Here is a 72,089-nt window from a genome sequence, read left to right on the forward strand (position 1 = left end):
TGATTTGGTTGGATCAAACCAAGTTGGAGTAAATTGGTTGAGTTGGTTTGATCAAATCAAGTGGGGTAGATATGACTTGGTTTAGTCCAATTCATTAATTGGATTGGAGTTGGATTTGGATGAGATTGGATTGGTTGGGTTCAATTGAATTGATTTGGTATAGGTTTGATCAAATCAAGTTGAGTTGTGGTTGGACTTGATTTGTTTGGTTAGGTTAAGGTGGTTGAGTTGATTTCGGCTTGGTTCAGATGTTGGGCTAAGGGTTTTTGGGCTGAACCAATTCAAGAAGAATTGGGTTCATTTGAACCAAGGTGGTTCAATAGATTTTGTACAAGAATTGGAATCGGTTCAATGCTGGTTGGTTATATTAAACTTGGTTTAGTGAAATTGAAGTTGGTTCAGGTTGGTTCAGAATGGTTTACCCCAAATTGAGTTGGTTTAAGTGCAATTGGAGACCGACTTATTATGCAAGGTCGGGTTTTAACCGATTGGAGTGAGTGGGCCCACTTAGAGAGTCAGTTATTGGTTTCTTGTATTTTCTTTTGGGTTCAGTTATATCTTTAGGTCATTATATGTATTTAGTTTATTCTGTTATCCTATTAAGTGTTGTTCAAGCTTGGGAGGGAGTTCCAGGTCTAGCAAGAAATCCAAGGGGACCAGGTGAGTTGGTAGTGGCTATTATTTTTAAATAATTGTTTGATTATTGTTATTTTAAAATAATTATTTAATAGCTAGTATTTTGGAAATAATGGTTTGTTTATTTCATTTTATTATGTTTAATTGTGTATAATGTTGAAAGATACTTATATTTATTTGCCTTTGATATGCCATGATAATCATATTGATATATCTGTTTTGTATAAATATATGTATTTGCAAATTGTGGAAATATATGTATTTAATTATTCAATTCATGTAATTTTTTTTATGGTTACATATGCTTTGATTTGGAATGATTTGTGAAACCATGTGCGCATATTAAAATGTTTTACCGGCTATGTTTGTGGAATTGGTTTTCATTCATGGTATAGGAATCTAGTATTATGGATGTATTGTACTGTGGACCTTTTATGGATGTTAACGGTGACTACGGACTTTAGTCCGACACTGCAGTGTGGGGTTCCATGATCCGGCATGATGGGAGGCGGTGTGGTTAACCTTGAGTTTACCCTGGTCAAGAGGTGCACGGAGCCATTGACAGGAGGTTCTTTATGTGAGAAACCCGGGGTCACCACATGGGAATTTCAATGGCCAACATCAAGGTTATGAAGACCTTGGCGGCTCCCAACCTAGTCTCGACGGTGGCTAAGTCGGGGAGAGTTTTCAGGTTGCGGATTTGAGGACGGTTTTTATATTACTTGTTATTTTAAATTGTGATGAGAGGGCGAAGGCCATCGGTCGTTTTTAGGAGGGCAGTCTCTCACAGAAATTTGGATTTTCTGTGAAAATTGATTAGATTTTGATTTGTAATGAATTTATGTTTCAAAAGCTCTTTAAAGTTGTATTTTGCCAAAATTATAGTCTTTATGAAAGTTTGGAAGCTATCTGTGAAAATTGATCTTTATATACTTTATATACGTTACATTTAATTATTTGAATTATTGAGCCACTATCGACCAACTGAATGTGCTATAGCTACAGAAGCAGGACCCTACTAGATTGTCTGTTTGAGTATAGAGCTAGTTAGGGTTAAGTCCAAGATTGCAGTGGGTCCACTTTTCTTTCTATTTGTTGGTGTCGTGATCTTGTAGCGGTTGTACCCGCAAATTCAAGTAATTATATTTGTTTTATTTATGTACTTGAACCTGTAGTTGGTGTAAAATTGTAAATTGAGATCTGTGAGTTTGATTAAAATGGGTTTTTAACTGATGGGTGCCACATTTACCTTGGTAGAAGGGGTTGGTGTGACACAATTAGTTAATCATCAGATTAGGGTGATAGAGGACGCCAAGGGTTAGAATTTTAAAGATGTGTTTTTGTGACTTTTGTAGGGGTAACTTCTAGATTGGTCTTACTACTTCACTTCTTGCCTTGGTGGTTATTACTTGTCCTTGTAGTTTGACCGTAATCTGGATTTTGTTTAACTACCTCAGTCTGGAGGATAGCCATCATTTCAATGATCTGGTCTCAATTTAGAGGACTAAACTCTTTTTAAGGGGGAGAGGATTATGGGTCCCATTAGTTTGTCTTCATTTGTTTGTAGAATATCTTTCAAGCCTGGATTCCAGGCCTCATTTCCATCAAACCTGTGAATCCATGATGAAGCCTTGTTTTTCATTAGTTGTTGCCATCTTGTAGTATAGGGAGCCAATAGCAATCTTTGTTTATACCCATTTTTTAGAGAGAGAGAGAGAGAGGGAGGGAGAGAGAGAGAGAGAGAGAGAGAGAGAGAAAGAAACCTCCGAACCTCTGGCGATGAACTTTGTAGTCTACAACCGAAAGATTTCTTAACCTTGTCTTGTCAAAATCCAAGTAATTTTCAAGCATTTTTATTTGAATATTTGATGTTGTGGTTATTGTAAATACTTGGAGGAAGGTTGTCCTTGATGTTTTGGTTGTAGTTTATTTGAAGCTTATCTAGTTGCCTTGCTTTGTGCTAAAGATTGGTGCATGGTGTGCATGTTTAAGGCCTAGCATATGTATCCCTTGGAGATGATCTAAGCTACATCTTTTCTTTTTCCTTCTCCCTTCCATTGAGCTTGTTGCAAACAGTGTAAATAGCTATATATATATATATGTGCTTGTATGATTCATTTGCAACTTTTGAACACACATACACACACACACATATATATATATAAATATGTTGATTCTGTAGCCCTTGGAACATGGTTATATATGCATGCATATATGTTGAGTTGTAGCCTCTTGAATATAGTAATGTATATATTTATATGTTGATTCCATAGATATGTAGATATATATACTTACAGGTTGGCTTGTAGTTGTTAGTTTGTGACTTTTGCTTTCAACTTATAGGATTCATATATGTGGATGTCATGATTTTGCAAACCCATGCCAATACCTTCATTGTCCTAGGACAATGAAGGTATTGGCATGGGTTTGTGTTGCACCACCCATTATGAGCTGCCTATTATATTTTAGTGGATGCTTTGGGTGCATGTAGGTGTTGAGACCCTAGCTTAATTGCAAGTCATATTGGTTGTTTTTTGCTTAAAGTTCTACATATATCTTGGGCTCCATGTAGGCAACATAGTTTCGAGGAGAAGTTAGTATTGTTGTAGGACCTCTTCAAGAGGGTATGAAATTGGTGTTCGGAAAGGATTTGGAGTTTTGACTATAGCAAATATGTAATCCGCACATGTTATTTTGACAAATATAAATTACAAAATTTTTTATATTATTTGAATAATTATTTATTTGGTTTTGTTATTAAATGTACTTATGGTAATTTAATTTATTTAGTTAATAATTTATTATTTTGAATTTTGTCAATTATGTAATTATATATATATTGGAGTGTGTATTTACTTTTTGTTATTGTTTTGTTTTTATTAAATTAATTTCACTTTTTTCTTTATTCATTTAAGTAATTTTATATTTAATTTTTGTTTATCCTTTAATTTCCCTGAAGGGTATTTATAACTTAAATTTTAACATTAATTAAGTAATTGGATTTTATGTCCACCTGTCAATAATATTGCTTATTTGTTTATTATTTTGTTATTTATTTATTCCTTAATCTGTCCACTAACTTATATTTTTTTGCTTATCTACACTCTTAATTTGTTATCATCTATTTTCCGACATTAATTTATTTTGGATTTATTTATCTAGTTATTTTTAAAATAATTGGGTTATCTTCTTCTAATAATAAGATGCACTAAATCCTGTATTTCTGTTTTTTGTATTCTGCTATATTAATAATTTTGTACTTTGACTATGAGTTTGTTCTGAATGTCTTAGTCTCCAAATAAACTATACTCAACCCTATTAGTGGGAGTTAAACATGGACTTCGTCGACAAGAATTTCTGAAAAAAATGAAACTACAGTTTCGCACCATGTCTATCTGTGAAATACTGATGGCCATCTGACACTGTGTCCCTCAGTGAAATAATAACGCCCATCTGATATTCAATCTTGAGTCAATGAGGGTAAATAAATGGCATTTAACACTTATATTAAATTTGGAGATTTATGTTATTTGGAAATATGGTATATTTTTGAACCACACTTTTGAAATTTTTGGTTTAGTCTAATTAGAAACTAATCATGCTTTGGAGACATATAATTAGTGAGAGGGGTCGATGAAGGTCTCTTTTGAAATAAAAACTCCTTGTGAGGTATAAAGAAAGATAGAGAATTCTAAGTGAGATGCTCACCACTGTCTTCTGATAGTGGGGTTGATGAAGAACCCCCTTGAAGACAACGACTCCCTATGATGTATATTGCATGATGGAAAGCTCTCAATGAGAGCACTAATACTTTTTGATTCTCACAAAAGGATCATTGAAGATCTCCTTTAAAGACAAATAATTTCTGTGAGGTACAAGACAAGGTGGAGAACTTTCAATCCTCTTGCTGCTCACATAGGTGTTAATAAAGATCTCTCTTGAAGATAAAGACTCCTTGTGAGGTAAATGCATGGAAGACAACTCTCATTAAAGGCCTCATGTTACCACTTGATAAGATTTACCAGTAACGCTTGACATCCACACTAGAAAAGATAATGGTAATTAAGGCCCCCGCCCCCCAAAAATATAATTCCTTATGAAGGTAATGCTAAGGTACACTGGACACCCACAATTTTCAAGATATGAAGAAGGTTAGAGACTGAAGGAGTTTCATAAATTAAAGAGATTCGAAGCCTTCATAGGCACAAAAAAGCTAAAGTTTCCAACATTGAAGGTTGTTTCTTTTGACACCTTTAATCATATATTCATGAATACTAATGCTCATATACACTTCATTATCCCTCTTCTTCAACACCATCATCAAATAGGGTGGAATGTAGTATTGGTTCAATTCTTGATAAGCTCTTAAACTCTTTCTACACAACCTATGTTTGTATAGAGCATGCAAGTCACTCCTCTTCTCCAACCATGCAAACAAGTAGCATCAAGCCCACACATACAATCAATGCATGAATAACAATTAAATACAATCCAAGAGCTATTTTTACTAGCTAGATGATGCTTTGGCAAACCTTGCTCTGCAATGATCTCCTAGACCCATCATCTCCAAGCTTCTTTCTTTCCTGTCTTATTCACTATTCTCTTTTATTATTTCAGAGCTCCATTATTGAGTGGAACCATATCATTTAGACTAACCCAATTTTCATAGTTTTTCTTTTCTTTTTTCCCAACAATTCTTTCCAGTCCCCAATAAGAGAAATGTTTACAGAACAGACCCTGAAAATTCAGCCATGATCACTAAAGTAGAAGCCAGTCTTTCCAAAAGGCCCTGACCAACTTATCTCTTAGTCCTTAGAGTCCAAGAACCCTTCAAAACAAGTCCTCTTATTTATTTGTGAGCCCATGGTCTTCCATAAAGTCTTTCATTTAAGTTCTAGAGATTTCCTATCTTTTCTTTTGCACAATAAAAGCTTATCCCAAAAGTCCTGGTTTAAATTAAAATAAATTTTCAACCATCACTGAGAAATTAAGGGTGTTACATGATTCATCTTATCTTTTGAGAGTACAACATTATATATTCCTTGTAGAATGAGAGTATTATATTTACACATAATAGTTTCTCTAAAAGTCTTATATTAATGTGGAGCGTATTGAGGTGCTAGCTTGTGCCTTTCTAGGCAAATGGGAATGGCCTAACATGGGTATTTTGGTAATAACATCACTCTTTGAGCGGTGAAGTTTTGGTGTTTTGAGGGCCCCCCTTGATGGAAAACGGGACAGATGGGCATGCTGATTTTCGACCAAATTCCATCATCTTGGTCTCGAAAATAGGGATTATGCTGTTTAACGAAAGATTTGATTTGATTGTTTCTTTTTTGGCTACGAATCTCAGATTTCTACGCTATTTGTGGTATTAGTTTTTTTTTGTTATTTATTTTATTTTCTTGTTGTAAATTGAAAACTTGCTGTTTTTGGGAAAAATTTTATTTGTCTCCTTTTAGGGTTTATTTCTTGTTTTTCCTTCGTTTATTTATTGTAAGCCCTTGAGAAAAAATAAGTAGTTAATTTTGATGAAATAAAAGTGTTTCTTTTGGTTTATTCTAAAATCCCTAGGTATTCTCAGACTAAACAGGGTTTTAGTTCTTGTTATTTGACTTGGGCATTCTCGGACTAAACAAGTTATCACCTTTATCATTACTTAGCGTTTGTTCACTGCGTTAGTTGGTACCAGAGCTTGGTTCGTTCTTGGAGGAGACATGGGACCTAGGTGTGAGCAGAATCGTTAAGTGATTTATGAGTGAGATTAGATGACCCAATTGGAGCAATAATTAGAGTAGAAATTGGAACTAATAATGGAACAGATGGTGGATTGGCAAATGAAGAATCTAATAGAATATTTGAACCAAAGGATGGTTGCTCTTATGGGAAATTAGGTACCAAACATCACCCAAACTAATGTTGATCCAAGCGAGAAAGTGACTCGATATAGGAGGGGTCTTGCGAAGTATGATCAGAGACGCTAGGAGGTGGCTATGCACATAGAGATTCCTGAATTCCATATAAGCCTACTACTTAAGGAATTCCTTGATTCGGTGATGGCTGTGGAGGAAATTTTGGAGTTCAAAGTCATGTCAGAAGATTAACATGTACCTTTAGTGGTGACCATACTTCGGAACAAAGCAACTATGTGGTGATAGTAGCTGAAATTGACACAAAGCATGTTGGGAAACCTAAAGATTTGTCCGTGGGAGAAGTTAAAGAAGCATTTGTGTGCACAATTTCTTCCATACAACTTCCAGAGATTGATGTACCAAAGGTGGTAGAATTTGAAGTAGAGCACCAGGTTAGTAGATGACTATACCACTGAATTTTACCAACTCATGGCACGAAATGAGATCCAAGAGATGGAGGATCAATTAGTGGTGGGATATATTGGTGGTTTGAGGGTACAAATTCAAGATACAAATTGGGGATCAAAATCGAGGCGCATCCTAAACCTTACAAACTTGCATGGATCGAGAAGAGGGATGAGGTAACCATGTCTCAACGTACTGTAATATTTTTTTCCTATTCTATCTTAATATAAAGATGCCATGTGGTGTGATGTGGTCATTATGGATACTGTGTCATTCTCTATTTGGGAGACCTTGGCAATAAGATCAAAGCATCATGCATGATGGTATGACCAATACTTACAACTTTACCAAGGATGGAGTGAAGATTGTGTTACTATCTAGCATGGATACAGTTAAATTAAACCCTGCCAAGGACAGTACCAATCTACTAACCTTGGCCAGATTTAAGAAGGAGATACTGGAGTCAGATGTGGTCTCTACACTGATAGGGAAAAGAGTTAAAACTAAAGAGGTAATCCCAGAAATAGTGATGCTAATTGTAGCTGAATTTAAAGACATATTTCTTGAAGAACTACTTGATGAGTTGCCACCATTGGGTGATATTCAACATTAAATTAATTTAGAACCTAGTGCAGCCTTTCTAAATCATCCTCACTATCAAATGAGGCAGAGCGAACATGAGGAGCTACAGCTACAAGTGGAGAAATTGCTAGTGAAAGGCATATTCGGGAGAGTTTGAGTCCTTGTGACACACCCCTTGCATATGTATACCACAAGTGCAAGGGTCGTCGAAGTAATAAAATACCCCTGTGAAGTGGTAGTCGAATCCACATGGAATAGATGTTTAGAAACAAGATGTATTGCTATTTAACTAGACTGAAAACCAATTTGTGATTTGATTCAAAGTATCAATGCAAATAAAAGTAAAGGAGAAATGAGAAAGCAAGAGGAATAAAGAGTAGTAATCAATGGTAAAATGGGGTACCCGGACAATGCTCACCCTAGAACTATTGTTTCAAGTACAAGACTAATATTATACTTCCTAATTGAAGTTTAATGAGTGATGGAAATCCAAGACACATGGTCCAAAACCTATGGTTAACCGTGACTAGCCCTCTACACTATGCCCGGCGGAAAGGGATACTCTCAACACCTCACACTATGTCGGACTGCTTGAGGCTCTAGGGACTCCAAGTCATAAATCATATTCCCTAATTTAGATCTAACCCTTTGGTCAAGGCCAAAGACCCCTAATCACGATTAAGCCCCATCACTAAAGATTACTCAACACTTCACTCTATTGCTCGCACAACTAAGCCCCAATAGAGTTCTTCTCTTAGCACTTCACTCTGTTATGATCGCAAATAACTCTTGGAACATGGAGGTAGGATAAATCACATAGGAAGAGAAAGAGAGCGTTCTGCTACCTCTCGACTCACCCTCTCAACCCTCTTCAATTTAGCTAAGTCTAACCCTAGTGAAGTTGTCACCCCTTCAACGGGTTACCTAGATGGATTCTTAACTCTAGTGTTATTCTAAGGAAAAATCACAACAATAATCATGCAAGATTGAAACTCAATTAAAACATAAATTAAAGAAACATAATAGAAGTCAATGAAACAAAATCATCCTAGGGTTAACAAGTCCAAGCACCCACTAGGGGTTTAGCTCTCCATGGAGCAATACAAAGTCAAAGATGAAATCAAAAATAAGTGCAAGCAATCCATAGAGATAACTCCCTTGTCATCCGTACGGATGATCTTCAAGAGCCGCCTCATCTTTTCAAAGACTCCTTCGTCAAGCCTAGGGCACACCTCACCAAATCAATGCCATCGAAAGCTCCCCCAATAGCTCTTATCCGAATGAAATCAATGTCGAATCCCGTAGGAACGCTCTAAAATTCCAGCAAAAATCTATCCAAACCATAGTTGTGCTCTCCCCAAAAGATGGGAAAGAAATAGGAAGAAGATCCCTAAAGCAAACTTGCGAAGCATTATTTAAAGGCTGTAATTGGGCATCCACATGCCCCCTGTGGAAATTCCGCACGAGCTTCTCATTTCCTGCATGCTGTGAACAGTAACTGATACAATAATTTTGCTACAGTGATTTGCTATAATACTTTTTCCAGAGTACTCCCGAATTCATTTTCTTCATCGAGGCCGGCAAGTTGGGCACACAACCATGCGGTAGATCACATCGCCCCTTGCTTTAAAGCACATTGACGAAGCTCATGACAATGTTGCACAAGTCAGAGCATATGAGCATCACTACCTTTGTGCTCCTCCAATTCATATATTCACTTAGACATTTGGAGGTTGGCATACACTCATATGTCTATGGGTATAACTTGTGCCTTGATCCTTATTCGGTCTAAGAATTTCCTCAACAAAAGCATCCATGATCTATTTTTGCTTCCTTTCTTCCAAACTTGTCTCCACAACTCTAAATGAACCAAAGAACACAAATACAAATGAATGAGACATAAAATTTAATAAAAGTGATGCTCAATGTAAGAAAAGTATACTTAGTAATACTTAAACATAAGCACTTATCACCTTGCACGATTCCAACCCTTCTGACCCCAAAAAAAAAGGATGGTTCATGGAGGATGTGCACGGACAGCCGAGCATCAACAAAATTATGGTCAAGGATAGATTTCCTATTCCCTACCTTGATGACATGCTTGACCAACTCAGTGGGGCAACCATATGTACCAAATTGGATTTGAAGAGTGAGTATCACCAGATACTAGTTAGACCCGGTGACGAGTGGAAGATGGCATTGAAGATGCAAGAATGGTTGTATGAATGGTTGGTCATGCCTTTCGGGTTATCTAATACACCTAGCACTTTTATGCATTTGATGAACCAGGTTTTGGGGCCATTCATTGGCAAATGTGTTGTTGTGTTCTTTGACAATATTCTGATTTATAGTGCTAACTACAAGAAACATCTTGAGCGATTACCGGATGTTCTTGAAGTGCTTTACAAGGAAAGATTCTATGCTACAGCTCAGAAGTGCATGTTCGTGGCTTTCCAAGGTGTCGTTCCTTGGTTATATGATTACTGGGGAGGGACTGCAAATAGATTAGTCCAAGGTGAAGGTAGTAAAGCAATGGCTGTGACCCAACACCCTAATAGAGGTTTGTAGTTTCCATGGGCTGGCCTCATTTTACAGGTGATTCATCCCTTATTTTAGTATCATCAAGGCTCCACTAACAAACTGCATGAAGGGTGAGAGATTTCTATGGACTGATGAAGAAGAGAAGGAGTTGGAACTGATAAAATTGTCCCTTACTTCGGCTCCAATCCTGGTATTGCCAGACTTCCACCACCCTTTTAAATTACATTCTGATGCTTCCAAAGTTACGATTGGTGCAGTTTTGAATCAAACAACAAACCCGTCGCCTATTTCAGTGAAAGACTGTCAAGTGCCAGGATGCAGTACATTACCTACGATATGGAGTTTTATACAATAGTGTAGGCCATCAAGCATTGGCATCACTATCTATTTCATATATAGTTTGTCTTGTAGACCCATCACGAGGCTTTGAAGCATCTATATTAGCAAGATAAATTATCATCAAGGCATGCTTCATGGGTTATTTATCTGGAGTGTTTTACCTTTGTGGTGAAGCACAAATTAGGGGTGACAAATAGAGTAGCTGACGTGTTAAGCCGTAGGAAGACTCTTCTAACCAGGATACACATTGAGGTAATGGGGGTTGACTCATTTTGTGAATTACTTGCATCTAACCCTTATTTTTTTGCTGTTCTAGCTAGAGTTAGAGATGGGGAGGAGACTAATTTCTTGCTCTATGATGGGTTCTTTTTCATGGGTATCTATTTGTGCATTCCGGATTGTAGCTTGAGGTCATAAATCATTAAAAATCTATATGGTGAAGGTCATGTAGGTAGGGACAGGACCTTGCAATTAATTCAAGCATCATATTTTTGGCCAACTATTCAAAAGGAGGTTTGTACAGAGGTGTCAAATCTGCCAAGTGTCCAAATATGTGGCTACTAATGTAGGGTTGTACATGTCGCTCCCAATTCCTTCTCAACCTTAGGTTGATGTTAGCATGGACTTCGTGATGGGACTACCACGTACACAACTAGGTAACGACTCCATCTTCATAGTTGTTGATCGTTTTTCTAAATGTTTATTTCATACCTTACAAGAGGACAACAGATGCTATGAACATGTGATAAGTATTTGTGTATATGTAATACAAAGTATACTTTTCTTACATTGAGCATTACTTTTATCAGATTTTATAGCTCATTCGTGTATATTTGTGTTCTTTTGTCCATTTAGGGTTGTGGAGACAAGTTTAGAAGAAAGAAAGCAAAAGTAGATCATGGACGCGATTGTTGATGAAATTCTTGGATCGAATAAGGGTCAAAGCACAAGTTGTGCTCATAGACATGTGGGTGTGTGTCAACCTCCATTATTCTCAAGTGAATACATAGAGTGGAGGGGCACAAAGGCAGTCACACTCATATATTCTGACTTTTGCAACATTGTTAAGAGCTTCATCCTATCTTTTATCTTATCTTTTTGGAGAGCGCGTCTAGGGTTTGGAGAGGCTTTTACTGGGTTTTAGGAGTGGTTCTACGGCATTTGACATCGAGTTCCTTTGAAGGAGAGCTATTGGGGGAGCTTTTATAGGCATTGATTCTGCGAGGTGTGCCCTAGGTTTGACAAAGGAACCTTTGGAGAAGACGAGGCGGCTCCTCAAGACCATCGATACGGATGACCAGGGGTTTATCTCTATTGATTGCTTACATTTACTTTTGATTTCATTGTTGATTTTGTATTGCTCCATGGAGAGCTAAACCCCTAGTGTGTGCTTGGACTTGTAAACCTTAGGATGATTTTGTTTTGTTAGCTCTTATTATGTTCCCTTTAATTGATGTTTTAATTGAGTTTCAATCTTGTGTGCTTGTTAATTTTATTTTCCCTTAGAGTGACACTAGGGTTGAGAATCTATCTAGGTAATCCTTTGAAGGGGTGACAACTTCATTAGGATTAGACTTAACAGGATTGAAGAGGGTTGAGAGGGTGAGTCGAGAGGTAACGGAATGCCACCTTTCCCTTCCAACATGATTTATCTTTCGTCTATGTTGTAAGAGTTCTTTGCGGTCATGATAGAGTGAAATGCTAAGAGACAAACTTTATTGGGGCTTAGTTGCGTAAGCAACAGAGTGAAGTGCTGAAGTAATCCTTGGTGCTGGAGCTTAATCATGACTAGGGGTCTTTCGCCTGGACCAAAGGGTTAGATCTATACTAGGCAATAGGGTTTATCACTTGGGATCCCTAGAGCTTCAAGAAGTCCCACACAGTGTGAGGTCTTGAGAGTATTCCTTTCTGCCGGGGCATAGTGTAGAGGGCTAGTCACCATTGACCTTAGGTTTGGGACCGTGTGTCTTTTGGATTGCCACGACTCATTAAACTTCAATTAGGAGGCATAATATTAGTCTTGCACTTGAAACAATAGTCATAGGATGAGCATAGTCCGAGTACCCCATTTTACCATTGATTACCTCTCCTTATTCCTCTTGCTTTCTCTTTTCTCTTTTACTTTTATTTGCATTATTATTTTAAAGCAACATCACAAATTGATTTTCACTTTAGCTAAATAGCAATATTTCTTGTTTCCGAGCATCTATTCTTTGTGGATTTGACTACCCACTCACTGGGGTATTTTATTACTTCGACGACCTGTGCACTTGTAGTACACACACGCAAGGGGTGTCTCAACATGGCTCAGTTATATTTTTGAAAGGTATACCATTTGCAAGGCCTACCTTTGTCCATTGTTTCTGACAAAGACACCAGACTTTTGGACCATTTTTGGTGAAGTTTGTGGAAGATGGTGAACACCTAGTTAAACTACAACAATGCATATTATCTACACACAGATGGACAAACAGAAGTCGTCAACAAATTCTTAGGTAACTTGTTGAGATGTCTAATTGGAGAACATGTGAAGAGTTGGGTACCATAAATTATGCCAAGTTGAATTTGCTCACAATCATGTAGTCAACCGTAGTACTAGTTTCAGTCCCTTCCAAGTGGTGCATGCTTCTCTTCCTAGAGGTCCTTTTGACTTGCTGCCAGTGCCTAACAAGACCAGACTCCATGGGAAGGCATAAGACTTTGTTGATGGGTTACAACCAGTTCATAGTGCGGTTTAGGAAGGTTGCGGGGAAGTACAAAGAAGATACTAAGAAAAGGCATAGGTATCTGGATTTTGAAGTTGACGATTATCTGTTGGGAAGTACAACAAGTTGTATGCCAAGAAGATTGGGCCAGTAGAGATCATTGAGAAGATCAACCTTAATGCCTAATGACCCAAGATACCAAGCCATATCCGAAGGGCAGATGTGTTCAACGTCAAGCACTAGGTACCCTACTACGGTGATTCCTCAGACAATGACAATTCGAGGGTGAATTCTACCCAACCTAGGGGGAATAACGTGATCTGTATTGAGGAGCTAGCCTGTGCTTTTCTGGACAAATGGGCAGGGGCTAATATGTGTATTTTGGTCTAAGTGGTGGAGTTTTGGTGTTTTGAGGGTCCCACTTGATGGAAAACGGGTCAACGAGCAAAAAGTCACAAGCTTTACTCGTGAGGCATGCCGGTTTTTTGCCAAATTCCATCATCTTGGCCTTGAAAACAGAGATTTTGCTGTTTCAAGAAAGATTTGATTTGGCATTTCTTTGGCTACGAATCTCGGATTTGTACATCATTTTTGGTATTAATCTTATTTTGTTAAGTATTTTATTTCCCTACTACATATTTTATTGTAAGCCCTCAGGCTAAGATAAGCAGTTGATTTTGATGAAATAAAAGTGTTTCTTTTGGTTTCTTCTAAAATCCCTGGGTATTCTCAAACTAAATAGGGTTTTAGTTATTGTTGTTTGATTTCGGTATTCTTGGACTAAACAAGTCATCAACTTTATCATTACTTGGCATTTGTTCGCTACGTCATATATGCAACACACATAATAGAATCAATACAAAATTTTCTTTGTTGCACTTAACCTCCGTAATCTACAAATCTCAGAAAAATTTCTTTACATTCATTTAGAAGATCATCTATAGACATATCTTCTACCAAATCATGAGAGTATAGTCATTGCTTCAGATGTGACTTGTTGGTTAGGCTTTTTGCCATCCATAACTTCTCTAGTTTCAACCATAGTGAAGTTGCAGTTTTCTCTTTGAAGATGTTTTTAAGTATTTGATTCGATAGATATAAATAAATCCAACACAAAGGCTTCCAATCCAAACATTGTTTCTTCTCTAATGACAAAGATGAGAACATATGATTAATCCCTAATTGTGCATTTTCCAAAATGGATAGTATAAGCAAAACCCACATTTTGACTTGCCATAGTGAAAATTTGGTATTGCAATCCAACAAGAGGATCTTAAATTTCAAACATGGGACATGTGGGTGATGAGTTTTGGTATCAGTTTGTTAGAAACAACAAATGATAATAGTAAAAGTAAATAGCGAGAACATACAAGTTCATGTGGAAACCCCAAAATAGGAAAAAGACACTTGCAAAAAAGAGAAAATTCCACTAAGTTGAAAATTGAATACAATTAGTGGTTACTTTGATGTGCTCGCTCACTTTGTCAAAGTCCTATATAAAACAAAATCCTAAGATGTGTTTAAATATGCCCTAATTTGATTATAGTAGGAGCTATAATATAATTACAAGCTGGATTGTCATTGTAGCAGATCATAAAGGACTTATTTGAACACCCTTTGGTTATAATACAAACATATCTAATAAGTTTAATAGATTGTTGTTGTTTTATGAAGTAAAACATAAGTAAATACAGACACGTAATTTATAAAGCCTAAATCAACTTATCAATATAGGTCATGGATCAAATTGTATGTTTGATGGTCCGCTTTCTACTCTATTTAACTGCTATTCACAATATTACACGCTATATTATTTATGAAATTATTTATAAATTTTCATGATAAAATTACCCTTAACATATATAAATGTCATCATAATATATAATTTATATAACTATCAAAACATTATTTCAATAAATTTGATGATACTTTTGGAAAAATAAAATGAAATGAAACTAAGAGACTGTAGACTTCAAATATGGCTCAATAGTTTTGTGACATTTAAATTTCATTATCATTTGAATCAATTTTTAAATATAAATTTGTAACAAGATATAAATCAAAATTATATTTTATATACATATCTATAATGATTATTTTTCCAATGAGATTGAATAGGTAAATATTAAATTTTATTTTAGTGTCCATCCATGTATAATTTTTATGAAAGTACAAATCCAAATATGCATGATAATGAAAATTCTAAATTTTATTTTTAAATCAAATAACAATTTATGCATATAGTAAAAAAATTACGAATGAAGTTAAACAAATTGGAACCAAAAGACAGGAAAAGTTCTTTTATAATATAATATAAAGGATATAAATAATTATTTAAATATTTTTTTTCTAATTTTACAAGTTTAGACCTTTTGGTGGCGTTTCTATCCCATTACAGCCAACAAACTTCCCTTTGTGTTTGGTACATGGGAAAGTACCCAACTTTCCTTGGAAAGTAACACAAGATAATCACTTTACCATGTTTGATTGAATGTTTTGATGGAATTTGATTAATGGGAAAGTAATTGATGGGAAAGTAATTCTAAGAAAATAACATTCCTTTGTTTGGTATGCATTGGAAACTTTGATTAAATTGATAGGAAAGTAATATTTCTGTGTTTTGTATTGGAAGATATTTTTGGGAATCTATTGGCATAATGACAGAAATGCGCTTGTGTTATTTTACTTATCCACAACTTGTTAATCAATTTTTAATATTAAAATAATAAATAATATTATTAAAATAATAATAAAATATCTTTAATATCAAATAATTATAATAATTAATATCAATAATAATAATAATATGTTTTAAATAATAATATTAAAATAATAATAATGAATAGTATTTTATAAATAAAATGTTTTAAAATAATAATATATTTTAAAAAATTATTAATTATTTTTATAATATTTATGTGTTTGGTATGGGAAGATATTCTTGTGAATATTTTGTCATAATAATATAAATGCCCTTGTGTTATTATACATATAAACAACTTGTCAATCAATTTTTAATATCAAAATAATAATAAATTAACCATGTATACACATTAGCAAACTCATTAGCATATAAAAATTTAGATTAACCATTTATGCTTTGCTTTTTTGGAGGTTTTGGAAGTGGTTTACTATTAAAAAAAAAGTAGAAACATGTTATATTAAGTGAAAACTCAATATAATACGTGGATAGCTAGTTTAGTGAGTGAAAGAACTTTATAATAAGTGATTTACTATTAAAAATAATTAAGTAAAAACATGTTATATTAAGTAAAAACTCAATATAATATGTGGATAATTGGTTTAGTAAGTGAAAAAAAAATTCTATAATAAGTGGTTTACTATATAAAAAAAAATAACTACAAAAATGTTATATTAAGTGAAATCTTAATATAATACAAGGATAACTGGTTTAGTAAATGAAAAAGGTATATAATAAGAGGTTCATTCTTTTTAGAGTGATGCTAACCTTGGCTCCGGGGTTAGCATTCAGTACCAATGTCTATCCAACTATTCGGCCTTAATAGTTTTTTTTTCTTTTTAAATTGAAAACTTATTTATATTACATACAAAACCATATATAATAAACAATCTAGTTTAAGATGTAAAATTAGAATACCTAGTTTAAGATGTACAGAAATCAAATGCATTCAAATATCCATATAAAAGAGAAACTTGAAAAATTGGAATACCTAATGTAAGATGTTCAAAATGTTCAATCACACTCATAACAAGTTTAAGATGTTCATAACAAACCACATTCGTAACAAGTTTAAAATGTTTAGTCAAGTTCATGACATCTCTAAATTGTTCATGTAAGAAGACAACGGATATAAATAGCCTTGAACTTATCTGGAAAGCTAAAGAAATAATCAATTTTCCCACTATCAAGAGAGAGATGATGGAACCAACCCTAACAACCTCTTCAGCAATCAAGCCATCAATGGAATATAGTTGTACATAGCTAAGTCTTCATCTCATTCATTTTCTTTGCATCTTTAGCTTTCCTTGCAGCATCATTAGCTAGAGCCTCCAAGCAACTAGCCATTCTACCAATTCAACCATTGTGCTCTCATAAATCTTACTCATTTGCTACATGCTATTAATGAAAGCTATGTCAATATTGGTATTATTTTTTTTGGTCTTAGCCTTCTTTCTTTGAGTAGATGACTTAGTATTCGTGTCTTGAGTACTTCTAGAAGTGCCAATAGATGACTCACTTGGAATATATTGATTAGTTGCAACATTTTGAGTGGCCCGTATTATTTCTTAGATGTTGTCCAAATGAACTTCAACATTTGGGAACTCATAGTCATCCTCACCAAAGTTCAACCCAACATTTTGAGTGGCCTCCTCTGCTTGCATGTTCTCCACAACCTCAGATGGTCCTTCTACACCTGATCCAGTTGCTCTATCTTTCCCAAACAAACGACCCAATTGGTCTAAGTAAGGAAAAGACTTGTTTCTAGGTCCCGCAATAACTGGATGAGACTGAAATAATAGCCTTTATTAATTAAAAACAAGAATAAAATCTTCTAATATAAAATAAAAAATAATAAGAAAGTACTAAGCTTAAGCCGTCCATTCCATACTTCAATATCGCAAGTCACGTACTTGTTCATGTCATCCCATCCAAACCCAGAACCAGTGTTGCCTAACATCTCTGATATTTCCCTATATTGGCTCTTCAAAGTCTTTAGCCTTGAGTGGATATGTGGAGTTCCCTTGATTTTACAATTGGTATAATACCCGAATTGGTCCCTCTATTTTTCTCTCTCTTCCCTTTTGGTCCTTCTACTCTGAAATGTGCCACACTAATCCATCTACTCTTGAAAATGGTTCTACTTAGTTCCTTCCACTCTAAAATGGGTCAATTATTAGCAGTATTTTCAAGAGTAGAGGGACTAGATGGGAAGAGAATAAGGGTAGAGGGGCTAAATTGGGTCATTTTTAAAAATAGAGAGATTAGTGGGGCTCATTTCTGAGTAGAGGGACCAAAAGAAAAGAGAGAGAAAAGTAAAAGGACCAATTCAGGTATTATACCTTTACAATTTGGTATATTTTCTGCCATTGCTTTTTCAAGATGCACCAAATAGCCAGGCCTAAATGTACCATTATCTCCATTCCAACCACCTTTGTCTTTCAAATCAAGGCAACATTGTATATGAACTCCATCTTCAATCATATTCCACTGGTGAGTGTTTCTTTTGCCATCCTTTGTAGATGCTTGAGATGAAGAGCCATCCATCTAAAATGAGACAAAGAGGTTGTATATCTTCATTAAGCAAAGATAAAGACAAAGATGGGTCATTAAGCAAATTACCTGATGTGATTGTGGCAATTGGAAGTATTTGAAAACTAAAACAAAGACAAAGAGGTTGTCAATTGACAAGCTTTGCTCTAATATATAGCTGCAAAAGTATTATGTTAGTTTATCAAATTCATGATTCATATTTGACATATATGCCCATTAAATACAAGGAATATAAAGGTGGGATAATGATCACATATCAAACATATATATAATAAACCATCTATTATACAAAAGATAATGAGTACAAGCACTTATATATCTTCATTAAAAGATAATATATAACCATATTCAATAAAACATACAAAAGACAATGAGTACATATAAAATATATTAACCATCTATGATACATACAAAACCATATAAAATACATACAAAACTTTATATAATAAACAATCTGCAACACTACAAACAGTTGAATAATTCATATAACCCCACGTTCCTTGTCATTAACCACTCAGACCACATAGCTTGTGCCAAATTATCTCTCCAAGTAGTCCATGTATCTGAGGTCTCAATGTATTGAATAATTTCATCATCTTCAAATGCATTAGAGTCTACAAACACTTCACTTAATTCAGCTTCTAATGAGTTAAGTATCATCTCCTTTCTAATGTGATTACATATCAAAGCACAAGCAGAAATGATTCAAAATTTAGTTTTCATTTGATACCAAGACCTCTCTCTAAGTATACTCCATCTCATCTTAAGGAACCCAAAACATCTTTCAATTGCATTCCTAGAAGCAGAGTGTTTGTAATTAAAAAATTCTTCTTTATTTCGAGGGGTGTAATTTTGTCTCCATTCATTTAAATGATATTGTTGACCTCTATATGGAGTTAGAAACCCTTCACCATTTGCATATCCAACATCACACAAGTAGAAAAAACCTACACCCAAAAAAAATCATTTTTTAAGTAAACTAGATAATTTTCTAATATTTAGGATGCTTGATATTTATTTACTTTTAGGTACTTTCAACCCATGTCTTCTAGATATTGCATCACGAAGAACCCTAGAATCAATTGCAGAACATTCCCATTCGAGTAAGATATAAATAAACTGCATATCTTATGAACAAACCCCCAAGACATTCATGGTAATGTCTCCTTTTCTATTTCTATATCTTGGTTTGTCAATTTCCACCAATGCCTTGGGTGTTTGTATAATGGGTTTAGAGTTTATTACTCAATGTGCACATGTAACCATCGTCAATGAGAACTCTTCATCAATGATGGAGTGCATTTTCCCTAACCAACAAATGAAAGTGTAATTAATTAATAATTCATTTAATTATTGGATAAATAATTATAAAAACATAGTCATTAAGTTCAATAAAATTCATAGCCAACATCAAACAAATCAAGAGCATTGAGTAATAAATTCTTCAAAGCATATCACGAGCAAGGTCGCCATCCATGTCTATTTGAATAGGAGTTTTAACTATGAGGGCAAAACATTGAATAACCAAATACATTTCAATATTTCAATATATGATTGTTTAATAGGTTCAATGGAACTTACTCAACTTGTAGGTAATATTTCAATATTTCAATATTTCAATCTTCAAACTATCCTCTATTCAAAGTTATATATGATTGTTTGATAGGTTCAATGGAACTTACTCAAGCATAGACACCTACTCTTTTTGAGTCCTCTATCACATCATCCTTCAATCAACTTGTGTTGTTTTATACAAATCAAGCATAGATGTCTAGGGTTTAGGATTCTTATTAATTGATATTGATGGCCTAATCTAATACATCACCATTAACTTAAAATATGCTGTCATGTTTCTTTCAAAATATTTATATATTTCTTACCACCTCAATAAGATAAATTTTTTTTACAATAATTATCATGAAATAGTATAATGAAGCATTATCATCAAAATTTTTCAAGTCACCAATGCAAATCTAACAACCAAATCATAACAAACCATTAAATCAAAAAATTTAAACCAACAAGCTAACATAAAACCAATCAAATCTATTAAATCAAACAATAAAATCAACAAAATCAGAATAAATAAATATATATACATATATAAACCATTGATATCATAAGAGATTATCAACACACTTGATCGGGTACCAGAGATGGAGGTGTCAGAGGCTCAGGCTATGGGGTTGTTGTCAGACTTCTTGGAGAAGGGATGGAGGCTTAACTAGAAGAGATGGAGTCCTCGAGAAAACTCTACAAAGTAGTTCAGTCATTTTAGAAAATGATTGAGGGTATTTTGGTCCAAAATAAACTTTCCCACCATAATATGAGTGAATGACTTTCCATCAAATTGATGGATTTTTGTTTCCCATGGTAAAGCTTTTTTCCAACAAAAACACGCTACCAAACATGGTAGGGTCATTCCCATGTGTTACTTACCAGAGAAAGTACCCAACTTTCCCATGCACCAAACGCAACCTAAAAGTAACATTGCCATGGGAGAGTAATTCCAACAACTTGAGGGAAAGTGATTACCTCAAAATATGGTGGTAAAGTGAGAATCTTATGGGAATGGAAAATAAAGGCACTTGTTTTATCCAAAATGCCCTTATACTTTTATCATAATTACTCCTGTAAAACCTAGTATTTTCTCTCGTAGCCCAATCATTGTAGTTTAAACCCACTCTATTAATGTGTTACCGTAGCTAATATTGTAGGAGAGTAACTTGGTCATTTTAGTTTTACTATAGTAAGCTACTGTAGCACAACAAAAACTCTCTTTAAGATCTTGAAGAATGAGAAAAATATCTATGCTAAACAAAAAACATGTTTATTATATATGATAATTAAATTATTAATGTTTGTGGAAGGTTAATTGATTATTATTTTAATATTAAAAATATTTGGCAAGTTGTTCATGGATAGAACTATGTAAGGTATTTTATATTATTATGATAAAAAATTCCTAAAAATGTTTTTTCAGACCAAACACTGAAATATTACTTTGTCATTAATTTAATCAGCTTTTCCAATGTATGCTAAACAAATAAATGTTACTTTCCTTGAAATCACTTTCCTATCACTTACTATCTTAACAATTAAATTTCATCATAACATTCACATGGTAAAGCACCAAACACCCATGTTTTATATCATGTAATATTCATATAGATAGAGCAATATATAGCAGCAGGTAATATCCATCTCTCTTCTCGTGTCTGTTTTTTGTCTTAATATCTTGGTTTCTTGGATTTGTTTGGGGGAAATTCTTTTTTCTTGTTTGTATGATTTTTTCCTAAAGTTGATGGCCTCTATTGGTGATATCTTTGTTATAGATTAGCACTTTCTCTAGAAAAATGTAGGTCATGCACCTGGTAGAAGAAATTCTTAACCCATAAGTTATGCACTTGGTTTTTTTCACATGAGACCTGATTTTCATAAGCACATTCAAATGAGACTTCAATGGGTATTCTCAAAATACACAAAAGCACTTGTAGAAAACATTAATAAAGGTCTAGATGTAGGGTTCTTTTTTTCCCCTAAAATTTTTTATTCTGTAAAATACTCAAATTTCTAAAAAACATAATTTGATGAAAAGCTCTTGGTAAATTCTCCTTTGATTATGGCCAGAAAGCGTCAGCTAAAACATAAAAAGGTTGACTAAAATGGTTTACCCCATCAGTGAGACCACCACTCAATAGGATGTAGCCACTAGAACCAAAACCCCACCGTTGCTTCTAAAGAATCTTCTAATTATTCCAAACCAACTAAAAAAATTAGAATGCACTTCTAAAATCAATATTCAATATGCCTTTTCCATATAAACACCTTTACATAACTGCTTGGCTGGTTCTATTAGTAATAAATTTAGTTTTATGCGTATATAAGCATTTATTTAAGTACCTTGTGGACTTTGTTATATTCATATTTTGATTATATTATATTATATTATATTATATTATTTTATTTTATTTTGTTTGCTCCTAGAAATGCTAAAGCATGAAACAAGCATTTTTAAGAAAAGCATGAAAATACTTCAATATTTTCTAGAAGTACTTATTTTATTGAATACACAATTTGGGGTATTGCTAGAAGCTATAAAAAGTTTGTTTGGGAATATACATGTAAAATTGATTTGAAGGTGTGAAATTAATGGTATGCTATGTTTTTGTTAAATTATACATTCTTAATTATTGATTTTGCATTTAATTTTAGTTTTAAATTTGATAGAATGGGTATTGTCGTATTGGGGCTTTCAAGTATAGAGAAACAAACTAGGGATTATTTAACTTCATAAAAAGGATATTATAATAATAACATATACATTCACCCAAGTATTCTCTTTAAAGTATTTCTAGAAAAAAAAACTTAGCATGAGAAATACTTCTAAAATTCTTTCTAGGTTGGGGCTTTCAAGTATAAAGAAACAAACTAGAGATTATTTAAGTTCATAAAAAGGATATTATGATAATAATATATACATTCACCCAAGTATTCTTTTTAAAGTGTTTCTAGAAAAAACATAGCATAAGAAATACTTCTAAAATTCTTTCTAGAAAAAATAAACTTAGCATGAGAATTAATTGGGCTAGTATTGCCCTCATCCCTAAGGTTGGCACCCCTGAGTCGTCTACTGACTACCGCCCCATTAGCTTAATTAACTTCTCCCTGAAAATTCTTTCTAAGATTCTGGAGAACTGTTTAAGCAAAGTTATGAATTCCCTGGTGGATACTGACCAATCGACCTTTATGAAAGGGAGATGTACATTGGACAATATTGTCACAGCAGAAGAGCTAATTTTTAGCATTCATAAATGTAGGCTCCCTGGTCAAATTTTGAAAATCAACTTTGCAAAGGCATTCGATTTGGTGGACTGGGATTTTCTTTTCGACCTTCTCAAAGGCAAGGGTTTTGGGATAGGTGGGTGGGCTGGCTTCAGAATATTTTATACTCTTCTAATGCTAATATCTTGGTTAATGGTTCTCCTAATGGTTATATTCGTTATCAAGGGGGTTACGATAGGGAGATCCTTTATCTCCCTTGTTATTCGTCCTAGTCACAGATGTGCCAAGCTCGATGTTCACGCATGCTCTTAGATCCATGATTTTGGTGGGTGTTCTCCTCGGTGAGTTTGGAAGCAGATGTAACTTACATTACACGGATGATCTGTTGATCTTGACTATGAGCGATTTGGAGGATCTCAGAATTGTAAAGTTAATTCTTTACTTATTTGAAAGCATGACAGGTTTTGTAGCTAATTTTGCTAAAACATGCCTCTATTCAAGTAGGATGGGTCAGCTACTGCAGGCGGGGGGTACTGACACACTAAATTGTGAAGTTGGCTTTCTTCCTGTCACCTACCTCGGTGTCCTTATCGCAGGAGACGGCCTCATAGACAGGATCAGGAGGGAATGATACAAAAAGTTAAAAGGAGACTCTCCTCTTGGAAAGTTCAGCATCTCTCCCTTGGGGGTCGCCTCACTTTGGTTAACTCTATCCTGTTAGCACTACCAACGTATTGGATGTCCATATTTAAATTGCCATGCTGGGTCATCAAGGCTTTGGACCGAATCAGGAGAGATTTTTTATGGTCAGGTCCGCATATCAACCATCCAAGATGTCCCTTGGCTGGTTGGAAGAATTTATGTTGACCACATGAGCAGGGGGGTTGGGGGATTTTGGATCTGCACAACTTCAACCTAGCATTACTGGGAAATAGTGGTGGAAATTTGTGATGGACCCTTAATTGGTGTGGGGCGTCAGTTGTGCTGTTCAACTATGGGTTATCCTGATGGAATCTTTTTCCCAATCACACGGGTCGGACTTCTTTTTTCTGGAAAGGTGTGTCTGATTGTCTTCTAGCGCTTAGAGGATGCATCATGCATAGCATTAATTATGGTGAGAAGACCTTGTTTTGGAAAGGCCGCTGGTTCAATGAGGTGGCACCTATGAATTTATGGCTAAAGGAATTTCGAAGTTACAATTTACCTAACGGTATTGTGTGGGAGTTGTCTTCTCTTCTAGAGGAAGTCCCGTTTTCTGCTAATTCAGATTCTTTACTTCTCAGGGAATGTTTGCAGGCAACGAGAGATGAGATTGAAGATATGAAATATTGGATGTTGATCGAAAATGGAATCTTCATTGTGAAATCCTTTTATAACTTCCTTGGTGATGGAGGGGTCAGGTGCCTAGTGGTGAGATACTTTTGGCACGGTATCTGTCCAAAGAAAATCAATCTCCTCAACTGACTAGTATGGAAGAACAAGGTTCTCTCACTAGAGACTTTGGCATTAAGAAGGTGTAATAGGTTACCAACCACCACTTGTGTTCTGTGTCACGCAGGGATTGAAACAGTTGATCATTTATTTCTAAGATGCTCGTACACTAAAATAATTTGGGATTACATTGCTAACTTGTTTCAATTGCCTGAGCCACCTATCTCGATGAGCAACATTTGGGTGGATTGGAGGATTTTATTACGACCTTCTTTTAGAGTCTTTGGTGATTTACTTGTGAAAGCTATTGTGTGAGTTGTTTGGCTTGCTAGAAATGATCTAATTTTTAATACTAATGTTGTGCATGTTCATGTGCTTATCATCAAAATTGATCGATTGCTCCTGCCATGGTTCTCAAATTGTGGGCAGATGGGACCAAAAAGAAGATTGAGGACTTTATGGCAAGCGTGCGTCGGAGTCTTAAGTTTCTGGGACCTCGTGCAGATGGTGGTACCGATGGTTCAGTGGCCGAGGAGGCTCAATTTCCGCTTACAAGCTAGTGCTTTCTCTTTGTATCTGGTTGGGAGGAGGCCTGTTGTTCCTTATCTTTGGTTTTGTTGTAGTCTTTTGTGTTTTGTTTTTGAGCGGTTGGGACCACATCTAGTGGTTGGTCACTTTCTGTTAACTCCATTCGGTTTGGTGGAGGTTTGTTGTTTCTGCTTTTTCCGCTTAATCGAGTTTTGTTTATTCATCTTTTTTTAAAAGAAAAAAATACTTCTAAAAAAGCAACAAGCTTATTTTCATAGGAGCTATTATTTAAAAAAAACACTTTTAAACAATTATATATTTCCGTTAAGTGTTTATTATAAAAATTTCACAACATAATTATTGTTCTTTTTTTAAAGCCCTTATTAAAAATAAATTATTTTTATTTTTTCCCCCTAGAAGCCTATCGAATTGGGTTAGGCTTGTTCTCAAGGTTTCCGTGCCGAACATATTAATATAGCACCATGTCTATACCAGTCCCGGCCTATTCCGGCCCGGGTCGGACAAGCCCATTTGTAATATATTGACCTGGATGGATCCCTTCGGCAGGTCTGAGTTGCAAACTCAAAGCTGTGAAATTAAAAAAAAAAAAAGTAATAAGAAGCAAGTGAGAGTGCACAATTTACTTCGACAAGATAAAAAACTCCTCTCCAGGATGGGCCTGCCGCTGAACTTCACCTCGGCACAGCAATCAATTACCAACGAGACCAACTCCCCTGACGAAATCCAAGACCTGCTTGAGGTCTTCTCTTTATCCCCCTTGTTATCTTCCCTTCAAACGTTGTGTTTTTATTCCTACTTCATCGCCTTCTGATGTTTGGTTTATCAATCTTTTCAATACTCATGTAATTGTATGTTTTTTTGGATTGGGTTTATTTTATTTTACCTAATGATTGGAATTTCTCACCGTAGGTGACATGATTTTTAGTGTTTGTCTGTGGGTGGGTGGGTGTGTTATTGATTGATTATATTTTTAATGTTGGAGTTTTGCTACATCCAGGCAACTATGATTAGCGCCTATTTATTTTATTTAGGCAATTTCTGTACTTTTCATTTTGCTTTTGCTTTTATTTTGTGGCTTTTTTTTATTATTTTGAAATTTGTCATTGTCAATGAAGATATAATGAGAGGGAAAAATCATAGGATGGTATCCTTTTTTTGTTCTATTGTAATATAGACATGATTGATGATGAACCATAGGATTTTCATATTTAAACCATTGGCTTTGTTGATATGGAATTATTCATGGTGAAAGGCTGGAAATCTATTGAATGGACTTCACACGATTATATGACTTTATTTACTTTTATTTTGTAAAAAATAATTCAAGAATTTATCTCTTTGTCTTTTTAAATTTGCAGTCCGGTGTCTTGAACATGAATATGTTGTCTACCAAAGCTTGTTAATTTTCTTTTTGTTCATGTGATGCATTGGGGAATTTAGGGGGTTGTTTTGTTTTCATGGGACTTGACTTTTTAAAGTTATCCTTTCCTTGTTCTTGAGTTTTCTTGATATGTTTTATTACTTCTTATAAAACTTCACTTGTTTGGATATTTTCGAGACCAGCTCTTTTCATCTAACAAGTGTCTTAAAAGTGCCTTTCAATATTAGAGGAATGCCAAGCTAAAAACCCTTATGTAAAATGTGACCTTCTTGTTGCGATCCTTCTCCATATTTAGCTATGTTTTGCAATAGACCCTATAATTTTTGGGTGATGTTCAGTTGAAAATACTTTGAGATGTGATTATATTATTGAACATGTAGGAACATGATGTTTCCCTTTCCAGTATTCTCTTTTCTTTTGTAATTCTGATTCTGTTAGGGTATTGCATGCTGATCAATTTGTAATTGTGGCATCCTTTTTCAAGGGACAGGAGGAGCTATTATTTATTTTTTTGTTACCATAAATATTATTGTTTTGTTTATTAATTTATTTTTTTTGCCAAGTGGTGATGTAAATTTGTTGACATGCAAAAGGAAATAAGTGACTGTATGAAGTATCCATCCCACATTATAAACTTTATAAGTAACTATACACTTCCCTTTGACATAAAAAAAGCATCCTAGTCTCTTCTACGTATCTGTGGTGCAATGCTGATTGTATTCCCCTTTTGAGCCAAAACTCTGTGCATGTGGTTTTTCCCCTATATTAATGCTATTTCACTGTCACTTACCAACATGCCAAGAACATATATTCCCTATTTTTTTACTTTGGCATTTGCAGTTGTATGTATGTTTATTGTCTTCTCTATTACTTGAATGGTTTTCGTATATGATGAATGTTGGCTATGCCTTTTTTATATAGATAAGACTTTTTCTGTGAAACAACTCAACAACAAAAGTTTGCAGGGAATTTTTTTATTTTCTGTTTTATTTTTTCAATTGATTTTTCGTGAACAACTCAGTTTGTATTTGTAGCTAAAAGAATGTTTACTTAGGTTTGGGGCTAACATTTTCTAACTTAGCAGGCTGCTAGATATGCAGACATGGATGACGTGATGAGCTCGTCATCTGCAGGTGTTTCTCTCAACTCCAAAGATTCTCAACAACGAACATTTTCTCATCTCAATTCTCTTAACTATTCCATTTCACTTTATTCATTACTTTCATGAAGGGCTTGTGGGCGGTGGTTTTTTCTTTATTTGCTTCAAACAAAGCAGTTTGTTTTTTTTTCTTTTTCTTTTTAATTTACTTTTCTATCATCCATTGCTGTGCAAACTTGTAAATAGAAAGATGTGCTTGAGATATGTCATGCATTAAGTTCTTGTGCATTTTAGTATGTTTTTAGCACATTGACTTCTATATCTCATTCATGTAGTTTAAATTTAGTCCTATATCATTTGTAGTATTTTTATGTTTTAGAAGTGTTCTTTATGCTAATTTTGCTTTGCAACACATACATTTAATAATAATTAATTAACCATCAATTATGCTGATTTAGTTTTGTAACAGCTGATTTTAAGTTTTGTGTTGCTAAAGAGTATTGCATTTTACTTATATTCTAAAATTAGATGGCATGATCATTTGGTAATGACATGTTGTGAGGCATATGATGCAAATAGGTTGAGCTTTTTGGTTATGATGGGAATATTCAAGTGATATTCAAGGAAGCACACCACAAACTTTAAGAATGAAAGATTGGAACTTGCAAAATCATTGAACAGCAGATTTTTATCTTTGATTTTTGATCTTATTGAAGATACTAATTTTAGTCTTATATTCAATCTTTTTTTAAGCACTCCTTTATTGTTTTGTACTCCTTTATTGAGGACACAGCAGATGAGGCAGAGGACGAGGCTATGCCAGGGGTCCCTGCCACTGCCGCATGGGCCGAGGGAGCTCAAGAGGCCCCATCCCAACTCAGTGCCTATATAGAGAGACTTGAGGGTGATGTCAGTGCACTTCTTGAGGGCCAGCGACTACTGAAGGATCAGGCCAGACAACTGTTAGAGGGCCAGCGATTACTGATGGATCAGGCCAGAGAGCTGTTAGAGGGCCAGCGACTACTGAAGGATCAGACCAGAGAGCTGTTAGAGGGCCAGCGCGAGATTAAGGGTGTTCTTTTACGTATACAGGCATGTTTGAGCCAACATTCGCCTTCTCCATCACACGGTGGCCACTCTCCCCCGACCCCACCAGCACTAGCTCTAGTACCACCAACTTTTAATGATCAGGACCAGCCCGCAACCTAAGGCGCAGGACTTTAGCCTTCTTTTATGTTATTTCGTGTTATGTTATGTTTTCTCAGACTTTGTGTTTTGTACTGATGTTAGCAAGGGTCTATGCTCTGCTAACCTCTATGTTTTTGCTTTCTTATGTTATGTTGTGTTTGATGTGTTTAATTTTCTTTTATATTTTTTTTATTGAGTTACACTCCACCCCATGTTGACTTGTGAGTGACGCAACCCGATTAACAGAGAGTTGCGTGGTCGGGATTATACCCATGGACTCGATTGTGTGCCTCATCAACCTCTTATCCCACTCAATCCTGGTCATGTGATCGTTGAGCCATACCATTTGAAAACTGGGGAAGTCTCTTTCATCTAGTTGCTCTCCTTTGTCATAATTTTACTTTCATACCCATTTTATGTGTTATTGCTTATATTGGGGATAATGTATGATTTTAAGCATGAGAAGGAGCATTAGGATTTAAACTTTATGCTGCCATGACCACGACGCTCTTTAATCTACAGAAGTCATGGGTGTTAAGTGTTCGTGCTCAATCTTAATACAGGAGTGTAATCTATTTTTGGTCTCTTGATGCACTATGAGCACATAACCCTCTTATGTAGCACTCTAGACACTTAGACATTTATGGCATGGGACTCACATAGATGTTGAAATTGTAGAAAGAAAAAAATTTCATCGTAACCTTTTTTAGTTTTGAAAATACTAGCAGGAGAAAGAATTGTCTCTTAAAAAAAAATTCCATCATGTATATACTAGCGGGAGAAAGAAATGTCTCTTCGGCTATGTGAAAGCTACTGGTCTAATTAGTAAGTTGGTGGCAAGATGGAGTTGTTTCATTCAAATAACCCAAATCAAAAACTCAACAACAAAAGTGAAAAGACATTGAAAGTTCAAGACATTTAAAAATATATTTTTCATAAAAATGTAGAAATCATGACATGGCATTGATAATATAGTATTACATCTTCTTCCAAGAATCACTCTATTCATCTCATTCGAATTTCGGAGGCAAAAAATAATTAGATATTCTTTCAATAGTAAAATCTTAAATTTCTAACCGAGAAAGGACATTGTCGTATTCCTGATTAATCAATATAGTTGGTTTTAAGAATTTTTTTTTCTTTCATTTTTTAAGTTTTGATAATTATATATTTTTCATATATTTCTTCATAAAATGGCATGCCTGGGTAAATGAGAGCCCAACTTTAACTACTACATGATATTCATGATCCTTAACAATGTTATAGACAATTGGTCACAAAATTCGCTCCATAAACTGGATTTAAGGGAATTATGTAAAATCACGAGATAAAAGAAATATATATTTTTACTATTTCTTTTCAAAAACAAAATACAATGCAAAAATTTAACATCCGTAGGGTTTGTTTGGTTAGGAAGTGGTTCTCTAAAGTGAGAGAAGTTGAAAGTATCACTTCAAGTTTCTTGTAAAAATTAATAAGGCAGGGAGATGCAACGAGAAATGTTTGTGCTGGGGAAAACTTGACACGATTGTTGAGGTAGTTGATTTTGATCATATTGACACATGATTACTTTAAGACTGTTCAATTTGATGATATTTGGATTTTTCTTTGTCCAATTACTTCATTTTTATTTTTACTAACAATCATAAAAGATGTAATACATATGGAAAATTTGACACATGATTACTCTAGATTGTTCAAAATCAGATGATTGTTACCCTGATTTTTTTTTAATTGTTAAATTTGATTGTTGATCCTTGTGGTTATAGGTTACATATAAAGAGACCAAATAATTAAATGGCTTGCATGCTTGGTTCACATATACATAGACCAAATAAGTAAATGAGTTGATGTTGGTTATGTGTTTATTTTCGGTAAGACAATAGAAAAGAATGTAATCTTCTAAAGGTGTTCCTCTGATGTTCTGTTCAGGGCTGATGTTAGGTGCTTAACCCTGTCCTTTTTTTTATATATAATTGTTCTTCTAATGTCCTACTTACCTTTTTAAATCTTCATTCCATTTCAAGCAAAGTTGTGGCAAAGAAAATTCTAATTTCTATAGTTTGACCTTTTTATCCACTGTGATGTTTATTTTCTTCGATCATTTATATTTTAGTGATTTTTCATAACAAAGACAAGCCTGAAAACTACGTACATGATTGTTATAAAGTGAGCACTTTCTTATAGGCATACAAACATCCATTGAACCCCACACATAATAAGTGTGATACCCTGTCCTAATTTTGACCTCATGCCTTTTCCGATTTTTATGCATGCATTATAGGGCAAAATGGTCATTTTGTACTAGTGGCATTTTTGCATGACTGCACAGTAGGTTGTGTGTGAAAACCAGCTGAAAACCAGGGGCGAAATGGTCTTTTGGACTCATTTCTTTCCATTTTCTATTAGTGAGGGCATTTTAGTAATTTGCCTTTTTCAAAAAAAAAAAATTGAAAAATCTGAAAATTTAAGGGATAAGAGAGCAACGTGGCTCTCATCCCTCTCATTTCTCTTTTTCCTTCTTTCCTTCTTGTTTTCATTCCTTTTCTTCTTCATTTGGCCGAGAGAAAGATTTTTAAAAAAAATTCGTCGGCGAGCTATTTCGGCGAACCAACGCTTCTATGCTCTTCCTCTCATTCTATTGAGCTTGGTAAGGCTTCGATTCAAGGTTTTCTTCTTGTATTTTCTTCGTATTTAATTATTTTTGAAAATCCTTGAAACCCTAGAAATCGATATTGGTTTGAGTTGTTTTTGGACTCAAATCGAAGCCAGTGTCGTGGTTATTCATTTGTGTGTATGTTTGTGAAGAAATTTCGCGATTTGGAGTTGTAAATCGTCGATAAACTATTGATTAAGGCCCGGTTTTATTGTAGAAATTCGCGGGGTTACTGCAGCAATTCTGAAAATACTGCAGCACCGAAAAACCTTGGCCTTTTCTTGTATTTCTTCGGTTCAAATCGAAGCCCTTCTTCCTTGGAACTCATTAGAACTTGTTTTACTTTTATCTAAGGTCGTTTGGGTCCAAAATGACGCCGTCATCCTCTAACACTTAGAGTTACATGTTCGACATGTAACCTTGCATTTGCATGCATTTTAGTTTCCATTCTTGTGTTCATTGGTTGTTGGATTCTTTGTTTGACTCTAGGTGGCGAAGCTTCCTCCCAGGGGAAGAAAATTGCTGACCTGTGAGCGCGTCTCAAGACGAAACGACGGGTTCAGTGAGTGGTTTAATCGTTAATTGCATAGATTTAATAAGAGTATGATAGTATTTCTTTATATGTTTTATATCATGAATTTGATGCTAAACCAAATTTTATTTGCTATATATATCTATGGATATTTTGAGTATGGAATTATTTTGGCAAAGATGATTCCATCATACTTATACATATGTATTTTGAAAGATACATGTTTACGTGTATATGTATATGTATTTTACATGCAAAGGCAATATGGATTGATGTATATTTCCGTATTTAAGCATCATATGCTTGATTCCTCGAGTTGGAATAGGAAAGGAATTGCATTGTGGCTTTTGGATTTTGGTGGTGACGGCGGACTTCAGTCCAACACTGCAGTGTGGGGTTCCACGGTTCGGCCTAATGGAGGCGGCGTGGTCAACCCTGAGTTTACCCTGGTATGCGCGGAGCCATTGACAGGGGGGTCTTTTATGTGAGAAACCCGAGGTCACCACACAGGAATCTCAGTGGTCAACACTAAGGAAGGCAGTATGGTGAATTTTGAAAGTCTTAAAATACCTTGATGGTCCCGTAGCTAGTCGCGGCCACGATTAGCTTGGGAATTGTTTGAGGCCAGCCTGTATTTTGAGCGGTGCTCAATGTGTTGGAAAATGTTACTTATCTGTACCATTTATGAATTATCGTGTTAACTATTCACTTGTTGATACTTGGAATTCCTTTTATATGTTAGTATTATTGTGATTACTATTATATGAAATACTTTGTTACTCTGTTATATCTATGCTGTCACCACTCACTGGGTAAAATCTGTTACTCAGTACTCTCTGTTCTTCTTCCTCAGGTTGCGACGTTGGACTGGGTTGTGTTGGGCAGGCAGTAGGCTGACCGACCCCTTTTCTTCTTGTCTAGGTTAGTGCAGTATGCATGTAAATTTTATGGATCCACTAGACTGAAGTTTTGTGTACTGTTTCTGTACCTTGTTGTTGTATCTTTTTGGTTGTATGTGGAACCCTGGCTAATTCTGTTGTGGACCTTGTATCTTTCTTTAGTAGTGATGTTAGCAGGGTTGTTTGAGCCTTACGGTGACTAGGAGTGGGACGCTGTAGGGTCTACTCCTTGTTGTCGTGGCGATTGCCACGTGCCCGGCTAGGGTCGGGGCGTGACAATAGGGATTAATGGCTTAAGAGTAACCAATGTCACATGATACCACCAAAACTAATGAACAGGAGAAGAGGTAGGAAGACATTGCTTAGGAGGAAGAAAATAGGTGAGGAGAATAGAAGCTTCACAAATGGGAAAGTTAGTAAAAAAACGGGTCACTATGAAGTGCAGTTTTTGTAGAATTGCAAGGCATAACAGAAGATACCATGGAAGAAAACATGTAATTGGCTAATTCTTAATTTTAATTTATGTTTTCTAGTAGATTGTGCCATACAATTAGTTAGTTCTATATCATGTATGCATGACAGGCTAACAAAAGAAATACTAGTGAGCAACAACATATGGATTCAAATGAAGCAAGAGAAGATAATGCATGGATGCAATAGACTAACAAGTTCTATAGGAGAATTTTGAAATGGTTAGTTGATGTTTTTAAATTTCAATGTTCATATGTTGAAATGAATTCTTGGCTCACCATTGTAATAAGGATCTTCAAGGTTGATGATTTAAATGAAGGTTGCCAACAAGAGATAGCCACAGCACAACCACAGGCACCTGAGAATCCCCTGTCACAGGTACTTTTTATTTAAATTTTAGCAACACCATGTTTTCCAATAAATGAAACTGACGTGAGTTCATTTTTAAATAAAATTCCAAGTAATTAATACTTCTGATTAGAACATCCCCATGATGAAATAGACTGCAAACAAGTTTGGAGTAAGGAGGTAAAAAATGAGTGTATGGGAGGCAAAGGCATTAATTTAAATACAATACAAGAAGCCTCAAATGAGAACCGAATTACCAAACCTCAAGGTCCAAAGCATTAAGGGAAGGAAAAGGATACAAAGGACAAGAACAAAGAAAGGACTGTTGCAAAAAAGAAAAATTTATGGATCCCCCTCAAGAGCTGGTGCAAAGTGACAAAGTTGTTTATTTATGTAATCACTAATGTAATGCAATTAGAATTGATGGGTTTTGTTTTTGTTTATTACTATTATTATTATTATTGTTTGTGAAGAGATAGTTTATTAATTAACTTGTTTGACCCATTTTTGTACATGTTGACATTACAAAAATCTGAATGAAGTTGCAATTTTTTGTTTCTGATTGTGCAGTCCTATATTTTTTAGTTGTCTAGGTGTTCTTGTAAATAATTTGTTTTCGCAAAATATGAATGGTGATTCAGTTATTTTGTTTCTTTCTCCAATTGTCTCTTTGGGATGTTTGTGTGTGTGAATATTATAGACATGTTGTTGCATAACACAATATGCATTACTAGGATTGCAATTGAAATGTATGTTAGATACTGCACAAAAGAGAGGTTAGGTTTTGTGTTGAGATTAATGTCTGTAGATATCAATTTGCATGATTGAATTAGTTGATCAGGCAAGCATGATTGATGTAGATAGATTTTTTGGTTTTCAAATTAATTTCTTACTGTATCATGAAAGTAATTATTGAGATTATTTTTAAGTTGTATGTTCACCTAATTAACTTGCTATTTTTTTGTAGGTTTATTTTTTGCTGGTTGTATGCACATCTAGATAATGTCCAAAAGTTTGTCTAGGGTCTTTTTTTGTATCAATAACTAAGTATTAAGTATTACTTATTCATTAATAATGATATGGTCAATTAATTAATTAGGACTAATTAAGGTTAACATAGCCATTAATTAGTAATGTCTTCTTAATTATCTAATTAAGCATTACTAATTGATTAATGCTAACAACATGACTTAACCCGTCACGTCATAACCGATTCATGCCATAAGAGAGACTAATTTGACGGAGATATACATTTGGAAATTACATAAAAAGGAGAAAGATTTGTGAAAACCAATCATAAACTAACAATCAAAATAAAACAATTTAAAGAAAACTGAAAATGATAAACTTCATTCACACATGTTCTAGTCATAAGTTCATTCCTTTTTCACTTTCTTTAAAAACATCAAGAAATAAATTACATCAACTAGAGAAAAAATTCCAAAAAAATAAAATAAATAAACCCTAAACCATGTCAATTGCATCCTTTTGAGCTTCTCCATATGACCTCATCTTCCCATGGTTTACCTATCTCTTCCAAACTCTCTGGAAAGAAGGAAGAAGAAGGAGTATAGAAACAAAATGAAGGGCAATGTGGGCATTTTTCCAATGATATGGCAGCCTCCAGCTGCAAATTAGATTTCAGCGACCATTTTGATGTAAAATGAAGTTCGTTGACTAAATTGAAAATAGGTGAAGTTGAATGACCTACTAAAAAATTTACATCCTCCTTTCTGTCTCATTGCACCCAAGAGTCCTCCTAGTCGTGTTCCCTTGCCTTTCCCTCACTTTCACTCCGCCTCTCCTATCCATAGATTTCTGGAACCCTAACCGACTCAGCTTTCAAATAGATGGAGTAGTAGTAGGAGGTAATATCCATCTCTTTTCTCAAGTCTGCTTTGTTTTCTTAAAAATCTTATATTCTTGGTTTTCTTTAGGGGAATATTTCTTTGGTTTAATTCTCTGAATAGTCCTTCTAAACTCTAAACCCTAACCCTAATAGGGACTAACATGGCTCAATTTAATTAGTAGTAGGACTAAAAAGTTACAGTTTAAAGTATAGGACCTAAAGGGCACATTTGAAAAAGTAGAGGGACTATTCAGAGAAGTTTTCATTTTCCTTTCTTCCTTGTGTGATTGGTTTCCTGAAGGTTATTATCTCCATTGGTGATATCTTTATTACATATCGCACTTAGTTTTTGAAAAATATAGGTCATCTACTTAGCAGAAGTAATTGTACAAACATAGGTTAAGCACTTACTTTTTCCGAATGAGACATGATTTTCATAAGCACATCCTCAAAATACACAAAAACACTTCTAGAAAACATTGGTAAAAGTCTAGTGGAAGGGTTCTTTTTTTCCTAAAAATATTTACTCTGTACACAAATTTTGTTTTTTACAAGTCAAAAATTTAATAATTCCATGTGACGTTTCTGATAAAATTATATTTAGTGAGTCAACCCCACCTAGACCCACCCCGGTAAATCAAATTGAAGATAAGGAGCTTGTTGACTGGGGAGATGAAGATGAAGATTTCATTGTAGAAGATTTTGAAGATGAAGAAAATTTTCTAGAAGAAGTTAATCTTCCTCTTGAGGCACCTAAAGACACTTTTCAGGAGGATCTAGCTTCAGCTGAATAGGGTGACTCAATTCCTGAACCCTATGTCAGTGAGATGGAGGTAGAGGAAGTAAGTGCTCCAGATGTCATGCCCCAGCCCACTGCCAAGGTACGTGGCTATCGCCACGACATCCCAGCAAGGTGACATGAGCACCCACCTAATATAGGGATATCATAAGCCAAAACATCCTGTAACATTTAACGCAACTAAAACATATGCAACACTCACTTAAAAAGAAATTTTTTTAAAAAAAGGAGATAACATACATATTTGTAGCATTTAGGGAATGTTTAATAAAAAATGAGAATTGACAAATAGCAAATCATTTATTACACATTTGTGGATCTGACTATCAAGTCCAACAATGAGAATGTAACCCAACCTAAATCAACTTGAGGGAAAAGATAAGAGGAAAGTATAGCCCAGCGCAACGACCTAGTGCCACAACTTTAACAATCATCACCAGGGAAAAAAATATAAGGTAGAGGATATGAGTAACATAATTATTTAGTGAGTGGTTAGCGAGGTTCCAAATGATTTTTTTTCAAAGAAATACAACATCATAAAAATACTACAACACGAAATACACATCTCAAAAATAGTTTCAGCATAAGGAATGAAACCAGAGGCTGCCATAATTCTAAGTACAAATATATGTCAATAAAAGTTTCACAAACAAAACAAATCAATGAACAATAAAGAAGTTCAGCATAAAAAGGGATGGCCAATAAATCATTCCCAAACTCAACCACTATCATAGTTAAGAATCGAACTGTCAAGGTTAACTACATGTTTTTCTTTAATATATATATATATATATATCAAGCCCGCCTTGATGTTGGCCACTGAGTCCACTCATGTGGTGAAACACGGTGTGTTAGAATCAGTGGATGTTTCCACCCACTCCCAATTAAGGTTTTCTCCATGACTCCTGAATGGGTATCATATGTCAGCAGTCTACCACGCCGCTTCTTGCTAGGTCGGACAGTGGAGACCACTACTACAGTAGTCGAGCCATAGGCTCACAGTTACCTATATCCATAAATACTACATCCATATATACACACAATTGAAAAGAACAATTACATGATATTTTACTTTCCAGCAAGTCACTAAAAACAATCATCTCTGATTTCGTAACACATTATCAAACCATGTTCACAAGCCAAATAGAAACCACGTTATAAATAGATGCTATAAACCAATATTAAAACGTCTTGCCTATTAACAACAACATTATAAAGGAAAACTTGGTTTATAAACTAAGTTCATTGAAGACAAGGATAAAACCATTTTAAAACACTATCAGGAAAGGTATGCACTTACTTTGCTTAGACCCATGGATCGAAGATCTCAAGCGTAACTACTCTTCCACAAGCTCTTTGCTTTTGACAGAGATTTCACTGCCTATAAGATTTTAAATAAAAATAAAATAAAATAAAATAAAACATAACCGAGGATATGTGTACACATAAAAAGAATAGACATCAATCCTACAAGTAATGCATGAAGAATTACATTCACTATTGGAGCTTACTTGGACTTAGATCGGTTAAAGACAATAAACGAAACCCCACTTTTCTATCTCTAATTAACACCTCTCTAAACACATATCAATTAAGTATAATGATCAAAATTATTTATTCTGGCATAAAGAGAGTGAGTAAAATTTAAATATGTCTAAATCTTGGCTTTAAAACAATTCAAATATAAAATTAAAATGACTATATTCTAATTTTACAGTGCACTACAAATTCATGATATGATCAATGAAGATTAAATTAATTAAATCTCTAATACAATTACCTAATCATATAGAAAGTTAAGCCAAAGACTTTGAATTTAAAAAGTACATGAATCCAAACCTCTATATATATATATATATGTCCAGAAACAAGATTCAAAGAGAGATACATGGTCTATGATGCGAAATTCCAACCATAAAAGCATTGTGAGGCCCATGTATTAATCAAATCAAAATATCAAAATACCTAATTATGAACTAAGTCACAGGCAACCAATCATCCACCATAAATCTAAACATCATTATCTCCAAACTCTATCAAATTAAAAACTAAAGCATGAATTCTTACCTTGGAGGATGGAGACAAATGATAGGATCGGCGGCCAATGGGAAATAAAAAGATTTCAGTTGAAGAAAAAATAGCTAGGGTTTCATAAGGTGTTTAAATAGTCACCCAAGGCTAAAATTACAAAAATACCCTTATGAAATTTAGTAATTTAACTATAGCGATATAGGAAACGGTTTAACACCAAAGGCTTCAAATTTGCAAATTTTTTTTACCCTAATTTTAACTATTATCTTAACTTATCACAATACTATTTTACCACCAGAAAAATTCTAAAAAAATAATTTACCAAATTACCCTTATGTTAGATCCAACCAGAATACTAGGTGCTGAAGTTAACCGATAACTTATCGGTCAGATAATTCAACTCATGGGCCAGATTGTCGGATCTTCAATGCAAACACAACTGCAGCCAACTCTAAATCATGGGTTGGATAATTCAACTCATGCTTATTTAGTAACCGGGAAGCATAAGCTATCACCCTCCCATTCTACATCAAAACACAACCCAAAACCATGTCGTGATGCATCACTAAAAACCATGAACTCTTGTCTGCTAATAGGCAGAGAAAGAACTGGTGCTGAAGTTAACTGATCCTTTAACTCCTGAAAACTCTTCTCACTCTTCTCATCCCAAACATAATTCACTCCCTTGCAAGTTAACGATGTCAATGGAGAAGCAATCAATGAAAACCCCTCAACAAACCGACGGTAATACCCTGCCAAGCCAAGAAACTCCGAATCTTAGATACATTCTTTGGTTGTTCCTAATTAACAATAGTTTCCACTTTCTTCGGATCAACAAATACCCCATCACCTGACACAACATGCCACAGGAAAGCCACTTCATGCAACCAAAATTCACACTTTGAAAATTTTGTAAACAACTGATTCTCCGGCAATGTTTGCAACACAATCTGTAGATGCTGATTATGATCCTCTTTGGTCAATAAATACACCAAAATGTTGTTAATAAACACAATCACAAACTTTTCCAAATATGGATGAAAAACTCGATTCATCATGTCCATGAAACCCACTGGTGCATTTGTTAGGCCAAACAACATCACCAAGAATTCATAATGCCCGTACCAAGTACGAAAAGATGTTTTCTAAATGTAACTCTCCTGTATCTTTAGGTAATGATATCCCGATCGAAGATCAATCTTCAAAAACACCTTTGCTCCTTGCAACTGATCAAATAAATCATCAATTCATGGCAAAGGATACTTGTTCTTGATGGTCACTCGATTTAGTTGTCGATAGTCTATACACAACCTCATCAAACCATCTTTCGTCTTCACAAATAGTACAGGGGCACCCCAAGGAGACACACTAGGGCGAATAAAACCCTTACCTACTAGGTCTTGCAATTGCACCTTTAGTTCCTTTAGCTCAGCCAATACCATCCTGTAGGGAGGAGTGGAAATAGGTGCAGTACCTGGTAACAAATTGATAGAGAAATCAAACTTCATGGTCAAGAGGAAGTACTGGTAGCTCTTATGGAAACACATCCAAAACCCCCTTCACTATAGCCACCTCTTCCAACTTTGATTCAATAGCACTTGTATCCACTATATGTGCCAAATACGCCTGACAACCCTTAAGCACTAATATTTGAGCCTTTAGAACTGAGATTATACAGGTTGGTAGAATCTTCCTTTAGCCCACAAACACTAACTCTAGCTCCGGCCTCTAAAAGGTCACCCACTTTATGAAGCCGTCGATAGTCGTTCGATGTCTATTCAGCCAATCCATGCCAAGAATTGCATCAAAATCTCGAAATCTTTAGTGGAATTAAGTCTACCTTTAGCTCTACTTCTCCAACTTTGACAACACATTATCTAAACAACATCTTTCTAATTATCTCCTCACCAAGAGGTGTTTGGACGACAAGTTTACAATCAAGTGGAGTCATAGATCAATCAGCATGGCATGCAAATGTAGTGCTAACAAAGGATCTTTCAGACCCTAAATCAATCAAATTATGAGCCTCATGCTAAAAAATAATCATAGTACCTTCAATGATGTAAAATTGACCCTCCGCCTATTCATTTGTCATGGTGAAGATTCGGGCTTGGGATCTAGCTCTTGTCTGCCAATCTCCACCCTGTGGTGCATTGCTCATAGCAACTGATATGGCGGTAGTTAAAGGAGTCAAGACAGGAGGCTATGTACCCTTGTATGGAGCATGCTGGCTAGAAGAAAGAGATGGTGTAATATTTGCCTGGCTCAACTTTGGGCAAGCTGATCTAATATGTCCTAATTGACCACAGTGAAAACACTTTCGTGCCTCATAACATGTTCCTGAATGAAATATGTTGCATCTAGCACAACGAGGTTTAGAACCAATAGATCTAGCACCCGATGAATTACCAGAGTGTGTTAAACTTCTCTGACCCATGGTCTAACTCGGTGAAGAAATAGCAGAACCAGTTGCAGAAGTACCTCCAGAAGTGCTCACACTTTTACTCTTCTTTAATGATTGAGAAGAAGTAAACTCAGGGTTCCTTCTCTTGGTGAAGTTTTCTCTAACTCTCTTACCCACTTTGACAAGTTTCCCTACCCTTAAAGCCATTTGAACCATCTTCTTATAACTATGTGTGCTTGAAGTCCCCATCTTCTTACGAACATTGAAACTCAAACCTTCCCAAACCATCAAACACAATATCTCCTAAGTACCTGCCAACTCTGGCACAAAATTTGTCAAATCTTTCAGCTCGATTTCATACTTATTCACTGACTTTCCTTCCTGAATTAAACTCATAAACTCCTGACGCTTCTAATCTCTATAGAATAAAGTGTAGAACTTATCATTAAACTTTTTCAGAAAATCTGCCTAAGTGAGCTGAGCAAGAGTACGACCTTTCAGGTTCTCCCACCAAATCTTTGCCTCGTTCTCTAGTAACCTCACTGCTACCTTCATCTTCATTTCATCCACCAAGCCCATGTCCTCACATGTTCCTGGCACCATTTTTAACCAGTTCTTCGCTACCATAGCATCACTAGTACCATCAAAATTTCCACAATCAAGTTGGCGAGCTTCCTTGAGCATATTTGACAGTGCTGAAACCTGATAGGGTCTTACATCTCCTGCAAAAATTTGATGTAGTGAAGGTACTACAGGAGCAACTGATGGTTCTGCATGAATCTGCCCTCCAATGATCTCCCAATAGCTCATATAGTCTCGATATTCCTTATAAGTTGGTTGCCTTCCTTTAGAATTGCAGTAAACCTTAAAAGCTTGCAACGCTTTGGGTGATGGACGCTATACACCTGAAAAAAAAGACAGGTTCGGGTGTAACAAGAGCATGCACGGAACCTGTTGCAACAAGTTCAGGTTGTGGTAGGACTGGAGGAATACACGATGCTGAGGTTGCCTCCTACCTAAGAGGCGATGAAGGTGGGGATTGCAAATGCACTCCATGCCTAGGATTTCAATGTGGATGAAGAATAGGTTCAGACACTTGGGCACTAGCCCTACCAGTGCGTGTGCGTTGTGCTGGCATACTTGATTGAAATCTACACAAGAATTAAGCTTTAGCATCCAATATACTACATGCAACTAAACTATATGTTAAACTCTAAGTGGATCCACTAGATGTGTAAAGAAGCGATAATCATGATTTATGATAAAACAATATAAATTAAACCTGGCTCTGATAGCACTAAAATTATCACGCCTCAGCCCACTGCCAAAGTACGTGTCAATCACCACGACATCCCAACAAGATGACATGGGCACCCACCTCATATAGGAATATCGTAAGGCAAAACATCCTGTAATATTTCTCACAACTAAAAACATATGCAACACACACTTAAAAAGAAATTTTAAAAAAGGAAATAACATCAATATTTGTAGCATTTAGGGAATGTTTAAAAAAAACTGAGAACTGACATATAGCAAATCATTTATTACACCTTAGTGGATCCAACTATCAAGTCCAACAATGAGAATGTTACCCAACCTAAATCAACTTGAGGGAAAAGATAAGAGGAAAGTATAGCCCAGCGTAACAACCTAGCGCCACAACTTTAACAATCATCACCTGGGGAAAAAACTATAAGGTAGAGTAGACGAGTAACATAATTACTCAGTGAGTGGTTAGCGGGGTTCCAAATGATTATTTTTAAAAGAAATACAACATCATAAAATACTACAACACGAAATACACATCTCAAAAATAGTTTCAGCACAAGGAGTGAAAACCAGAGGCTAACATAATTCTCAGTACAAATATATGTCAATAAAAGTTTCACAAACAAAACAAATCAATGTATAATAAAGAATTTCAGCATAAAAAGGGCTGGCCAATAAATCATTCCCAAACTCAACCACTGTCGCAGTTAAGAATGGAACCGTCAAGGTTAATTACATGTTTTTCTTTAAAAGATATATATATCAAGCCCACTTTGACGTTGGCCACTAAGTCCACTCATGTGGTGAAACACAGTGTGTTAGAATAAGTGGATGTTTCCACCCACTCCTGAATTAAGGTTTTCTCGCTAGGTCGGACCGTGGAAACCACTAATGCAGTAGCTGAGCCATAGGCTCACAGTAACCTATATCCATAAATATAATATCCATATATACACACAATTGAAAAGAACAATTACATAATATTTTACTTTCCAACAAGTTACTAAAAACAATCTCTGATTTCGTAACACATTATCAAACCATGTTCGCAAGACAAATAGAAACCAAGTTATAAATAGATGCTATAAAACTAATGTTAAAACGTCTTGCCTATTAGCAACAACACGATAAAGGAAAACTTGGTTTATAAACTAAGTTCATTAAAGACAAGGATAAAACCATTTTAAAACACTATCAGGTAAGGTATCCACTCACTATGCTTAGACCAGTGGGTCGAAGATCTCAAGCGTGACTATTCCTGCACAAGCTCTTTGCCTTTGATAGAGGTTTTACTGCCGTTAAGATTTTAAATAAAAATAAAATAAAATAAAATAAAACTTAACTGAGGATGTGTGTACACATAAAAAGAATAGACATCAATCCTACAAGTAATGCATGAATAATTACATTAACTATTGTAGCTTACTTGGACTTAGATCGATTAAAGACGATAAACGAAAACCCACTTTCTATCTCTAGTTAACACCTCTCTAAGCACAGATCAATTAAGTGTAATGATCAAAATTATTTATTTTGGAATAAAAAGTGAATAAATTTTAAATATGTCTAAATCTTGCCTTTAAAACAATTCAAATATAAAATTAAAATGACTATATTTTTATTTTAAAGTGCACTACAAATTCATGATATGATCAATGAAGATTAAATTAATTAAACCTCTAATACACTTACCAAATTATATAGAAAGTCAAGCCAAAGACTATGAATTAAAAAGTACATGAATCCAAACCTCTCCCTCTCTCTCTCTCTCTCTCTCTATATATATATATATATATATATCTAGAAACAAGATTCAAAGAGGGATGCATGGTCTACGATGCAAAATTCCAACCATAAAAGCATTGTGAGGCCCATGTATTGATCAAATCAAAATATCAAAATCCCTAATTATGAACTAACTTACAACCAAGCAATCATCCGCCATAAATCTAAACATCATTATCTCCAAACTCTTTCAAATTAAAATATAAAGCATGAATTCTTACCTTGGAGGATGGAGACAAATGATAGAATCGGCAGCTAATGGAAAAGAAAAAGATTTCGGCTGGAGAAAAAATAGCTAGGCTTTCAAAAGGTGTTTAAATAGTCACCCAAGGCTAAAATTACAAAAATACCCTTATGAAATTTAGTAATTTAACTATAATGATATAGGAAACGGTTTAACACCAAAGGCTTCAAATTTGCAAAAAAATATTTTACCCTGATTTTAACTATTATCATAACTTATCAAAATACTATTTTACCACCAGAAAAATTCTAACAAAGTAATTTACCAAATTACCCTTAGTTTAGATCCAACCAGAACACTAGGTATTACACCAGAGAATTTTAAATCTCAAAATATTCATCTCACAGGTTCTCGCAGCTCAATTCCTATGTAGGACCAAATTCATAGGAGTGATAAAGCTAAGAAACCCTCTACCCGCTGGAATGAAAAGGCAAGATTTATTTCTCACCCACCCAGGTCTACCAAGGAAAAAGATTCCAAAGGATCCTAGAGATAGTATGTCTTCTTTAAATTGTTCTATTCTTAATTCTTGGTTTGATGCTCAATTTATGAATTACAGTAACTCTTGTGGTGTGAATTTCCTGGGTTCCTGATAAGTGCTTGTGCGATATGAATGCGAAGCATTCTTTCCTTATGTTGAGCATTACTTTTCTCGGGTTTTTACACTAATATGTGTGTTTTTATGTTATTTTCACGCAGGTAGGGTTGTGAGGCCGATTATGAAGGAAAAAAAGCCAATGTGGATCATAATGCACAAATTTTGGAGGAAATCTTGCTAAGGTTCAAACGCGAAGACATAGGTCGGGTGTGAGATGCTAGAGTGTGTGTCAACCTCCTCGTATCTGAGTTAGCACAACTATTTGGAGGGGCACAAGGGCAGTCACACTCAAGCGTTCCGACTTGTGCACATAGAATAAGATCTCCACCAACTTGTCTGTTATTGAAGAAGCAAAGTGATCCATGACGTGAACGTGTGGCCGTTTGCGTTACCTCGATGAAAATGTGGATTCGGAGTGTTTCGAGGGCCGTACTGTAGCAGATTACTGTAACAAATAACGGTAGCAGTTACTGTTCACAGCCGGCCGAAAAACAGAATTTCAGCGAATCCACACGGGCGTGTGGAAATTACCCACGCCCGTGCGGAAATTCCACAGGCCTGTGTGGAAAATCCACAGGGGCGTGTGGATTCTCGATTCCAGCCTTATTTAAAGCTGATTCAGCCCTGATTTCAGCATTCTTTTCTCCATATTTTCCCCAACTTGAGAGAGGGCTTCGGTTAGGGTTTTGAGGGGTATTGGCTAGGGTTTTGAAGAGGTTCTATGGCTCTGACATCACGCGTCATTTGGAAGAAGGTTATTGGGAGAGCTTTCATCGGCACCGATACGGCGAGGTGTATCCTAGGCCGGACAAAGGATCACTTGCAATGAGTAGAGGACTCTCCAAAAGACCATCGACATGACTATCTAGGTGGTTTTCTATGGATTCATTGCTTTTACTTTCTATTTCTTTGATTGTAATTAGCTCCATGGAGAGCTAAACCCCTAGTGGGTACTTGGGTATTTATGAACCCTAGGATGTATTCGTTTCATTGAATCTCTTTATTATGCTTTCAATTAATTGATGTTTATTGTGAGTTCCAACCTTGAATGCTTGATTATTTGAATATTTCCCTAGAGTGACACTAGGGTTGAGTCTTCTTGTTGGTAACCTTGTCAGTGAGTGACACACCACGAGTGTTAGACAAAGCTAGGTTGGAGAGGGTTGAGAGGGTGAGTCAAGAGGTACAGGAGCGTCCCCTTTCCCCTCCTATGTGATAGATTCTACCTCCGTTCCTCGAGTTCTTTGCAGCCATAATAGAGTGAATGATCTAAGGGATGACCCTCCATTGGGGCTTAGTTGCGAGTGCAACGGAGTGAAGAGACGAGGTGATCTTAGTATCTAGGGCTTAATCGTGGTTAGAGACCTTCCACCTGGACCAAAGGGTTAGGTCTATAATTAGGAAGAGATTTATCACTTGGAATCCCTAGAACTCATTGCAACTCTATGCGAGTGCGAGGTTGAGAGGTTATCTAATCTCTCCTCCGGGACATGTATAGAGTTAGGCATAGTTGACCTTAGATTTGGGACTATGTAATTAAGGATTTCCACAACTCACCATTGCATTGATTAGGAAGCATAATAGAGGGTTCTTGCACATGAAACGATTGTCCTAGACAGAGCATTACCCGGGTACCCCATCTTATCAATTGCCTTACCTTCTCCTTTACTTGTGCTCTCTTGCTTATTATTTTTACTGTTGAGAATTGAATCATTGTCACACATATCACTATTCACTTTTCACACAGTTAAGAAGCAAATTAAGTGTTTTTATTCTCTACTCCCTGTGGATACGATACCCGCTCATCCGGGATTATTTCTTTGACAAACCTGTGCACTTGCAGGATATACACAAGGGGATCTTGTCAGTTCCCCTAATCATAAATTTAAATGCCTGAAAATGATTAAGAACCTTGAAGTGGAGAGAGTTGCTTCCTCTTCTCTTTCAACGGGTCTTTCTTTTAGGACTGCTAACTATAACCCAAATATTCCTAAATGAAAGTTCTTTCTTGGAATGTTAGAGGTCTAGGAAGACCTCCCAAACGTCACTTAGTTGAAGAATTTTTATTTAATTCCAAAGTAGACTTAGTTTATCTTCAGGAGACCAAACTTCATGACCTTCACACTTCCATGTGGAAATCAATTGGTGGTCGACTTTTAGATTCCTATTTTTACTTGTTGGCTTCTGGTTCTGTAGAAGGACTAGTCATGGCTTGGGTCAAAGATCGAGTCTGTGGATCCCTAATTCATACAAGGGACATTCACCCTGACCTTAGAATTCACAAATAGAGTAGACAACTCAATCTGGCTCTATACAATGGTCCATGGACCTAATGCTAGATCTCTCAAAAATGACTTCTAGAATGAATTACATTTTTTCATAAATTTGCATTCTTATCCTTGGATTATTTGTGGGGACTTTAATGTAATTTTTTCCTTGAATGATAAAAACAAAGACATTCCAAGCCTAGGAGACTTAGTTGATGCGCAAAACTTTCTGGAAGACCTTAGTCTGGTTGATCCGTATTGATCATTTCTTCTTTCCCAAAATTGGTCTACTCTTTTTCCAAGGACTTACCAATTTGTTCTACCCAGATTTAGGTCTGATCATGCCCCAATTTGTCTAGAATTCGGCTCACAAACTCCGAGACCAAGGACCTTTCACTTTGAGAAATCATGGTACTCTGATGAGAACCTAGGATCTCTTAGCCAGGTTTGGTGGACCGAGATCAACCCTGAGGGATATGGAGCTTTTATTCTTGCCAAGAGATTAATTAATCTAAAACATAAGCTCCGCAAATGGACCTCAGAATCCTTTGGGTGTTTAAGAATTCATAAGAACTCCCTTCTTTTAGAGTTGCATTCCCTTAATGTTATTAGTGAAAGTAAAGCTCTTTCTAATGTTGAAATCCAACGTAACTCCCAGATTAGATTAAAGCTTTCATCTCTTCTGAGACAAGAGGAATTGTATTGGAAGCAATGCTCCAGGATCACTTGGCTTAAAGAGAAAGATGGCAACATGGCAACACAAAGTACTTCCATTTGACTGCCAATGGGAGGCGTAATAAAAACTTTATTCCACACATTTGCCATAATGGGGGTTGGGTTAATGGAATTTAAATCTAGGTAGGATCTTCATAGAACATTTTCGTGATCTTCTTGGAAAACCTAGATCGTTTTGTTTTCTCCTAGATTGGCAAAATCTGTTCGATCACAATGAAAAAGTCAATCTTTCACACCTTGAGCAACGTTTTTCCATTGAGGAAATTAAGCAAGTAGTGTTTGACTTAGAAGCAGAGAAGGCACCAGGACCTGATGGATTCCCTATGTTCTTTTTCCAAAAAAAACTAGAATCTGGTCAAGGACACTTGTGTTATTCTTTATAATGATTTTTTAGGGCAAGGCCAATCTTGAACGTCTAAATTGGGTTAATTTAGCTCTCATAGCCAAGCCGTACTCTCCTGAATGTATTAATAATTACCAACCTATTAGTCGTAACAATTCTTCTTGCAAAATTATTTCAAAACTTCTTGCTAATAGACTAAGTCAGGTTATTAATTCATTGATAAATGATTCACAATCTGCATTCATTAAAGGTATATGTATAGCAGACAACATTATTGCAGATCCGGACTTGATTTTCAATCTTCAGAAGCGGAAACTTCTTGGGCAGGTTTTTAAAATAGATTTTGCAAAAGCCTTTGATTCTTTGGATTGGAATTTCCTCCTAGACATTTTAGCCACTAAAGGGTTTGGACCTCGCTATTATCCTGGATTCATAATATTCTTAGTTCTACCAAGGCTAGATTTCTAATTGATGGAGAGCAACAAGGTTACATTCGCTGTCAGAGAGGTCTTAGACAAGGGGGTCGTCTCCCTCCTATGCTCTTTGCCTTAGCAGATGTTACGTTGAGTACCATGTTCTGGCATGCACTCAGGACAAAAGTCTTATTAGGAGTCCCTATTGAACCCTTGGATAATATTTTTCACCTCCAATATGCGGATGATCTCATCATCTTCATTGCAGGAGGGTAGGAAAACCTTCAAATAATTAAATTGATTCTCTATCTCTTTGAAGGCACTTCAGGATTTACCATCAATTTCTCTAAGAGCTGCCTGTATTCCACAAATTATGGTTTTTAGCCTAATGTGGTCTCAGCAACAATTCTTAATTGTAAGAGGGATTGGCTTCCCCTTACATATCTAGGAGTCTCGCTTTCTGGGAGGAGATCTAGATGACAGGATTGGACAAAACTGATTCTTATGGTTCACACCAAGCTTACGTCCTGGAATGCTAATTATTTATCTATTGGGAATCACCTCACCCTTGTAAACTCTGTCTTAACCTTAATTCTGACTTACTAAGTGTCAGTGTTCTACTTACTAGCTTGGGTAGTTAAAGAGATTGACAAGATCTGAAGAGATTTTCTTTGGAAAGGGCTGGAGCTGGGTTTGAAGAGCTTTCGCCTAGTAGCTTAGAAAAGGATTTGTAGATCATGTGATATGGGAGGATGGGGAATTCTCAATCTACATGATTCTAATAAACCTCTCCTAGATAAATGGTGGTGGAAAATTTATTCTGGTTAAACAAGCTTTAGGTCCCGAATCATTCATTATAACTATCTTAATGAAGGGCCTCCAGGACCAATGCACCACTTACCACTTAGGAACAAATCTTTCTTCTGGGCAGGGATCACACTAATTTTACCATCTTTTAGATCTTGCATTTCTAAGGTTGTCAAAAATGACAATTCCACTCTGCTTTGGTATGATAACTGGCTAGAGGGGCGAGCCCCCAAGGACCTATGGGCAGACCTCTTCAATGATTGTAATTTCCCTGGGATTACGATTAGACATTATGCACAAGAACTTTCTTCGCATGAAACTTTCTTTTACATAACTTTTCCCTCAAAAAGTCTATCATTTCGATCATCCATTCCAAATTGCTCCAGCAATTAGGAAGACATGGAAATTTGGAAACTGGAGAGCAACAGAGTCTTCTCCATTCGTTCATTCTATAAGTTTTTAATAGATGGAGGAATACATAGTGCTCTATACCCTCAGTTCTTGAAAATGGAATGCCCAAGTAACATAACCCTTTTCTATTGGTTAGCAAGTGATGATAAAATTCTAACACTTTCTAACTTAGCTAAAAAGGGATATAATGCACAACAAGCGACAGACACCTGTGTGTTGTGCCATAAGGACTTAGAAATAACAGATCATCTCCTTCTTAAGTGTGAATTCACTGAACGAGTATGGTTATTCCTTGAGCAAGTTCTAAACTTACAATCGAATTCGGAATCTCTTCAAAGGTTTGGATATCTTGAATTCAAATCATAGTTATCAATCAGCGAACTTTGTGGGATCTAATATCCAGAGAAATTATTTGGCTTGAGAGAAACAATCACATTTTCAATTCCAACTTTTTGCCTTTATTCTCTATTATTGCTAAAATCATTCATATGGTTCTTGCCTTGTTTTCTATAGCTAGGAACCCATAGCTTCAACACCTTCCCTCAGACTCTGTTAAGAAACTCAAGCATACTCTTATTTTTCTAGGTACACATTCGATTGAGCACAACAACAACTCGGATTCACCGGCTCAGGAGCAATTCACCCCTGTTCTCTGGTAGTAGATGAAGACCTTTGCTTCCTCCTAGCGAACTTCATCTTCTCAGTTGTATTTATGCTTTATGGTGTCCTTGTTTCCTTTCGTTTCTTAGTTTCCTTTGTTGTTAGAAGCTTATTACTTATGGTGATAGCTCTCTAACATGGTTGTTGTTGTTGTTTCTTTTGCTTCCAATTGCTAGTTCACTCTATACTTTCTATTTATGCTTCATTCCTTTTTATAAAATTGTGGTTTATCTACTTTAATAATAAAAAAACCTCTTTGTAAATTCTCCTTTGATTATTACTAGAAAGCATCAACTAGATCATAAAAGCTTGACTAAAATGGTCTATCCCATAAGTGGAACCACTACTCGATAGGATGTGGATACCAGAAACAAAACCACCCATAACTTCTTGAGAAATCTTTTCCAAACCAATTAAGAATCATTTGGATGTAGGTCTAAAATTAGTGTTTCATGTGCCTTCTCAGAGGAGCACTTTTATAATAAGTACTGCTATTAGCAATATATTTAGTTATAGGCTTAGATAAGTATTTATTCAAGTACCTTGCTACCTTTGTTATATTCATATTTGAAATTATTTTCTTTTATTTTATTTTATTTTTTTTTGTTTACTCCCAGAAATGCTAAATTATGAAACAAGCATTTTAAAGGAAAACATGAAAATACTCCAATTTTGTCTAGAAGTACTTATTTTATAGAATACACATTTTCGGGGTTTTGTTAGAAGCTATAAAAAGTTCATTTGGGAATATATATGTGAAATTGATTTAAAGGTGTGAAATTACTACTAATGGTATATTATGCTTTTGTTAAAAATACATTTCTATTTATTGGTTTTGCATTGAATTTTAGTTTTTAATTTGATGAATTATCTATATATATATATATATATATTTGAAGATGTACAAGCCACAAATCCCAACTAATGTTATGAGAGGTAGTTGATCCCTCAACCTCTCACTTATGAGGAAGATGAGTTACCAGTCCCTTATTGTAAAGTTGGTTTGATGAATTATACATATTGATTTGCTTCATTCTCTTTCAGAATTTATTATATAAAATTTATTATACTATGAGGCTTTTGATGTAGAAAATCTAGACCCCGCTAAAATTATAACAAACTCCAAAAGTTTCAATGCAAAGACAAATACTAGGGGATTGGACATGGGTGCTTACCGGTATAGGGAAACAAACGGGAGATTTTTTTGCTTAAAAAAAGAGTATTCAAGTAATAATACATTCACCAAGATATTTTTTTTAGGTATAATCACCAAAATAGTCCTTGTACTTTTCTCTCTCTTAACTTTTGGTCCCTCTACTCAGAAATGCTCATGACTAGTCCCTTTACTTTTGAAAATGTGCCCACTTAGTTAGAAATGCTCCCAACTAGTCCTTTTACTTTTAAAAATGTGCCTATTTAGTCCCTCTAGTTGGGTTATTTTTAAAAGTGGAGGGACTAGTTGGGAGCATTTCTAATTAAGTGGACACATTTTCAAAAGTAGGGGGACTAGTCGGGAGCATTTCTGAGTAGAGAGACCAAAAGGGAAGAGAGGGAAAAAGTAGAGGGACCAATTAGAGTATTATACCCTTTTTAAATATTCTAGAAAGAACTTGAGTGTGACATATGCTTCTTATAACAAGTCTAGTTTCATAGAAGCTATTATTCAAAAAAACAAAAAAACACTTTTAAACAATTATATTTTTCCTATAAGTATTTATTACAAACAACATCAAAAAAAAATTATTATGTTTTTTAAAGTGCTTATTAAAAATTAATCATTTTATGTTTTTCCCAAAAACCTAACCAAAAGGTTCAGATTTGGGTTAGGTTTGGTCCCAAGGTTTCAAGGGAAACCGTGAAATTAAAAAAGAGTGATACTATTTTTACTAATTTACTGCGAGTAATGATATTTTTACTAGGTTTCCTGATTGATGTGGATGCAAGTTGGCATCCCCGTCATTATCCATATCATTCTCTCTCTCTCTCTCTCTCTCTCTCTCTCTCTCTCTCTCTTTTTGTTTTTTAAAAAAATTTAAAATTTATCTTTATCCTCAAAATTTTAAATTTAAACATTTAATCATAAACGATAAATAGAAAACCCAATCCCTACACCCTAAATTGAAAATCACAAAATCTAGGTTTAGGTCTTAGGTTTTAGGGTTTAGGGTTTAGGATTTTAGGGTTTAGTATAATAGTATTTATTATTTAGGGTTTAAATTTTTAAATTTGGGTAAATTAATTTTTAGTCCCTAGAACATTTTAAAATACCCATTAAGTCCTTCTGACATTCACCTAGACCATTAAGTCCTTTCTTTTTGAAAAGTGGTCTTCCTGGTCCCTCCCGTTAGCTTGCACCGTGAGAATTTTGTGAAATGCCACCAATTGCCCTTTGTCCTTTGAGGCGGGAAGCATGAGTCCGGGAAGCATGAGTCCGGGTTTTTTCAGAGGCAAGGTTGTACGAGAAAGCCATGTTGGCTGCCGTACCATGTCTCCCTTGCTGGAGAAGTTTCTCTTCTTCATTCTTCTTGTTCTTGTTGTCTTCTTATTTCTTGTTGTTATTCTTCAGTAATGGATATGAAACTGGGTTTCTTCTTCTTCATTGAGAAGCTTCTTCGTCTTCTTCGTTGAGAAGCTTCTTCTTCATTCTTCCTGTTGGAGCATCTTGGTGGAGGTGTTGTTAGGTGTTATCTTCATGGTCTTTTTGTTTGACATGATACTGGGCTTTTTGTTTTCTTCTTTGTTGAGAAGCTTTTTTTCTTTGTGGTGTTGGTGAACATATATATGTGCTATATTCATGTTAGTTTCCATCTGATTAGATGTTTGAAGGTTATTTGATTTTCATTTTTGCAGGTCTTTAATGGATTCATTTTGCGGGATCGTTAGGTATAACAATGATGGATTCATTATTTATTTTACTATGTTGACCGAATGGGAATCTGTCTTGGCCGAAATATGTGCATGTTGGTCTCTTGAAGTTCCTCTAGTAAGAGTAAAGTATTTAATCCCAGATGCTGTTAGAACAACTTCTTGTATAAACTCTGAAACTAACTTCACGAGAATGTGTGAAGTCCACCATATGTTTAAAAAAAATGTAGTTGATATACTTATTGAGAATATAAATGAAGTTACGGAAGAGCCTGAAGGTCGAGAAAGCCCATCAATGCTACGGTAATTGTCATTAGTGTATTTTTTTGGTTTTAATGTTTGCTATATTCTACATTAGACTATTTTCCATGGTATTTGTTTATTATTTTAATTACCAGTTTACTATAATGTGTTTGAGCATTAACATGTGTATTCATGTTTACTCATAATTATTCCTGTTTATAAATTGTTTTACATGTTTATATGTCATGGTTCATATTTACAAAATTTACTAATCAGTCATTCACGGCATCTTACACAGGAAACCATTATCTCAAAGCACTTCGTCGAGTCTATGCCCACAATTGTCATCAAGTTCACAAGGGGGTGTATACTAGTATCGAATGCTGGATGAGCCAATAACTCCGAAGTAACTACAATTGGTCACCGCTATGAGGATGCGAGGCACTTCAAGGATGCTTTGTCCGACTTTTCCATTAGGTGCAATTTCAACTATAGGTTCATAAAAAATGATAAAGAGAGAGTCACTGTGGTTTGTACCGCTGAGGGATGTCAATGGCTTATCCATGCCTCGTGGGAAGGTAACCTTGCCACTTTCAGAATCAAAACATCGCACGATGTACATTCATGTGGTGGTGGTATTAGTTCAGCATCACACCCGAAAGCCTCCAAAAAATGGGTTAGCAGGAAAGTAATTCAAAAACTCCGTGATCGGCCTCTATACAAAGCAGTAGATATACAATGGGATATGCTACGCGACCATGGCGTTCGGCTACCATACAAACAAGCCTGGAGAGGTAAAGAATTAGCTCGAGGGATTCTACACGGATGTGATAAAGCTAGCTATGATCTGTTGTTGTGGTACGCAAGTAAGGCAACTGAAACCAATCTCGGCAGCATCATTCTAATTGAGAAAGATGGTGGGCGGTTCAGTAGGGGATTTTTTTGCTTCCATGCTTCCCTGGATGGTTTTAGGAAGGGATGTAGACCCATGTTATTTCTTGACGGTACTCATTTATTGCGGAGATACGGCAGTATTCTATTAGGAGCAACCGGGAAAGATGGTAATGAGGGGTTCTTTCACCTAGCATTTGCCATCGTGGACAATGAGACAGATGATAATTAGACATGGTTCATATCAAAATTGGGTGATGCACTTTATGGCTATGACGAATACCATGATATTATTACATTCATTTCAGATCGGTCCAAGGGCCTTGTCAATGCTGTTGCCAAGGTGTTTCCATTTACCCCACATGGTTATTGCTTACGCCATCTTCAGGCTAACTTCCTTAAATCAAATAGCCAGTTAGGGAAAGCATTAAAAAAAGATGAGTGATGGAGGTTGATAGCCAAAGTTGCATACGCATGTACATAGACAGAATTCGACGCTGCCACAAATGAATTACAACAAATGTCATCACAAGCACATAATTGGTTGCTTCACAAGTCGGATGTATCACATTGGTCTAACTACTTGTTCATAGGTCAACGATGGGGAGAGATGTACTCAAATGTTGTTGAGTCGTTCAACTCCTGGATTAGGGAAGCACATCACTTGCCAATAAGTAAGATGGTGGATTCTATCAGGTATGCCAGCGTCCACACAATATATTCCATTTCGGGAGGTTATGGCGCAATAGCTACTTATATTTGGTTTCCACTTTAGGAAATTATGTACTGATGTATCATTGGATACTACATATTACTTTTTCCTTTAACGATTTAGAATCTAGTATTCCGGACTAATATCCTGCAATTTGGTTTAATATTAACTGTTTCTGTTTACTATATTATAGACACAGTTAGTATGCATCATACACGGTTACAACTATTGTTCCTTCATGTAATACAGGTTCAAGATGATGAACATGATGTGCGATCGACATGAACACTGCCAGAAGTGGGACAATTACCTTTGCCCCACGATCCATAAGAAGATTGAGGACATAGTTGAGGAGAGCAGGGCTTTGGTCATAGGTCGATCAGATGGGGAACATTTTGAAGTGATTGATAACCAAAGTAATTCTTTAGTTTGTGTAAAAGGGAATGTTCTTATCGCAAGTGGCAGGTTTATGGTCTCCCGTGTAAGCTATGCGTGTGCTGCAATCATGCTGACCGATACAAATGTGTACCGCTTCATTAAAAGATACCACACTGTCAACTTATTTCAGGAGGCTTATGCCAATCAGATTTTTCCTATTCCAGATCTTGATAAACCAAGGGATGACAACCGCGTGCGCCAACTTCGCCCACCCATTGCCAAGAAAAGGCCAGGCAGGCCGAGACGTCGAAGGATTGAGTTACAAGCATTTGGGGTATGAGAATTGAGATGTAGCCAATGCCAACAAGCATTTTGGGCTTTTTTGTATTTTGCATAACTATGACTTTTGCTTGGGGTACTTCACAACCAATGTATGTCAAAATATGTCCTTTGTTTTCAGTAAATGCATTGTCAATATCATTTTGGGTTCATATAGTTCATTACTTGAAAAATCCATTAATTTTTATAGTTTACTTTATAATAATGTAATGCTATCGCCTATGCCAAACTACAGTTTTCATATCGTAAAGTGAAGTCCACAAACATAACCACAAACATAGTAAAGTAATTTGTTATAACAAATTATAAAACTGAAATATCTGTTAGTAAACACGAGTTCCCAATATCCAGTTCACTAAGAGTTATATAAACTGCAACACATATAACTAAACAATAACTGGTAAAAGTAGAATGCATATCACTCGTCTGTCTCATTATTCACCCGTTGTTGTTGTTGTTGTTCCTCCATAAATGTTTCTGTAGTTGTTGTTGCCTCAGGTGGTTTAGCTGACTCAATTATCTTTGGTGGATTCTTATCTGCTTGTGCAAGGTTTGAGTCGCCTGTGTTGTCCTAGCCTGGTGCATCCACAATGGTGCCGGAATTGTTATCTTCCTTGACTATAGGTTTTCGAAGGATTCCATCAGCCAAAATTCTCACTGCATACTCTAGTCGCAAGAACTCAATATCACCTGGTGGTACATGGAGGTCCTCACCATTTAATATCTGTTCCATAAATCGCATTGTATATATACTACAATCAATACTGTCGGGCCTCTGTTGCGGGCATTGTTTCACATGTGTGAGTGGGTACGAGACAATGTCTCCAAGACCGTGTGCCTCTTGAATATATTTCTCGAATAAGGCCCAGCTGAAAGCACGAACATAATCTCAATGAGTCACATATCATCAAAGGGCATGTAAAGAAGTACAACAGTTTGTGGATTTTACCATGCCCCTTGCTGCCTGATCATGCACAACCCTTCTAGTTGATGAGTAGTGCAAGTATTCTTGCTTGTCTTTGTCGAGAACGAGGAGGTGGTAGTGCTTGTGTGAAATGATTGGCATAAGTACCACCTCAATTGAGGAATAGTCATGCAAAGCGGGGGGCCAACATCTTGTGCAGGTTCTTGCTTGAGTGTTCCCTTTTAGAGAGAGAAAGGGCCATTGGTCTAGTCATGGTTGCCCTCCGCTTAAATTGTCCTGGATTTGTCTTAAAGGAATCAAGCAACATCAAGACGAAGGTGTCGACAACGTCCTCGGGTACCATATGCTTGTCATTTAACAAGGTGTACAGATGGGCACAACTTGTGTGCCCTAATTCGTTGGCCCAGACATATGTTCTAATTCAAACGAAAGATTTAGCACAACAACAAAAAAATAACATAACATGGATGCACCAATATGGACAAGGAAATGCATATTGCAAACACATACTTCCAATATTGAATGGCAAAAGAAAAGAATAATATGAATCCAAATTCGTACACAGGAAAGTTAAATTTATAACTAATAATGCATTATCCATACTTAAACTCCAGTTTGTAGACTGTTAAGTTGTTTTCTAAACTGTAAAAAGTTATTGCACATTGAAAAGATAAATAAGTGCCAATCAATATAACGAAATCGCAAATTTTTTAAATTGACTTACTCATCCATTCGGGTGTTAAGGAAGACAGAAAGAGTCATCTGTTGCAGTTTGGTCAACCTTTGAAATCTTGCAGGCCTTTTCTTCGGTGGTACAAAGTTCGTTGGGGGTTGAGGTATGTTACTGTCGGAATCAATGTGCGCACTTGTTGCTTCTTGCTCGATGATATCGTTGTGCGATGCTTGCATGTTATCTGACCCAATGTGTGGTACATTGGGTTTCCCAGTGTCAACTTGAACTTGTGCTTCACCAACCTGTATAGAGTCAACCAATTTGCCGATGTCATCTATTGTTTCCTCACCTACTGCAGTCAATTGCGATGGAGGTAATGCATCTTTCTTCTTTCCTTTTACAGGTGCTACTGACTTCTTCAGCGTGGCAAGAGTTGCCGAATGAGAAGCTGCTGCTGCCCTTACAGTGCGGGTGAGAGGCCTCTCGTACTGGTTCTCATCAGACATTTCATCAGCAACAATGTTACGCCTGGCTCTCTTTAGTGGGAGTTTTTTTCCATGCTTCTATAGCACAGGGGATGCTTCCTTCTGAAAAGGTATGACATTATTTTTCGGGTTTGGCTTCATCATGCCCTCATCATCCTTATCCTTATGTGTCTGAGATGTTCCCTCCAAGACGCTAACCCTTGCTTGCAGTGACTTAATCTCATCCCATAGACGAGCAAACTTATTCTCATCTAGAGTTGATGAGGAAGGAGAACGTCTATGACCACCATGTCCGATGCTAGCTGGTATAACCTCTCGGTTGTGTCTTTTGGATAATGAAGTCTCCCTTGGCTTATCATGGCCTTTTGTGTGTCTTTTCTTGATGAATTTTGAAGTTTGGGGTGGGTAGATGACTCTACCAGACTGTCTTGCAAGGCCCTATAGTCAATGTTTCCAGAACCAATAACTTCAAATTCAAACTCACCCTCTGGGACCAATGGATGGAACTGTGTAAAAATAACACTACATGGTCAGGGCATAAACATAAGTTGAAATTTTTAAATACAATCAGTTATTTTTGTTGTTGAATATGGCTTTCTTTTCATGATTCAGAAAATTTATCCTTCAAAGTTCAAATAGCAAACTACAATCAATTTTTGTAATTGGAAACGTCATTTATAAACCGAAACATAAATATTTGACATTAAATAGAATAATGTGAACTTCTATTCTCCCTATAATCAGTTGTTAGCTAAACAATTGACATTAGGAAGGAAATTGACATGAAAGGAAAAAAGTAAGAATAAACCACTCACCTCTTTCCCAGTGAGTGTCTCCAGTAGGCTCCCCAAGCTGGATTGTTTCTTAAAGCTATTCTCGCCATATCACATGATGCATGGCAATCTTCCAAACTGTCTTTTCTTTCCTATCCCCGTAACCTCATAAAACCAAAAATTCAATGCAATGACACATCCTCTCAAGTACCCTGTTGATGAAGACCTCCCAGAACACCTCTCTCTCACTCGTGATGCAGCATCCAGCACATCATCCATCAGCCACTTATGTGCTCCATGGGCCCAAGCATATTGATGTAATCTAGGTAGGTCATCGACATACTGAGATAGCCATCCTGGTGCAGAGCATGACGTGGTGGGGAAGAGCATGAATCCCAAGATATACACTAACAACAACTTCATGAAGCTTTCCTCTCTCTTGCCATCTTTCCTTATCACCAATGTAAATAACATCCTCACAAGACAATCTCTGGTTCGGTCTACCCCTTTAGGCAGGAACTCCTCCTCAAATTCGCATCATTCCTTCTTTCTTCTGAACTCAATAGCCAACCCGCTACATTGTAGACCAAGCACGATTGCCATATCCTACGGCCTGAATTGGATGTGACTATCACCTAGCCTGAATGTATTAGTTCGCTCATCATACACTTGCATCAACAAATCTAACACAATGCGCTCTTGGACTACAACCTCCATTTCCAGGAAATGTGCAAATGGTGTGCGACGGATTAACTCCCAATGTTTCCTTGTCATATTCTCCTTTAGCTTTTGTATGGTGTCCACTAGTGGTGTTAGGTAACACCTCCCGTTCAAGAGGTTCGCAATTTGGTTAGGCATGTCGTTGATTTCTACATAATAATAATAACAAAAAACGGTTTACATGAGAAAGCAGCCATGGTCTTAAATAGGTGCATACCATGGTAAACAAGAAGAACAATGTTCTTGCTATTTAGAATAAAATTGTGAACTCTAAAGAAAGAAAATAAATATGTAACACAGAACATAAACATCACAGGTGCTTCATGCTATGCTGTCATTTAGGTTCCACCATAAATTGCTCAAAGTTATGACAACCATATTCAAATGAACAAAACACAAAACAAAATTAATAAATAACACATCGAGTGCTTTCATTGCCATAGAATTTCAAGATCTTGTCTTTGGAGGTGAACATGTAACTGCAAGCTTGACTAATCCCCAAAAAACAACAATTTTGCTCACATACCCAAATCATACACAAGATAGAGATGAAACTCACAATGTCTACTATGAAATAATAGGGTTTCGCCCCATACCATCAATGTGTGCTGGATTCTCTCGCCTCCTTTTGTGTTCGCGAAGAAGAACCTTACAAGCTTAAGTACCACAAGGTCGGTGATGTCTCCGCGCCGGCGTTGCATCCTCCTGTAAAACTTAGAACTATGGAGATGGAGAAGATGATAGAGAAGACGGTTTCAAGATTAACTTACTGTTAGTGCTCTTGGGATGTGAAAGGATGTGATGGGAAAGCAACTTCCCTCTTGAAACTTGAACAACCAACATGGGTAAATGAGTAATTTCATAACCCAAATTTATCTCTTCTGTAAAACATCCAAATCACCAAGGGCAAATGAGTAATTTACAACTAAATTTAACTATGTTAGTGGTTAGTTGGACTCACAAGTCTATATTCTATAAATGAGGGGCTTTTTTGGTTTATGACAAAGTCAGAGAACTAAATGGTCATTAAGTAAAGATAGAGGGATATTTTGAGCAATTCCTCTTTAAATTTTTTAGCATAGAATTTTGAATTTTTTGGGTTTAAATTTTAAAATTTTAGATATGATTTATAATTTGTTTAAAATTTAAAAAATGTAGAGACTTTTAAATTTTAAATATGAGTTGATATAAATATAGTGGATGACAGGTTAATATTTACATCATTCGAAAAACTTATTTGATAAATATATTATTATTTTTTTAATTAATTAATTAATTAATTTATTTATTTATTTATTATAAAATCTATTTGTTAACAATAGCATCACTCAATTAAAAAACATGAGAAGCAAGTGAGACTGCAGGTTCAGCCACCGGCAACGCTCTCTATACACAAAAAGGGGCATTTTCCTGATCGATTTCCAAAGAAAAAAATTCCTTTGCAGGATGGAGCTGTCGCTGAACTCCACCTTGGCACAACAATCCTATACCAACGAGACTACCTCTCTCGACCAAATCCAGGACCTGCTTGAGGTCCTCTTTTTATCCCCTTGTTATCTCCTCTTCAACTTTGCGTTTTTTTCACTACTTCATCTCCTTCTGGTGCTTGGTTTATCAATCTTTTCAATACTCATGTAATTGTTTATTTTTTTGGATTGGGTTTATTCTATTTTGCCTAATGATTGCAATTTATCACTGTAGGTGACATGATTTTTTGTGTTTTTGTGTGGGTGGGAGGGTGTGGCATTGATTGATTGTATTTTGTCACTTTACTAATTTGTTTGTTAGGAGAACAAGCAAGGTATGTGTGTTTCAAAGGATTTTGTTAGGAATTAGGCCCATGTGAGAGTACTTTGGTTCAATTTACATAATGATAAAACATGGTGCTTGGAATAGTTCCTCTGTGTGCATGTGTGTTTTCCAATTATATTTCATGAAATAAGCTTTGCAATAATTAAATTCTGAATGTAATTATGTTGGAGTACCAAATACCCATTGTATCAGAACACTTTTAAAGGTTTGGGTGTAGGAATTCTTATTTTAAGCTTATATTTATAGTGTTGGAGTTTTTCTACATCAATGCACTATGATTGGCACCTGTTAAATTTATTTAGGCCATTCCTATACTTTTCTTTTGCTTTTGCTTTTATTTTGTGGTTATTTTGTTATTAGTTTGAAGTTTGTCATTGTCAAGGAAGATATAATGGGAGGGAAAATCATGGAATGATATCATTTTTGTTCTGTTGTTTTGTGTAGTCGGTTGGGAGGGATGTTTTGCTACTTTTGCCCTTATATTATAGACATGATTGATGTTGAATCATAGGATCTTCATTTTTAAACATTTGGCTTAGTTGATATGAATTTATTCACCGTCAAAGGCTGGAATCTATTGAATGGACTTCACGCAATTATATGACTTTATTTACTTTTATTTTGTAAAAGTAGATTCAAGAATTTAACCGTTTGTCTTTTTAAATTTGTAGTCCATGTCTTCAATGTCTTCAACGTGAATATGGCCTCTACCAAACCTTGTTAATTTTCTTTTTGTTCATGTGAAGCATGGGGGAATTTGTGGAATTCTTTTGTTTTCATGTGACTTGACTATATATAGTTATCTTTTCCTTGTTCTCTAGTTTCTTGATATGTTTGTTACTTCTTACAAAATTAATTTGTTTAGATATTTTCCTGACCAGCTCCTTTCATCTAACAAGTTTCTTGAGAGTGCCTTTCAAGTTTAGAGGAATGACAAGCTAAAAACCCTTATGTAGAATGTGACCTTTCTTGTTGCACATCCTTCGTTGTTTTTAGCAATGTTTTGCAATATACCCTCTATTTTTTGGGTGATGTTCAATATTCCCTTTTTTTCCCCCTAATTGTGATTATGTTAGGGTGTTGCATGCTGATCAATATGTAATTGTGGCATCCTTTTTCAAAGCAAGGTTGTTACAGGCGCAAGGCGCATCTAGGCGCAAGGGGTCTTGGAGCCTAGGCGCAAGGCGCAGGCGATCGCCCGAGCGACACTAGGTGCACTTAGAAAAAAATGAAAGAGTTTATAATTTGTTCTATAGATTAATATCATAGAAGGAACCAACATGCATAATGACATAATAAGTTCAAATGTTCAAGACCAAAATGCAATAATGTGATATAATGCACCCATTGAGTCCTAACTCCTAACTCATAATAAAAATCTAACCACTAATCACTTTCATCATCAACATATTCAAAACCATCAAGTGCTTCATAATTATCATCATCACCAACTCCATCAAATTTCTCTTCAAATTCATCATTCTCTTCATCAAAATAATCATCTCCAAGATTTTCTTCCTCATCATTGCCATCTCTAGAAATTAAAAGGGTTCTCAAACTAGCAAATGATGGCTTCATTGCCTTCTCTTTCCCCTTTGATGGCCTTGAACTTGAAGCACTAGTATTTATTCCCTTTCCTCCTCCTCGACCTCGAGTAGTATATGCGCTTTCATCAACCCCTGCCGCTTTTTCAACTGCATCCCAAGTAAGGTCATCATCACCAAACACTAGTTCATCGTCTCCTTGCTTTTGATCTAGCGTACCCATCAACCACTCATTTGCATCATCAATATCTTGTAAAGAAATGGGGTCAATGTGATCACGGTCATCATATCGACGCTTTAGTGCTCGGTTATATTTCACAAAGACCAAATCATTCAACTTTTGTTGATCAAGTCTATTCCTTTTTTTAGTATGAACCTGAAAAAACAAAGACAACATTATATATTTATTATAGTATATAGTTAAGGGCCTTAGGGGTTAATCTACAATATTAAAAGGAAAACAACAATATTTAATATATAAGTATAATTCTTACATGTTCAAAAATACTCCAATTACGCTCGCAACCGGATGCGCTACAAGTTAGACTGAGTACTTTGATTGCAAAATCTAGCAACTCTGGAGTTGAGGCTCCATAAGATTTCCACCATTCGGCTATTAATGAAATTAATTAATAACAAAGGTAGTTACACACTTACACAATAGTATAAGTTAAATCTTATCAATTTATAACAAAAGTTACAAAACTTATGTACCTGGTGATTTCAAACTTCGATTCCTAATTGCCAAGTTTCTTCCAAATATGCCACCCGCATTTTGATATATACTCATTTGATTGTTGATTTTGTCTTGACATGAAGCATCAGGAACCAATCTCTCTAGAGTTTCAAGCACTCCATCCATTATCTCACTAGTTCTGATAATCTCCATTGGGTTGGCATAAAAAAATTCCGGATTAAGATAGTGCCCAGCCGCATGCAAAGGTCGGTGAAGTTGACATTCCCATCGTTTGTCAATGATATCAAACACATCTTTGTATTGTTCTTCATTTTCTCCAAACAACTTTGCTATAGCTTCCTTGGCCCTATCCATGGCTTCATAAATGTATCCAATAGCCGGTTTTTTCTCACCATCAACCAATCGAAGCACACTAACTAGAGGGCCAACAATTTTAAAATATATACAATGATTGTCCAAAATCTTGTCATCATTATACTAGCTGATGCTTTTTTCCCGGCAATTTCCTTTGACCACTTACTCTTTTCCCATTCTTCAGAAGTAAACATTTTCCTCAAACAATTCTTCAATTTATGGATTCATTGAAGTGTGAGAAATGTCGTGGCAAACCTTGTAACACCCGGCCTAACAAGTTCTCTTTGAAAGGTAAAACTCCTCAACATATTAACCATGCCCTGTCGAACATAAATGAAGGAGTTTAAGCTGATTGCTCTTTGTACAGTTCTTTTCACATTTGAAATCTTACCAATATCTTCCAAAATCAAATCCAAACAATGTGCTGCACAAGGAGTCCAAAACAAATTCTTATATTTTTCTTCCAAGCACTTACCTGAAAATAAATTCAAAAATCATCAAATAAAGGAACACTTTGAGTTAATAAAGTAATCAAATGACATGTAATAGGATACAATGAATAGATTAATTTTATACCTGCAAAGACATTAACGGATGCGCTATCAGTAACTACTTGTATGACATTTTTCTCTCCAACACGTTGAACCATGAGATCAAGCAACTCAAACATTTTTTCTCCAGTTTTTGCATAACCCGAAGCACCAATAGATTCTAAGAACACAGTTCCTTTTGGAGAATTCACCAAAAAATTTATCAATATCCTATTCCTCTTGTCTGTCCAACCATCAGCCATTATAGAGCAACCATAATGTGCCCATTCTTCTTCAAAGGACTGTAGTATCTTTTTGCCATCCTCCATTTCTTTATTAAACAAGGAGACACGGACCTCATGGTAGCTAGGTGCTTTCATGCCAATACCATATTGACCAATTGCATCGATCATTACTTGAAATTGAGGATATTTAACGGCATTAAATGGAATCGCTACATCATACAACCATCGAGCTATTTCTCTACATGCTCGTTCCCGCAACTCCTTCTTGCAAGTATCATTGATTGTTGTTTGCTTCAGATTTTTTTCCTTTTTTCTTGAATTTTCAGCATTTTGTGTGAAGTATAAATCTATTGGCCCCTTTTGCCGTTGTCGTTTCTTTGCATTCAAAATTTTAGTACTTCCTTGGTGCGATCTCATCATAATGGTTTTTTCATCTTCATCTTCTTCATCACCGCCAAAAGCATCTTCTTCAATAATATTATCCGGAAAATTACCTTCAAACATCTTGCTTGCATTGACCTTATTTATCATAAAAGACTGAATCTCTTCTCGGACAGGTGGTGGGCATCTTTGACAAATGGTTGTATTTCTAAAACCTCCCACAATATGTTGTTTAGCTCTAAATATTCCACCTTTTGTAACTTTATCGCAAAAGTTGTATTTCAAATCATTCTTGTTGTTTGGATTAATGCATTGAACATATTTCCAACATGGATCACTTTTTCCACTTGATGATGAAATAGTCTTCTCATTTGAAGAAGCCATGTACCTATCAAAGATAAAATGGATGAGCATTTAATTACATATGTATAACTGCATAAGTGTATAACTAAAACATCAATCATTTAACTAACACATTTATTCTCATCCTAATTCCTTCTAACTTGTATTGTTACAATGTTACTTGATGCAATGCAATTATGCAAGAAGCTTTAAGATACAATCATACAAAATAGTTAAAGAAATATATTAGTTTTAATTCTTAATTGTTGAGATCGCTTCGTTTTTCTTGTTGCATAATCTTATTGATGTCAATAGTATTACAAGAACAATTTGATGAAAGGCTACAACATATCATGGAAGAGAACATCAACCAATATATATATATATATATATTTCTTTAATATTTAATACACAAATTATAACAAAATTAAATTAAACCAATCAGCAATTACACAAATCTCAGATAAGGAGGTGGTGTTGATCTAGCCGGATGCAAGTGAGAGTATAGAGTCTATAGACCTAAATTAATAACCTCCATTGAGCCTTCTTGCTTCATCAGACAGGCAGGACATGTAACTCAATTCCAAAGAATTTCTCTAGCTTTAATTTTAGTTTCTATTAAGGTAGGCGGTAGGCCTGCATTCACATTTTGCATACACTCCAAGCCTGAGGTAATAAATTCCACAAGATGATGGCCATCAAAGTCCTCAATTATTGCATAAATAAGCTGATAGCCTATGCATAAAGTGTTGCACAGCAATAAATTTTTACATAATAATTGGACTTGCAGGAAGTCCACTGTCCACATAAACTAAGGTAATAATAATATCCATGAAATTATATTAAAATTATTTAATCAATCGGTACAAAGTTGATTCTCAACCATGAAAAGGTCATTCAATTCTTCACCTAATGGTAAAAATACTGTGGTGTGAGATACAAGGGAGAGGTGGCGGACCTGGCGGTGCTGATTCGGATGCAAGGGAGAGGTGGCGGTGCTGATCCAGATGCAAGGGAGAGGTGGCGGTGCTAATCAAGATGCAAGGGAGAGGTGGCTGACCTGGCGGTGTTGATCTGGATGCAAGGGAGACGGGCTGATCTAGATGCAAGGGAGAGGTGGCGGACCTGGCGGTGCTGATCCGGATCCAAGGGAGAGGTGGTGGTGCTGATCTGGATCCAAGGGAGAGGTGGCGGTGCTGATCTGGATGCAAGGGAAATGAATGGGAAAAAACCTACTGCATATCATGGAGGCGCGCCTAGGCCTTCGCCTGGCACCTGGCGCCTGGTGCCTGGGCTCAGAGGCGCGCGCCTCCTTCACACCGCCCGCCTCATGTGGATAGAGGTGCACACGGGTGAGCCCCGTGCGCCTGGCACCTCAGTGCGCCTATGACAACCTTGTTTCAAAGGACATGAACGATTATTGTTTTGTTTATTTAGTTATTTATTTGTCAAGAAAATGGTGGTGTTGTAAATCTGTTGGCATGCAAAAGGAAATAAGTGACTTTTTGAAGTATCCATCCCACATTATAAACTTTACAAGTAACTAGACATTTCCCTTTGACATAAAAAAATCCTAATCTCTTATGTAATCTGTGTTGCAATGCTTATTGTATTCCCCTTTCAAGCCAAAACTACATGCATGTTTTTTTCCCCTTTTATTATGCTATTTCACTGTCAGTTACCAACATACCAAGAATTGTAATGATCAAATATGTTGGAAACCACACGAACCCTATTTTTTACTTTGTCATTGACAGTTGTATCTATATTTATTGTCCTCTCTATTACTTGAATGGTTTTTATATCTGATGAAAGCTGGTTGTCTTGTTCATATATAAAGGCTATTTTTTTTTCATTTTTTCTGGAACAATTTTACAACAAAAGATTACATGGATTTTTATATTTTCTTTTTTCTTTGCATTGATTTTTGGTGAACAACTCAGTTTGTATTTTGTACCTAAAAGATTGTTTACTTAGGTATGTGGCTGACTTTCTAACCTAGCAGCGCTGCTAGATATGCAGACATGGATGATGCGATGAGCTTGTCATCTATAGGTGTTTCTATAGATTCCAAAGATTCTCAAGGACGAACAGGTTCTCATCTCAATTCTCTTGACTTCTTCATTTTCACATTATTCATTATATTCATGAAGGGCATGTGGGTTGTGGTATTTTCTTTATTTTCTTCAAACAAAACAATTTTTTTTTTTTTATTTACTTTTCTTTCACCCCTTGCTGTGCAAACTTGTAAATAGAAAGATGTGCTCTAGATATTTCATGGATTAAGTTCTTGTGCTTTTTATTATGTTTTCAACATCAACATCTATAGCTCATTCATGTAATTTAAATGTAATCAAAATATATCATTTGTAGTAATTTTCTGTTTAGAACTGTTATTTATCTTTAGTTTGTTATTACATGTTTTTTTGGGAAAGAGGAGCGGGGCGAACCCACTAGAGACCCAGGGACGTGCACAAGCCTCGGTGGAATAAATAGAGATGGGGCCGCGCTCACGTGGGCGCTGGAACCACCCATACACAACCACTATTCACAACTCCCAGAAATGTGCCCTCAGCCGAAAATCGAACTCTCACCACTCGGTGAGAGCTCTATCAGCGACCCGTGTACCAATAGACCCAAAGGTCGTTGGCTAGTTTGTTATTACATGTTGATGGATGATTAACAACATATGCATTGAATAATAATTGATTAACCATTAATTATGCTAATTTTTCTTTTCAGCAACTTATTTTAAGTCTTGGATCACTAAAGAGTATTGCATTTTACTTATATTCTATCTCCTAGCCAGTTTTGGCAGTATTGCTACGTAAGCATAATATGTCTGTCCACTTTGCTAGTTGACTGCTTAAGAGTACTGTTTGTCATCTAGGTTCATGTCAGTGTGAAAGAGAAACAGGAAGCATTATAGCTGGTTATTGCTGATTTAGAGTGTGTTTGTTTGGCTGTTTTTAGTTTTACATGTATTACTAAATACCTTGCTTTACAAAATCCATTGTTTGTTTAGGTGTATATAGAAATCCTGGTGTAATTGAATTTACAGCACAGTGTCATTTTGGGTGTATTTGGTTTTACGCCCAAATCGGGCGTAAAACCAAATTCAGGGAAAATAAAAGCAAAGAGGGATAAGAAGAGGATGTTCATCCGAGTGTTGTCATCCTCCGCTCACACCGGCAAGGATCCTCCAACTTCATCCTCCGCTCACACCGGCAAGATCTCCTCCAAGGTCATCCTCCGGTCACACCGGCAAGAGTCTTCCAAGGTCGTCCTTTGCTCACACCGGCAAGATCTCCTCCAAGGTCAACCTCTAGTTGCAAGAGATCATCTTATCCTCCAAGGTCCAGCTTCAGGAAAATAATTTTTCTAATTTTTAGATACCATATCTTTGTAGATCTAGCCTTTCCACCATCTTTGTAGATATCCAGATCTTGTGATGCATTAATGTTGTATGTTCTAATTTTTCTTCATAGATTTCTAATACTCTGCACATCATTATCAGCCAAACATGAATTAATGTTGCTTTTTCTAGTTTTTGTTTACATTGGTTGTCAGAAAACCAATGATTCTTTGCATCTATGAGTCTCATAATTAAGATTGTTTTGGTTTCATTTATTAGTCTTTATTATGTTCATCCAGGGAAACCACTAATTTGGTAAGGGATTGCTTTGCAGAAAGCTTTCTGACGAACAAGGAAGATAATTTTAGCTTATTTTCAATATTTTCTCTATCAATATATTATGAATGGTTTCTATGTAGAAGAAGCACTTTTTGGTTTTTAATGGCCTTGATTAAAATTTAACATGCATGATTAAATTTTATTTAACTCCGAATTGTTTAATTCAAATTTAAGAAAACAAGTAAAATATTATTGGGAGAAGTCATATTTGATAATATATTTAAAAAATATATCAAGAATTTAGAAATTAATTTAATTAAAAATTTAATGCTTATTTTGATTAACTAATTATATTAAACAAGATATTCAACATTGACATCATAAGTAAAAACAAACAAAAAAATATTGTGAGTTTAAAGGTTTAGGGGTAATCTCACCATGGGTGCCCACATTTCTTAATACATCAAACCAAACACAGGATTTCATAATACAAATTTCCAAATCACTCCAAACAAACACAAAATTCTGTAATACAGTATTTCCAGTTACATCTAACCAAACACCAGATTTTGCATTACTGTATTTTTAAATCCATGAATTTCCAGTTACATTGTAAATGAAAATCCACTGCATTTACAATTACATCCAAACAAACACACCCTTAATGTTTTTGATAAGTTTTTTTACCTCCATATTTTAGTGTTTAAGTGTCAAAGTCTTAAAATGGTAAAAACTTTTTTATGTGTTGGGGAGTTATCGGGGTTATCTATCTATATTGCAGAATTGTATTTCTTTGTTTGCTCTTTATGACTAAATAAATATGGTGTACAGCTTGGAGGCTGCAACAAGTTACAAACTCTAAAAATTCTAATGGTAAACTTAAGCAGGATTAAGTTTTGGGGTTTTATTCCATATATATTTGTCTCAAGATTTTTTTAACAAAATTTTAGTTATTGGAGTTACTGAGTCAAACATAAAATCAGATGGCATGATCATCTAGGAATGACATTTTGTGAGCCATATGATGCAAATAGATTGAGCTTTTTGGTTATGATGCAAATATTCAAGTAATATCTGGGGAAGCATATCAGAAAAACTAACTCTTCATCTACATACTCTTTTCCTTCATCATCCATTCTTTCTCTTCTTAAAAAAAAAAAAAAAACTAATTGAATCTTCTCTTCTCCATCTTCTTCACCACCTCCACCATCATCATCAAGCTTCCTTCCCCACCATCATCAACCTCACCATCCAAGCCTCGGCCGTAGCCACGCGCGCCAGCAGCACCACCCCGCAGCCCGCCTGCGCTGTGCTGCTGCCCAGCGCCCGGCCGCTCCCGTCGACCCTCCGTCGGCGCCCGGCCCAGCGCCCGCCCGCGCCCTCGGCGCTCCGTCGGCGCCCGGCCAGCGCTCCGTCGGTGCCTCGCCCACGCCCGCCCTGGGCACTCCGCCCGCGCGGACCGGCATCGACCCCTACGCCCGCTGCATCCTACCCGCGCCCGTCCCGGCCCGCTCACGGCCACCGCCGCCCGTTTCCCCGGGATGACGCGCTTGCCAGACCCGAGCCTCACCTTTTTTCTCCAAATCCCCTAGAATCAAGGTTTTTCAGCCTTTTCCAAACACAAGAAACTAAGATGAAGTGACTCTTTGTCTTCTAAAGCAAAGGCTTTGATGTGATTGTACTGTGCACTTGTGTTTGTATTAAAAAAGAAAAATCCTCATTTGCTTAAAAAAAAAAAATCCAGATTTGCTAAGGGTGATGATGGATACTTATGGACCGACTTTTGTTCGTACTAAGGGAACACGCCCTCAGGCTTCTATCAGAAGGGGGACCAGTGCTCTGACTGTCTCGCACTTTTTTTCTGTCCCTTCAGTGTCTTCTCCTACTTGCTTCCAGGCTCCTCCCCTTGATTCCTCTTGGCCTCCTCCAAGGCCAAAGAGGACCGAGCAGCGAGGACTCACGCACGTCACTTTCCCTGTTGTTTCTTCACCAGCTCCACCTCTTCTTCCAACACCTCACTCTACACAAGCTTCTCCTACTCCACTATCTCCTACAGATCAACAGTTTTTAGCCATGTTCCGGCAGTTTCAGCAGTCTTATTTGACAAACTCCATATCTTCTATTGGACATGCGACTTCCACTCAGGTTGCTCCATCTGCTTCAGGTAGTTTCTGTCCTCTCTGGCTTCTTGACTCTGGTGCTTCTCTCCACATTACCCCTGATGCCACTCATCTGCACCATTCTCATTCACCTTCTCATGTCACCCGTGTTCGCACTGCTGATGGTACACTTCTTCCTATTTCCTCCACTGGTCATTTCTCTTCTAGTGATTTCTCAATTACTTCAGTCTCTCTTGTCCCTCGTTTATCTATGAATCTTATATCTGTTAGCCAGCTTACTGATTATGATTGTCAGGTTATCTTTGACAGTACCTTGAGTCGTGTGCAGGATCGCAGTGGGACGGTGATTGGAACTGGCCGTCGTCAAAATGGAGTTTATGCGTTGGATTCCCTTCGTCTTCCATCTTCACCTGAACCCGTTCATCACTGTTATACTGCCGTTCAGTCTCATCATAAGTGGCATCATCGTCTTGGCCACTTATGTCCGTCTCGTATGTCGTCCCTTGTTCGTCATGGCGTTTTAGGAGCTGTCTCTCCTCCTTCTGATGTCGTCTGTCTTGGATGTAAACTTGGTAAGCAACTCCAACGTCCTTATCCTTTGAGTGTCTCAGACTATTGCTCCTTTCGAACTTATTCACTCTGATGTTTGGGGTCCTGCTCCCTTTGTCTCTAAAAGTGGTCATCGCTATTATGTTCTTTTTATAGATGACTACACTCGATTCACCTGGCTTTATCTTATGCCTAACCGTAACCAGTTATTATCTATTTATCGCTCCTTCTCCACTATGATCCGCACCCAGTTCTCTGCCTCTATTAAGACTTTTTGATCTGACTCTGGCGGTGAGTACACCTCTCACGCTTTTCGTGCCTTTTTATCTTCTGAAGGCACCTTGCCTCAGTTATCTTGTCCTGGAGCTCATCCTCAGAATGGGGTTGCTGAACGTAAGCATCGTCACATCTTAGAGACGACACGTGCTCTTCTTCTTGGTGCTTTTCTTCCTCCTCATTTTTGGGTTGAAGCTGTCAGCACTGTCGTCTATCTCATTAACCTACAACCCTCCTCTTACCTTAATGGTCGTAGTCCAGGTGAGTGTC

General features: G+C 36.1%; 3 protein-coding genes and 1 long non-coding RNA gene across 12 annotated transcripts; 3 read left to right on the top strand and 1 right to left on the bottom strand.

The window, feature by feature from the left end:
* The first annotated feature begins 25,670 nt into the window (after positions 1 to 25,670).
* LOC120271411 lies at positions 25,671 to 28,978 on the top strand. 2 transcript variants are annotated; one of them, XM_039278132.1, is made up of 3 exons: positions 25,671 to 25,878; positions 27,605 to 27,653; positions 28,413 to 28,978. In XM_039278132.1, the coding sequence occupies exons 1-3, from the start codon at positions 25,792 to 25,794 to the stop codon at positions 28,826 to 28,828; spliced, it is 552 nt and encodes a 183-aa protein (XP_039134066.1). In that variant the 5' UTR covers positions 25,671 to 25,791; the 3' UTR covers positions 28,829 to 28,978. The 2 variants fall into 2 exon arrangements, with proteins under 2 accessions (XP_039134066.1, XP_039134137.1); XM_039278203.1 differs by having other exon boundaries at positions 25,680 to 25,878; positions 28,416 to 28,978.
* A 2,353-nt stretch (positions 28,979 to 31,331) lies between these two features.
* Positions 31,332 to 34,276, top strand: LOC120259039. Of its 8 annotated transcripts, none has more exons than XR_005536060.1 (4): positions 31,332 to 31,457; positions 31,953 to 32,064; positions 32,849 to 33,743; positions 33,827 to 34,276. It is a non-coding gene; the product is annotated as an uncharacterized LOC120259039 (long non-coding RNA). The 8 variants fall into 8 exon arrangements; XR_005536063.1 differs by having other exon boundaries at positions 33,847 to 34,276; XR_005536062.1 differs by having other exon boundaries at positions 33,868 to 34,276.
* Positions 34,277 to 54,197: 19,921 nt separating this feature from the next.
* LOC120251488 lies at positions 54,198 to 55,760 on the top strand. Its single transcript, XM_039260044.1, has 3 exons — positions 54,198 to 54,233; positions 55,236 to 55,240; positions 55,292 to 55,760. The coding sequence occupies exons 1-3, from the start codon at positions 54,198 to 54,200 to the stop codon at positions 55,758 to 55,760; spliced, it is 510 nt and encodes a 169-aa protein (XP_039115978.1).
* Positions 55,761 to 62,533: 6,773 nt separating this feature from the next.
* On the bottom strand, positions 62,534 to 70,340 carry LOC120251561. The gene is made up of 7 exons (XM_039260160.1): positions 70,165 to 70,340; positions 66,301 to 66,441; positions 64,319 to 65,286; positions 63,998 to 64,217; positions 63,406 to 63,800; positions 63,186 to 63,304; positions 62,534 to 63,067 (listed from the first exon to the last, which is right to left on the bottom strand). The coding sequence occupies exons 1-7, from the start codon at positions 70,338 to 70,340 to the stop codon at positions 62,534 to 62,536; spliced, it is 2,553 nt and encodes an 850-aa protein (XP_039116094.1).
* Between the last annotated feature and the right edge of the window lie 1,749 nt (positions 70,341 to 72,089).

This window comes from Dioscorea cayenensis, chromosome 1, assembly GCF_009730915.1.
Source record: "Dioscorea cayenensis subsp. rotundata cultivar TDr96_F1 chromosome 1, TDr96_F1_v2_PseudoChromosome.rev07_lg8_w22 25.fasta, whole genome shotgun sequence".
In the NCBI taxonomy this organism is placed as follows: domain Eukaryota; kingdom Viridiplantae; phylum Streptophyta; class Magnoliopsida; order Dioscoreales; family Dioscoreaceae; genus Dioscorea; species Dioscorea cayenensis.

Coding starts and splice junctions, on each gene's coding strand:
- LOC120271411 (XM_039278132.1), top strand. CDS start 25,792: ATGGGCCTGCCGCTGAACTTCACCTCGGCACAGCAATCAATTACCAAC. Junction 25,879..27,604: donor AAATCCAAGACCTGCTTGAG/GTCTTCTCTTTA, acceptor CTAACTTAGCAG/GCTGCTAGATATGCAGACAT. Junction 27,654..28,412: donor GATGAGCTCGTCATCTGCAG/GTGTTTCTCTCA, acceptor TTGAGGACACAG/CAGATGAGGCAGAGGACGAG.
- LOC120251488 (XM_039260044.1), top strand. CDS start 54,198: ATGGCGTTCGGCTACCATACAAACAAGCCTGGAGAG.
- LOC120251561 (XM_039260160.1), bottom strand. CDS start 70,340: ATGCCGGTCCGCGCGGGCGGAGTGCCCAGGGCGGGCGTGGGCGAGGCA. Junction 63,305..63,405: donor TCGAAGTTTGAAATCACCAG/GTACATAAGTTT, acceptor TTTCATTAATAG/CCGAATGGTGGAAATCTTAT. Junction 63,068..63,185: donor ATTGGAGTATTTTTGAACAT/GTAAGAATTATA, acceptor TTGTTTTTTCAG/GTTCATACTAAAAAAAGGAA.